Source organism: Zootoca vivipara, chromosome 6 (assembly GCF_965207765.1).
Source record: "Zootoca vivipara chromosome 6, rZooViv2.hap1.1, whole genome shotgun sequence".
Classification (NCBI taxonomy): domain Eukaryota; kingdom Metazoa; phylum Chordata; class Lepidosauria; order Squamata; family Lacertidae; genus Zootoca; species Zootoca vivipara.
In genome coordinates, this window is record NC_142589.1 from 55,526,975 (window position 1) to 55,599,063 (window position 72,089).

General features: G+C 45.7%; 1 long non-coding RNA gene across 1 annotated transcript; it reads left to right on the forward strand.

The window, feature by feature from the left end:
• Positions 1–17,180: 17,180 nt before the first annotated feature.
• On the forward strand, positions 17,181–55,381 carry LOC148685352 (uncharacterized). The gene is made up of 4 exons (XR_015950383.1): positions 17,181–17,317; positions 41,308–41,395; positions 42,907–42,970; positions 54,406–55,381. It is a non-coding gene; the product is annotated as an uncharacterized LOC148685352 (long non-coding RNA).
• Positions 55,382–72,089: the final 16,708 nt, after the last annotated feature.

A 72,089-nucleotide genomic window follows, 5' to 3' on the forward strand; every position in this document is an offset into this window, starting at 1 on the left:
CAGGGGGGAAAGGGTGTAGCTGGGGGAATCCTGAGGGCCAAATAGAGAGGAATGGAGGGCCGCATTTGATCCCCAGGCTTGAAGTCACCCACCCCAACCTAAGGAATGCAAACCATCCCCTGGTGGTGACCGAAGTGAGCCTTGCTGCTTGCCCCCACCTCTGCAAGATCTTCTCTTTGGGACCCTTCACCACCACACCACAGGAGAGAGATGCCAAGGGGGCATTGCTCCAAGATGTGTTTGTGAAGTTCCTGTTGCCTAGGAAACCGCTCGCTTCAATTCCTGGGTGCCCCCATATGGCCGGCTCCCACAGATGTGTTGGCTTTAAAAGAATCACAATTCATTTGTCACCCTGATTATGTTTACTATCGTTGCTTTTCACAGAGCCAGCTTGGCAGTCCTGAGGCAGGTTGCGGGGCTGCAGCTTGCCACTTCCCCCTCCTTCCTTTCTTTCTCAGAGACGGAGCCAGGTGGCTGCTGGCTAAAGCAAACCTGGAGTGAAGCAGAAGAGCAAAGGAGGGCCATCAAAGATGCCCATCAAAGCTTCAGTGCCCTGGCTGGCAAACCTTCCACTTTGGGTCAGATGCTGCTCAGCACTGCAGATCCTAGATGAAAAGCAAAGTGGCAAAGCCACTCGGGGGGCCTCTGTCAAATTGGCAGCAGTTTTCTTAGGATCAGAGAGATGCAGTTGTCCACCTCAAGTTTAAAAGCAAAGAATTTCACTGCTCCCCCTCAGTGCTTTAAATAAAAACAGAAGCTGCAGGGAGGGCCAGTGACATATGTTGGCCCCTGCAAGGGCTGAGAGGCTGGGGCAGAGGCAGAGGGCTCTTTAACTCCTCCTTCCCTGTGTGGATGGCAGAAGAGCCCCCCACCTTCTCTCAGTGTACGTGGTTTCCCCACAATGCACTTCATTCCAGTTTTTCTGCAAGAAGGGCTGTAGCTGTGTGTGCAGCTGCATTCTGTAGTATGCAGAAGGTTCCAGGGCTGGTCATGGAGATGATCGATCCAGACAAATAAGATCAGCAAGAAAGGGCAACAGCTGAGGTCCAGCAAAGCAGGAGAGGCTGGTGCATTTGAGACCCAGAGGAGCTGGATATGCCGATTACGAGCGATGTCTGCAGTCTATCCGGGATATAGCTCAGTGGCTTGCACACAGAAGATCCCAGGTTCAATCCCTAGCATCTCCTAGTAGGGCTGGGAGAGACTCCTGCCTGATACCCTGGAGAGACTCTGCCAGTCAGTGTAGGCAATACTGAGATGGTGGGACCAGTGGTCTGACTCAGTATAAGGCAGCTTCCTACCTAAACTACAGTTTAGGTAGTTCTGTCCCTATAATTCCCAAAAGAAAAGCTTCTGGTTTTTTTGGTTTTTTTTTACAAACATTCTTTTAAACACCCCTTTCAATTAATTATATATCATTTCCCAGTAACCTTTAACCTTACTGCAAGACCATCACATATGGAAAAAAGAACCTTATTTCTCTTTACATTTCCAACACTTCCTGCTAGTCTGGAATTGTTGTTGTTTCTTGTTGTTTAGTCGTTTAAGGAGGCAATGGTCACCTCCAGACTGTCATTAATTTCAGGAGGAAACAAGTGTATACCAGGAAGTTAAGTTTGTACAGTTAAAGTGGGTTAAAGTTCTCTGTTTACCTAGCACAACAAATCCATTTCTAAAGGACTTTTTGCATTTAGGAAAGTGATGGGGAAATACACTGGTATGTGTAATATGAATGAGTGATTAACAGGAAGACCATGAAACTATTTTACATAGTACTAGACGGTTGCTTGAAATACTGGCCTATTCTACATTCTTCCTTGTCCTAGCTTCAGGCACAGTATCTTATGCAATGATCTTGGCCATATTCACACCATACATTTAAAGCACTGTGCTACCATTTTAAACAGTCATAGCTTCCCCCAGAGAATTCTGGGAGCTGTAGGGGCCCTGGGAGATATTGTTGTTGTTGTTGTTGTTGTTTAGTAATTTAGTCGTGTCCGACTCTTCATGACCCCATGGACCAGAGCACGCCAAGCACTGTCAGGTTTAGTGCTTCTCCCACACAAGACACGGAACGTTGGCAGTTTAAGTAGCCAAGGTCTATTTCTCAATAACAAGCTTACAGCAGTCCAAGCTTCCACAACTCATCCTTCCCCATCAGAGTCAATTGACTCGGCTGGCTTCTGACCCCTCCCAAGGCCAGATATACGCCGTGTCCTCCCCCACCTCCTGCTGGCCTGCCACTGCTCTAATTGCTTGCTCCGCCTCCTACTTTGTGGTGACTCAGGTGCAGCCAATTCCTCCTCCTCTGGAGATTCCTCTCTGCTGGGTGTGTCACTGGCAGGCACTCCTGTCTTCCACTGCCTCCCGCAGTTTGTTCAGACTCATGTTGGTGGCTTCAAGAACACTGTGTCCAACCATCTTGAGCTCTGTCGTTCCCTTCTCTTTGTGCCCTCAATCTTTCCCAACACCAGGGTCTTTTCCAGGGAGTCTTCTCTTCTCATGAGGTAGCCAAAGTATTGGAGCCTCAGCTTCAGGATCTGTCCTTCCAGTGAGCACTCAGGGTTGATTTCCTTCAGAATGGATAGGTTTGATCTTCTTGCAGCATAGCTGCCAAGTTATCCCTTTTTTACAGGGATTTTCCCTTATGCTGAATAGGCTTCCTCGCGAGAAAAGGGAAAACTTGGCAGCTATGTCTTGCAGTCCAGGGGACTCTCAAGAGTCTCCTCCAGCACCACCCCACTGAATGCAGTAGGACTTCCTTCCTTGGGTAGCAGGATCCACAGGGGCAGTAGATCCAGACTCCAAAGAATGCATTGCCTGCTGCCGCTGCCGCTGCCACAACCACTGCCAGGGTGGTAGTGATGGCTGCAGCACTCCTTGGAGGCCGAATCTGCCACCACCTCAACAGACACCCCCCTAAGGCTGGCTTTACAGCAGTCTCTCAGTGAATAGGAGGCACTGATAGTCTCCTCCCTAACCTAGGGAGGAAATGATGGGGGCTGCCCTCTGGGGTCTTCTGGGCTCTGCACCTGCCTGGCCTGATTCATAGTAGGCCCATTTCCCCCTGCACAACAGCCTTTGATTCCCACGTCAACCATTGGGTAAGGCTGATTTGATTTCCCCTCTTGTTCCTCATGTAGATCTTCACTCAATCCTTCTTCTCTGGTGCGGGTGCCATTTTGTAGTTCACCTCAGGTACCAAAATGTATCGGGTCAGCCTCCCCCCCCCCATTGACAGCACAAGGAGATTTGGAGACATGGCCCAACTTTCCCAATTGCTAGGATAGTTGTGTGCCTAGCCTTCAAAATGGGAAGTTTGCTGTGCTCCAAATAGTCAAGGCATGTTTCTGCACCATCTAGAATGCTGACATGAACAGGCATGCCCAATGCATCCCGGTTGTCAGATGTTCAATCTTGAAAGCTGGATCCTGTTGCATTTCTCTCTTGCGATGTGGAAGATGATGCCTTTCTCAGTATGGCTAAGGTGCTTCCATCCACACTAGTTGAAAGCTGAAGTTTGCTGCTCAATCCAAAACACTTTAATTATTGGGAATATGCCAAATGGAGACATTTTTTTTTACATCAGATGGGCCAAAGTTCAGGTGTGAAGTTTATTTCCAGCAGTTAATGAGCTGAGCTATTAATAAGACGGACAGTTTTCTTGAGGGTGTAATATTGTCTCCCTTTCACTCTTGAATGCATACACACTATACCTTTAAAACAAATTTAAAGCATGTCTCCCCACCACAATAATCCTGGGAACTCTGGTTTGTTACAAGTGCTGGAATTCTAGCTCTATGAGGGCTAAATCTCAGGTCCCAGGATGCTTTAAATGTATGGTGTGGACTGAAGTGGGAAATATGATTTGGCCTTGAAAGAAATGAGGGGCTCATCAGCCTGTGAAAGTGGCCTTCTATCAGAAAGAAATTCTCATCCCAAACCTCAGCTGCCTTGTGGCTATACTCATTCATGAAAAAAGGCTTTGGGAGTAAACCCTGAGGGAAAATCTCTGCCTTGTGGCACATCTTTGGGAGGAGAAAAGCATAAGGAGTAAACCCCATAGAAATCCAGAGCAGAGTCCTTCCTTCTGGCAATTCCTGCACTCAGGCTGGTACCAATGTATTGCTCTGCTTTCCTTTGGGCCACATCAGTGAGGCTGAGAGGGGGGGGGGTGTCTTGTTTTGTCATCTGGGCAGCCCAGGACCTCCATACATACTGCTCAGGCTTGTGCCCTGGGGAAGTCACTTCAGTGCTGCTATCTATTGTCTTTCGAGACAGATGGATGTCAAAACACACACACACACACACACACACACACACACACACACACACACACACAATTATCCAAACCATTCAGATTTTGCCAAATTATTTTTAGAAACTGATATATGACTGTATGCATGTATGGAAGTCTTATCATGAGGAATCTCTTAATATCAGGGTGGTGGGTTCAAGCCCCACATTGGGCAAAATATTCTTGCGTCACAGGGGGTTGGACTAGATGACCATCGGGGGTTCCTTCCAACCCTACAATTCTATGATTCTAATCACTCAATCATACACAAAAATACCTACTGGTATGACATTGGCATATAAATTGATTTTAAATTCTTCTCTACCCACCTTAACACCTTTTAATATTTTATTAGCTCTAATTGCCTTTGCTGCTATGAGAACAGGATTCAGCAGGGTTCTTATAAGAAGAATTGCATTCTTAAAATTGTATTCATATTATTTTTGTATTGTAAGCTTTTGCCTTGGAAAGCATAGTGTAAGTAAAGTACTTTAAGAAATTTCTTTAAAAAAACAATTATGTTTGCAGAAGGCAACCTTTATTAGTGGTAAAATAGGTATTAATTCCACAGGTCTGTTCACTATTGCACATTATTTACTCATATGTATTGCTACTGCTAAGAAATTTATGATTACTATTAGTTGAGGCCTCCCAAATTCAAGTTTTGTGGGAAGCATTAAGAATGCGTAATAATCTCACAAGCCAGCAGCTGAACAGGGGTGGGTTCCTCTGGTGCTGCCTTCACCAACTTGGTGCCCTCAAGATGTTTTGGACTACAATTCCCATCAGCCCCAGCCAGCACAGCTGTAGCCCAAAGCATCTGGAGGGTACCAGGTTAGCAAAGGCTCCTGTAGTGCCTGACTCTGCCCAACTACCAACTGCATGAAACAAAAAGGAAAGTGAAACTCAAGCAAAGAAGCTGAAGGATAGTGTCAAAACGAATAACCTGTGCAGTGGGGAAACATCTCGAAATGTCAACAGGAAATATGTATCTCGCATCAATGTTTAGAGAAAAGGTGAGTAAGAGGAGACATGACAGAAGTTTATAAAATTATGCATGGCATGGAGAGAGTAGTTAGAGAAAAGTTTTCCTCCCTTTCTCATGACACTAGAACTGGTGGCCATTCAAGGAAGCTGAATGCTGGAAGATTCAAGACAGATAAAGGACTTATTCACCCAGTGCATAGTTAAACTGCGGAGTTCATTCTCACAGGACTCAGTGATGCCCCCCCCCCCCAGCTGAATGGCTTTAAAAGAGGATTAGACAAGTTCATGGAGGTGGGGGCTATTGATGGCTACTAGCACTTTGCTTCCACTGTTGGAGGTAGTCATTCTTCTGAATACCAGTTGCTGGAAACCACAAGAGGGGAAAGTTGTTTTTGTGCTCAAGTCCTGCTTGCAGGTTTCCCCTTTAGGGTTGGTCACTGTGAGTACAAGATGCTGGACTAGATGGGCCCAGCATTTGGAATTTGCCAGGTGCCAGGCACATTTTGCACCTGGCTGTCGGCCACTTGTGACCAAGTGAAGATGTCTCCAGTATCAGGAGGTGCATGCCTGGAGATGCTTGGATCTTGACTCTTTTGACTCACTAGCAACACTGACAAGCCACTGGAGGCAGAAATAACTATAAATTGCATCTTGTTTAGGCTAGAAGGCCTTTATCTAGGCGATAGGGGTCAACTTGGCATGTTCTACTTTGATTGCTGGCTTTGCCCCTGAGCTCGGCCTTTCAGAACTGACCTCTGGTGCATCCCCTGGTTATTAGCTCCTGGCTCCATCTTGACCTTTCCTAACAGCTCAGCCCTGATAAAGCATCAAGGAAAGAGTCGAGCATATAGCACACCTTTGACATCGCCAGCTAAGCTGCAAAAGTGTATGGGTGCCCCTTATTCATGGCTCACTTCAATCTCTGTTCCTCAGTACCTTATCTACTCCCTGTCTCAGTGTCTTCCCCTACCAGAGAAGTTCATATGGGAGACTGTGTTTCGTGAGATAACCTGTGGATTAAGACACCTGCTAAACAGATGAGCTCTGTCTTGACCCATTCTTCCTACTGATCAGATGTGGACAGATAGCGGCTGTAGATTAAAAGGAGGGGGGGGTGTTCTTTTGGGGCCGGTTCCTTGCACCGATAGCATTGTAGTAGATGGAAGCTGGCAAGAGCTGCCAATGTCAGAGGATGTGATGAAAATGAGAATATGGAAATGGAGTGTTAGCTCATTTCCCCTCTCCCTCTCGTCTACCCCAGCGCCTATGGAGATCGTAATAAAACAACAATCTATTTCCACTGACCCAGATCTGGCAAACTATAGAAATTCTTCTGAATCTGTGGAAAGAGCTTGAATGGCTTTCAAGGTTCATTAGGTTTCTGACAGCCCAGCCATGGGGCTGGTGGGCTCTCCCCCCCTCTTTCACTTGTTTATTCTGTTGTTTTTCCTCTCTGGCAGGGAAGCAGGTGGGTCTGTTTATCACTTTCCCGGTGGACCTTGCAAATTCTGTAGTAGGAGCACGGAGAAGGAGCTGTCAATGTCTGGACGGCACGAGGAATGGGTGGGGCGGAGTGCGGAGAACGTTATTCAACAGCAAGGTCTAAAAAACCCATTTTCGTGACGCTTTGCCATTTCCCTTCCTCCTACCTAGATTTTGCCAGGAGACTGTCAGGACCTGGCGGCATGTCACGAAACAGCCGCGCCTGAGCTGCACAGCCATTCGTCACGCCTGCAGAATAATTATTTTAATTAGAGAGAGGTAAAAAGTTCCTGTGATGTGTTCACTGGTTTATTAGTCTGAATGCCTTTTATCTAAATTGAAATTATTAATGGATCATCTGCAGGATAGGCATGGCCAAGATGGATGCTTCAAAGCCACCAGAATTTGTGAACATCTAGGAAGAGCGCGGAGAGGGAGTTGGGCAGGGGAGATTTGGCTCAGTTCACAATTCAGGGCAGACCTGCGTAATTTGCACTTTCTGAAACATGCAGACTGAAACGCAACCAGCCTTCAAAACTGGCATTCCTTGGAATTTGGTGTTCTACAAGAGTAACACTGAGACTTAGGAGGAAGAAGCTGACAGCCACCGCCTGACAGTAAGAAAGAAGGCAGGCAGGCAGGCAGGCAGGCAGGCAGGTGGGGCCTGGGTGAGGGCAGACTGAGGCTGCTGTGGCAGTGCCCCATTCACTATAATGGACAAGCCTCCCCTAAGTGTGACTGCCTACTTCCCTGCCACAGACTAAGTTATGCAAGCGAGACCACACTGAAGCCACAGAGAACAGGTGCATTTCAAACATGTTCAAACCAACAACACCTTTGACCAACCCAAGGGTGACCTTTCCAAGCCAAATATGGATAGATAAACTTGCCCACTGAGTCCTAACTGGCTGGGTTTTCCCAGTCACTCTGGGTGGCTTACGGTACATGTAAAAAACAGTTGCCACTGTTTCCCATTTCTGCTGCTTTGTTATGCTTCACCTGTCTGCTGCTTTATTCTCAAGACAGGCCTGTACAGGGAAGCTTTTTAATGTGTAATATTTTTTTACTCTGTTTTGATATAAGTTGGAAGCCGCCCAAAGTGGCTGGGGCATCCCAGTCAGATGGGCAGGGTACAAATAATAAAATTGTTGTTGTTGTTGTTGTTGTTGTTGTTGTTGTTGTTCCTGAATTAGTCATACAGGTCATTTAAGCCAATCAAGGATCACATAGCAGGCTGATGTCATGATGCTACACAGCCAATCAGATTTGGCCAGAGGGTGATCATGTCACTGACAGCAAGGAAAGGCAACTGGGAGTGAGAGCCAGAGGATGCTTGTCATGCTTTTTTTTATTATTATTATCAAGGAGAGAGGGATGACAAACCACCAAGAAAGGGAAGTGCTTTTGCACCCTTTCTGGCAATTTTAGCAAAAATACATGACTGGCCTTAGCTGAGCCCCATATCAAGAAATTCAGAAGAGCAGTTATAGAAGATCTCTCCCTCCTATCAACCCCAACCCCCTAGATCTTCCAGGTTGGCGAAGGCTGCCCTGGACTAAGCCCTCTACATACTGCCACAGCTTCTCCTGTCAAACCCTTTAAGCACCAGGTTACTTGATTTTATTCTATTCTTTCTATTCCTGGGGTTTCAGCATTAGCATCTCTCTATCTCTGGATTACAATTAGGCTTTTAAATGATGCGTCTGCAGTGGCTTGAAGCAGATTATAATGCAGACGATCAGGCAGAGTCTGTAAACCTCGGATTGTGCAGCAGGTTTCCTGAGATATGTGCTCTGTTTTCAAAATCAATAGCTTGCTTAAAGATGTCCTGAGGCTTTCATTTGGTGGGATAGGTTTCCCTATAGACGCACTTGCCTCCCTGTAGTTCATCTGTTCCGTGTGTCAAACATGGGCCTTTTCATTGCCACTGGCCCGGAGGGGATCTTTCCAAGATGGGGCTTGGAAAAACATCTTTCGATTCAGCAAAAGGGAGTTTTAAAATAGATGCAGCCCAGAACCTTTCTATTCGGGGTTTCTAACCCCTACACATTTCTCTCTCTCTCTCTCTCTCTCTCTCTCTCTCTCTCTCTCTCTCTCTCTCTCTCTCTCTCTCTCTCTCTCTCCTGCACACCCAACATTTTTCCTACACAAGGGTGGAAGGAATCTGGGAAGGGAAAAATGTTTTAAGAGAGTGGAGGTGGGAGGGGGGATTTTTTTCCTTTTCACGCAGAATCTAAGATAACACGATGAACCCGATCTAAACATTTTGTGGTGAGCTCAACCCGGAACAGACTCAAAGCTAATACAATTGAACCCGATTGTGCTACATTGCATAACACTCTGGGGCACGGCATTCTTTTTAAAATGTGTGTGGCTCAGTTGAAAACATTTGTATGCTGCACTAATTTCAGAGCAGTAAACAAGTATGAAAAGCCACAGCTCTGTGGCAGAATGTGTTGTATGCAGAAGGTCCCAGATTCAATTCGCAGCAGCAGCTCCAGGTAGATCTAGGAGAGACACCCTGCTTGAAATCCTTGAAAGCTGCTGCCAGTCAGAGTAGGCAGCACTGCGCTAGTTAGACCAATGGTCTGACTCGGTTTGAGGCAGCTCCCTGTGTTCCACACACACACGCACACGCACACACACACACACACACACACACACACACACACACTAAAAGCATCACATTAGTAACAGAATGAAACAGCAACTAAAGACATGCAGCAAACTAAAGTTTTCTTTCTTTTTTTTATATCGCTGACTACAATAAAGATCTTGAAACGGTTTACATAAAATCAATAAAAATACAAACAATAACATTTAATAAAATTTCCCCAAACCACCTAAGAACAGAGCAAAAGTATGTATCACAAATAAAACTGTGGAGTGTACAAAAGAGAGAGTTCATAATGAAGAGTTGGAGTCCAGGAAAGCTGTTTTTAATATTTTTTTAAAGCTCTTTACTGCCTCCACCTTATCCAAGGAAGGGCAAATTGAAATGCCTAGAAAAATGCTGCCATTTCCTGTGAGGGGGAAAATGTGGGGTATAACAACAACAACAACAACAACAACAACAACAACAACCACCTGGCACTAAAAACTTGCTCTCTAGGTGCCAGGCACACCTCTTTTAATGAGAGCATTTCATAAACAGGAGGCCATCAACCAAAAAAATCATCTACTTGTTGGTTTAATAGGGCACTTGTGATCATGGCAGGTTGATATGACAGGCTCCATCCTATCCAGGCCTGGCCTGGATCCCAATTTGGCCTTTGAGGCCATTTCCCTTAAATCCAGAGCTTGGAGAGTTCTTTTAAAAATGAACTGGTTCAAGTTTAAGTTAATCCCTTTACAAAATGAACTAGTCCAGTTCACAATTCAGTTCAGCTAAATGATCCTCATATTACACACACACACACACATACACACACACCATTTGTCATGTTACAAGCTTCTGTATTAAATTATAAACTGTACATAAGAAGACTAAGAAAGCATCAAAACACATGCAAAGTGGGATGCGAACAGTTTGATTTATTTCCCCCAACAATTATGTTCTTTCTGCTTAAGGGCCCAAAGAATCCAAAACATAAAAAATACATGTAAGAAAATGAAGAAAACCTCAACATATGCGGAGTAGAATAATGGCTGTCAACTCTTTTCCGCCCATATGAAGCACATTTGAATTTTTGAATTCACATGGAAAATTTCTGCCTAGGGTGCAAGTGGCCTAACAAAATGGGTGTCACAAGGTCAGATGAACTAGGAGATGAACTAGAAATTATTCAGAGTTCTACCCCTAAATGGCCTTAATTTATGTTCAATTCACCCAGAAATTATGGAAACCACTTATAGGTGTAGTCCAGAGATTTTTTTAAAACTAAGTCACTGAAGTTTTTCAACAAGGTAGGTCATTCCAAGCATTGCCCAAACCATGCCCACCTGTCCCATGATTTTCTGTCAATTGACTGGTGTTGAAGGATATTGACTGCACTAGAGATCTTCCTATTGGGAACTCCCTAGTGCAGCCAAGCATGGAATCACTGTCAGCGCCTTCAAATAGGCCCACTGAGCACCCTGTTTTGCCACTCTCTCCTGAGGCGGCCTCTGAAGCTTCCCGCCATCCGCACTGTCAGTCTCCTTCTCTGAGGGCTGGGTGTTTTCTTGAATCTTGTGCCATGACTGGCCACGAAGAGGGCCAAGACAGGAGCAAATAGGGCAGAACTGGTCAGGAGTAGCAGGGCGAGAGTGGAACATGTGATGAACATGTGGAACAGGAGCAGCAGGGCGAGAGTGGAACAGTGATGAAGGTGTCCTAAAATGTGCTTGACTTTCACAAAATTTCCTTATTACACCCCCTTCCCTCCATCTTCTCGCTTTGTTCCAGCTCTTCAGCTGGCAGCAGAGCAGGCTTGCCGGGGGGGGGGGGGGGGCTGTGATCACACCTTTCTTCCTTCCCCAAGTGCCTCTGCCAGCTCCTTCTGCTTTATTTCCCTGGCCCCGGCCTTCTGCAAGGTCACCATACAGCAGCCAAATGCCTGCCGGCCATATTGCTCCAGCTTCCGGCAGCCACTCTGTGCTCCAGCCCACAGTCTTCCGCTGGCCAGATGGGGGAAAGAATCCATGAGAACGCACTCCGTTCAGCCGAGCATATCGTGGCGGTGGCGGGGTGGCAGCGGCGAGGCATCTCCTCTGGGCCCACGCTCCGGTTTCTCACTGCCAGAGCCCTGCAGCCAAATGCAGCTGCTCAGAGCTGCCTGAGCAGGATTAATTTTGATTTCTCTGGGTTCTCTCCATGCCGCTTTCCATCTGCTATATTATTTCCACATTTAATTATTTACCACGGTCTGTGTGGGTGGCGGCAGAGAGGCAATTATTGCTCAATTGAGCTACTTGACTCCGGAACTGAAACAATTAGAAGGGGGAGGGCAGGAGGGAATCACCTCAGCCGACCTCCGCCTCGGGGTGGGGGGAACTTCGCTGGTTCAGAGGTGCTGTGGAAACATTGAGTTTGCATCTGCTCCTCGGCAGCTCAGCAGAGCACTCCAGGTCAGCTGAGGGCAGAAAGTAAAATGCCGGAAGGTCGAGTTTCACCAAAATTCCATTGGCGGAGTGTGAAGAGAAGCAGAGAAAACGTTGCTCTCACCAGCAAAGTTTTGCAGAAGAATGGAAACTTGGCAACCTGAAACTTGAAGAGAAACTGGATATGCTGATGCAAGAGGAGGCTGAAAGGTGTCTTCTGAAACATGCTTTATGTGTCACAGCAGGGGCGTAGCGTGAGTTGCCGGTGCCCGGGGCAGGGCAAGTGTTGCTCCCCCCTGGTGGTCAGTCCCTTCACTGGCCAGCATCTAATTAAGGGAAACTAGCCCCAACCTGGGAGCAGCGATAAGGCAGAGAAACATGACTTCCTGGAACACGGGAAATCAGCCAAAATGTTTAATTCAGACTGTTTAATTGGCTTGTAGTGAGATTTGGCACGATTCGGAAATGTATTAATGTGGTTTCCATTGGATTGCTATTAATGAAAAATTAATAAAAAGTATTTTATTTTATTTTTTAAAAAAGAGAAATGTGAAGGTAGGAGCTCTGTTGTGTTGACTTGCTCTCCTGTCCTTGCAGCGAGGCTCTCTGGGCAATGCCCATGGCTCCAGAAGTGTTTTCCTCCCCCCTCCCTCTTGGGTGGCCCAGGGGCAGGGTGCACACAGGTGTCCCTTCGCTGGCTATGAGGAGAAGAAGGCACTGCCCAGCCCTGAGGGCCTGGCCCAAGCGCGGCTTACCTCCCTGCACCTCTGGCCTTGATAAGGGAGCCTATTGCGGGGACACCTGGTTGCATGCCCTCAGAAATTTGTGGCCAGGGCCATGGCTCCCCTGCCCCCCCCCTCTGCGCCACTGTGTCACAGTGCAATGGCTGTATCCATGGGTTTTCTGCCCTGGCAAAGGGTAGGATGAGATGGCCTTTGAGGCACCTTACGAATGGATGGCTCTTCTGACAAAAATATGGCTAAAGCAACAAAAGAGTATTGTGGCACCTTAAAGTGGAACATATTTATTCTACTATAAGGTTTTTCTACTGTAAGATTATTCTACTGTAAGATACGTGTCCAGAGGAGGGCAACCGAAATGGTCAAAGGCCTGGAAACGATGCCTTATGAGAAACGGCTTAGGGAGGTGGGTATGTTTAGCCTGGAGAAGAGAAGGTTAAGGGGTGATATGATTCAACACTGTTCAAATATATTAAAGAATGCCATATAGAGGAGGGAGAAAGGTTGTTTTCTGCTGCTCCTGAGAAGCAGACACGGAGCAATGGATTCAAACTACAAGAAAGAAGATTCCACCTACTGTCAGAACTTCCTGACAGTAAGAGCTGTTCAACAGTGGAATTTGCTGCCAAGGAGTGTGGTGGAGTCTCCTTCTTTGGAGGTCTTTAAGCAGAGGCTTGACAGCCATCTGTCAGGAATGCTTTGATGGTGTTTCCTGCTTGGCAGGGGGTTGGACTGGATGGCCCTCGTGGTCTCTTCCAACTCTATGATTCTAAGATTTTTATCCCCCCTCCCCTACTTACTATGTTAAGGTGTGCTGTCCCATGAGGCACTGTATCCCCAAAAGCAAAGCAGGAGGCTCCACTGCTGAGCCCAAATAACTTGCACCAAGCATTTCTGTGCTACTGAGGGCTCACCCAGGCTTCATTTTGTGCTGTGTTTCTAGGCACAGGTCTGTGCTTTTAAAGTGCTGTGTCTGAGTACTTCCCCCACCCAGGACCGTTCCCTGCGAAAACCCACTCTTTACTGCTGGATGGGAGCAAACCCAAATTGCCATTTGTTCTGATTCTGCGTCACACAGCGGGTTTTCTTGGGGAAAGCAGCCGGGGGTGGGGTGGGAGTGCTCAGACATGGAGCAGAAGGTAAATGTGAAAGAGCCTTTAGTTAACTCAGATGCACTTTGACTTGCAGGTGGCTGGACCTGTCCATTTCCACTTCTCCCCATTTCTCCTGCTTCCAATCTTAAGTTCAGTTTGCCATATTTCCTTGTTAGTATGATTTTTTACGGGTGGTTTATTATTATTATTAAAAAACCCCTCACTAAACATCATCAGCGTTTTAGTGTGCATTTCTCATCATATACACATTTTTGCAAGCAATTTCCTGTAATTCCTTAGGGAGCTGGGTATGTTTAGCCTGGAGAAGAGAAGGTTAAGGGGTGATATGATAGCCATGTTCAAATATATGAAAGGATGTCATATGGAGGAGGGAGAAATATTGTTTTCTGCTGCTCCAGAGAAGCGGACACAGAGCAATGGATTCAAACTTCAAGAAAGAAGATTCCACCTAAACATTAGGAAGAACTTCCTGACAGTAAGAGCTGTTTGGCAGTGGAATTTGCTACCAAGGAGTGTGGTGGAGTCTCCTTCTTTGGAGGTCTTTAAGCAGAGGCTTGACAGCCATATGTCAAGAATGCTTTGATGGTGTTTCCTGCTTGGCAGGGGGTTGGACTGGATGGCCCTTGTGGTCTCTTCCAACTCTATGATTCTATGTATTGCACTTTGTATGCTCTTTTCATTAAGTATTTTTACGTACACTTTCCCCCCAAAATGCACATGTTTGGCTGGGGAATTATACTGCAAATTTAGGTGAAGAGCAAGTTTCAAAAGATAGCTGTGTTTTGGTCCATGTATTGTTATGGGAAGTACAAACGTTAAAATGTGGACCAAACAGACTGTCTCTCCCACCCCTGCTTTGAATGGAGTCATGGAAACTCTATGCATATGAAAGACAGATTTCTTGACGAGTTGTTAATAATGGCACAAAAGAGGTGTACCTGTCTGACTAAATTCACTGTGAGCCATGTGGAGTTCTTAGTGGGTGGAAATAAATGTTGAAAATCAAAACTATACAGTAAAGAGATGTTGGCACCTCCCCTCCCCACATTCCAAACACTTCAAGCCAGTTCAGAAGGTCTCAGACTAAGATTCAGATTCAGAGGTTTATGCGGGTGGATTTCTGTTGCTGGATTGGTCTACAAGAGCATTTAATTTCATTTTCTTTTTTACAGGCACGAGCAAGAATGAGCCTCTCCAGGGTGGCATTAGAGTTATCAGTGCTAAATCTGCCCTGTTCCTTTTACAGCAGACCAGCACACAGAAACTTAGCAGGCAGCACTGTTCATGGAGATAGTGATGAGCTGGAGGTAGTAGGTGGACCTCTTGTAGTGACTGGGAGGTCCTGGGAAAGGCAAGAATCAAAGAAGGAATTGAGGTCTTTCAGCATTCTTAATGATACACATCACGTCACAGAGCTGCCCTCCCAGTTGGCAGTGTGATCTATGCAACAGCATGGCAACAAAACCCTATTTTAAACGCACACACACACACTAGGAGGAGAAACTAAAAGTAACAGTAAAGGAGAATGAAAAAGTCTTGAGATAATTTTAAAACTGGAGGACAAGGAGAAGATAATAATTACTCCCATAAATTTGCATACATTGTTTCCCTAGTGATATTTTTATCCAGGGCCATCCTATTCAACTAGCAAAATCAAGGGGAGGTGTTGTTTTTCGTAAGGTTTTGGTAATGGAACTGGCCTCCTTCAGGATTACTTTTGCCGAGACTCAGGAGCAAAGGAAACGGGTGAACTGCAGTATGACGTGAATCTTGGGACTGAAAACTGGTTGTGACACTTCTAGGTCACCAGCTCAAGCGATTCTCTGCCAGGGATGAGCTGAAGCTTACCTGACAAATCAGTTTGAACATTATAGGACCTTTCTCTTAATCGGGCCTTTTTCCTCCTGAGAAAAGGGGCTGACCTACAACAGACCCCCTTGTCGCTTGTGGAAAAAAGAGGGACAGTGCAAAATTTCTCAAGCTATAATGAGCATTGAATTCCTTGCAATAATTTCACCACCATCTAGCTTGGGCCATGTACATGGAGAAACAGCTTCGGAGGACACATTCCCCCAGCTACATGAGGTTTTGCACAAGCAAAATGGGGCTGAGTGTGAGGTTCTTGAATGGACAAGCCCATCCAGCAGCTGGGATGTGTGCACTCCAAGGCAAGTAAAAGGTAAAAGATAAGGACCCCTGGACAGTTAAGTCCAGTCAAAGGCAACTATGGGGTGCAGTGCTCATCTCGCTTTTCAGGCCGAGATTGCCAGCATTTGTCCACAGCTTTTCAGGTCATGTGGCCAGCATGACTAAATGCTTCTGGTGCAATGGAACACCGTGACGGAAACCAGAGTGCATGGAAACACTGTTTACCTTCCCTCCGCAGCTGTACCTATTTATTTACTTGCACTGGCATGCTATCATATTGCTAGGTTGCTCTGTTCTAGCTCCTGCCAACCTAGCAGTTCAAAAGCATGCCAGTGCAAGTAGATAAATAAGTACCACTGCGGCGGGAAGGTAAATGGCGTTTCCGTGTGCTCTTGCACTCGTCACAGTGTCCTGTTGCATCAGAAACAGTTTAGTCATGCTAACCACATGACCCGGAAAGATGTCTGTGGACAAATGCCAGCTCCCTTGGCCTGAAAGTGAAACGAGCACCGCAACCCCATAGCCGCCTTTGACTGGACTTAGCCGTCCAGGAGTCCTTTACTTTGTTTTTACCTTTACCTTTATATGGTGTGGATGTGACCAGAGTGTGTCTGTGGGGTCTCCTGAAAGAGTGTCAGGACTGGAAAGACACCCAAACTGGCCCTGCAGGTGGAGAGGGGGAGAGAAGGTCAGACCTGTCTGTCCAGCCAAAACCATTTCTGTCTGTTATATCAGCTTCAGCAGAGCCCTGTCCCTCTTTCTGCAGTGAATAGAAGCTCACTTCCGAAAAAAGGGTGGGGAGGCATCCCTTGAAGCCCACAGGCTGCTCCTCCCTCCCATCTCCCTCACGTTCAGTTGTCATTTTTGGACGGCGGTGATTTATGGGACTATTAAAGCTGCCTGGACAGTGCGTGCCCTCAGGTAACGACTCGTGGTGGATAAAGGATGGCGGCCATAAATATACTCCACAACGCTCGGCTGTACTGGAAAGTGATGACACCGGGACCTTTATCTTTATTCCTCCCATCACTCAATTGACCCACGGAGGTTTCCTTGCCTTTGCATCTTCTGCCCTTGCTCCAAGATGGTACTTCACTCTGGAGGCCTCTTGTCTTGTTAAGATTTCTGGCTGAACTGGGCAGATCCAGCCCCTTCCCTGCAGTAGCAGAGACCACGTTCAGAAATGATAAGAGCACCTTCTTGCCTTTTGCCAGCCTGTGACCTGGAGAAAACGAAGGGGGAGAAAACGAAGTCTACAGCCTGGGGTATTGGAGGCGTTTTCAAACAGAGGGCTGCTTTCCTGTTTGGGCAAACTTCCAGGGACCACATGCCAGTGGTGGGTGGGGCCAGAGACAAAAGTGGGCAGGGAAATTAATATTGATTTTTACCTTTGTACAGCAGGCTGGTTTCTCCACAAACTCACATGCCCTTCTCTTATCCTCCTTCCAGACAAGCAAGAGGTACTCTCAGAGTTCAAGGACACATTTTGGTCAGGCAGAAACACTCCAGGATAAAAGCAAAATAAGGTTGGTGAGGGGCATGGTCTAGGGGGAGGATTTTGGATGGGGAGGTGGTGTGGTGCGGTGAGAGTCCCAAAGGTCAGACAGAGAGGTCTGGAGGGCCAGAGCAGCAGAGAATCTGGCCTGTTCTTCTGTCTCTCAATCACGGGGTTTATGTCTCTCATTATCAGCTTAGCAGAATGAAAGGACACCAAGGTATGATGGTGTGTGCATGTGTGTGTGCAGATGTGTTACTGTCTGTCCAAAACAGACACTAAGGCAACAAAGGAAGTGGCTGTGTGCCAGAGAACAAATGGCTGGGTCTCCCTCCTACAACTGGCTATTAGTTAGAAGGACAAAAGCCAGAGTTGTGTTGTGTGTGAGACCTAGAAGCTGGAAGCAGGAGGCAGGCAATGGCCTGATAAAGAGAGGCATGTTTGATTTCTGTTGGAATCCAAGGCTGGGGCTATGAGAGAAGCAAGGTCTTGGGGTGTTAATGCTGTGAGCCCCTCCATTGTAGACTCAGGTTGTATATGCATGCAAATAAACCATATATCATGAAAACACCACAGTAGCTGCTGTTCCTCATTCTGAGGAAGCCAAACCCTGGATAAGTGTCTGGAATCCCACACTGCTCAGAGATTGGGGTGTTGTGCAACAGTATTCACAGGATGTGACACAGAGATGTCTCTGCTGAGCATTGAAGTTCCAACACGAGCTCTACTCTGGACCACATTTGCTAATCTAAATTTTATAATGAAGGTATCTCAAATTTAATGCTAAAATGAAGCTAACAGCTGGTAATCAGAAAACCCACGCTCCTAGGACACCAAAATGCTAAGCACATTTCCATGTTCTCTTGTTCACATTTGCAAGGGTACAGTCTTCTGCAAGTGAATTCCCTGATGAAGTAGGCTTTCTTTCTTTTTTAAAAAAGTTTCTGCTATAGCAATACAGCCTTCATCAACCTAGTGTCGTCTAATTGTTTTAGACTGCCATTCCCATTTGTGTTGACTGGGGCTGATGGGAATCATAGTCCAAAACAGCTGGAGAGAACCAGATTGGGAAGGCCTGCAGGACTATGCCGATGCTACCTTAGCCTGCCCCTCCCACTGGCTTCTATTATGAATCAAAAGAAGCGTGTGTGCAAAGGTAAGGGTGTCCAATTACCCTCCAGCTTCAGAAATCCATTCCCTCACAAAGATTCTCTCTTTCCCTGCTCACTGAAACAGAAGAGCCCCTAACTCCGTTCTAATTGCACCATATGTTGCCAAGGTCCAAGGTGGGACGTGGAATCCTGTTTGGTTCCTTTCCACCAGAATTCCCACTGCCAGGTGCACTCGTGCATGGCAAGCAAAGCTTGCTAGCTTCATCTTCACTGGCCTGTAACATTTGTGAGAGCTCACCTAGTCGGGAGTAATTAACTTGAAGAACATCTGTGGTGTGCATCTCCTTGCCTGTGGATTTTCTAGCCCCTTAGAAGAAGTGCAAGACCAACTATTCTTCAGGTCAGTTTTCACCTCAGAAGTTGTGAGGAGGGGCACTCAACACTCCAAAGCCTTCCAGCCTACTTTTTGTGTTGTAAAGATAATTCTTATTGTTTACAGCCACATTCCCTTAGCTCTTTCCCATCTGAAGCTACTTCAGTACAGTTTATTTTCTCCATCTCTCTGTGATTGACCCCAGCCAAATAGGAACCACGCACTATCATAACACTATGCGGACAATCAAATTTCCAACAGTATTGTGTTGGAATTTGTAAGGTCAAAGGAAGCCTATTAGAGCAAGAAAAATGATTCCTACATGGGTCCCAAAGATTATCCTAGCCAATCAGGGATCACTCTAAGAAGCAAATCATTTCTTATTCCTCGCGCAATGAACTCTGAACAAAGCACTCAAAGATGGAGCTCCTTTCAGCTCTGACAAAGTCCTACATGAAACTGCTTAGGATCAGTAGTACTGTACAGTGGTACCTCGGGTTAAGAACTTAATTCGTTCTGGAGGTCCGTTCTTAACCTGAAACTGTTCTTAACCTGAGGTGCCACTTTAGCTAATGGGGCCTCCCATTGCCGCCGTGCTGTCATGCGATTTCTGTTCTCATACTGAAGCAAAGTTCTTAACCTGAGGCACTATTTCTGGGTTAGCGGAGTCTGTAACCTGAAGCGTCTGTAACCTGAAGCGTCTGCATAGCTGCCAAGTTATCCCTTTTTAAAAGGGATTTTCCCTTATGCTGAATAGGCTTCCTCGCGAGAAAAGGGAAAACTTGGCAGCTATGAGCGTCTGTAACCCGAGGTACCACTGTACTCTTTAAAGCACACCCAAAGCATAGTCTTTTCTGTCAAATAATTCTGGGCACTGTAGTTTGCTGGGAATTGTAACTCTATGTGTGTGAGAAACTATTGTGCCTAGAACTATTTGAAGGAAGGAATGTGCTTTTAAAATAGAGTGCATACACAGCTACAGAAGGCAGCAATGGATCATGAAACCTGCTCATTTTGTTACATGCATGGGGCAATTGTCCCAGGCACCTCTGTGTGGAGACAGCCAAAAGGCTGGTTGACTAGCGCCAATGACTTCTCTTTACCGTTGCCATGTTTAATTTAACTTGCTTAATTTCCAGCATTGGTCTCTTAGAGGACACGAACCCCTCGCTTTCTGCAGGCTGTGACAAATCTGCTCCACCTTGCACATTAAGTTTGCAAAGCCGTTGCTACATGGAGCTCCCCATGAATCTCTATGCTTAATAAAGCAGCCACAAGACTGGTTCAGTGGGGGGTCTGAAGACTCAGGGAGCGACTCAGTGTGTTCCCGTCCCACCACAATCACTGGAGCTCCATGCCAGGATACAGGTGCCTGTTAAGTTGTTCTTGCAGGCTGGGCTGCCGTTAAAAGCACAGGAGCAGAACCAGAACAAAAGTCGGCAACTGCCTATGGAGCAGCAAAAGAAAGTCAAGGGGTGCTAAGCCAGCTGGGAATGGGGGAGGAAGGTCCGGCAGCATGAAACATCAACCTTCATCAGCTCTGTCCCTACCCCCGTCCAGTCTTGATTTCCCCATTCTTGATTTCCCCAAAGATTGTTTTCTGCTGCTCCAGAGAAGCGGACAAGGAGCAATGGATTCAAACTTCAAGAAAGAAGATTCCACCTAAACATTAGGAAGAACTTCCTGACAGTAAGAGCTGTTCGGCAGTGGAATTTGCTACCAAGGAGTGTGGTGGAGTCTCCTTCTTTGGAGGTCTTTAAGCAGAGGCTTGACAGCCATATGTCAAGAATGCTTTGATGGTGTTTCCTGCTTGGCAGGGGGTTGGACTGGATGGCCCTTGTGGTCTCTTCCAACTCTATGATTCTATGATTCTGGGTATCCCTGTGAAATGCACCTGGAAATGGAGTTTGTCATTCAATTTGGCGCCTGCTGTCAGCACCAGACGTCTTGTACATGTTAGCAGAGCGGCTGGAGAAATAATATAATTTATTGATGCCTTTATTTCCCTGCTGGTGTGGCATAAAAATAAATCTACATGTGGTTCATTCCCTCTCTTCCAATCTCTTTTCGTTCACACTCACCCTCCAGCCTGCTCCCTCTCCCACCCCTCCACAATGCCATACGTACGAAACACCCCTATATAAATATGCTTTTTATATCCACCTGTCTTTCTGCTCAGAGGTAACTAGAGCAATTGGGGACTGAAGCCTCATCTTTATGGTGACATCCATGTCAAGGAAGAAAAATTATAATGTTCATTAGAAGTGTTAAACTGGCTGTGGCTGAAGCCTCAGCAAAAGATTTGGAGCAGGATGTCATTTACACGTGATCAGAGCCTTTTTATACCAGATTAATTTATCCGAAACAACTACCAGTCAGATATTGAGGAGAGCAGGCTCATAGCTGGAAGCCCCACCATAGATGTGTGGGGGATGGTGCAGGGGTAGTAAGGGAAATGGGCTCTGTACATGCTCAGAGGCACTCTCCTCTTTACAAGGGGGTTGCTCACTGGTGGCACTGGGGTTCTGGGCTGCACCTTCTGCTGAAATATGAGAGGCACCCTTCAGTAGTGGCATTCTGCCAGCTTTTAAGGATGTGCCTGTTTATGAAGGCAAACTGTCTTGTTTTAATGAGATTGTGGTTTTTGTTTATGGGTGTTTATATTTCAATGACTTTGTTTTAGTGTGTATTTTAATTCTGGATGCTTATATTTTAATGCTTGTGTAATAGGTTTTTATACTTGTAAACCACTTAGAAACCTATTTTGACATTAAGGGCACCTCCAAGGGGTCAAGTCGAACTGCTGCATTAGCAAGCCTGGGCAGTGTGTATGAAGGTCTTGGGCTAACCAGATGACAAGCCCCACCCCCACCTCACTGATGTAGTCCAAAGGAAAGCAAAGGAACAGGTACAAAATCGTAAACAGCAGCAGCAGCAGCAGCAGCAGCAACAACACCTTTGTATTTTCCAAGAGTGATGTTTAAATAAAGCCCTGCAACCACCTCTGTTAAAATGTAAGTTTGAATATACATTTCAAAGACAGAGAAGGGAAATATTGATCCTCCTGTTCTTCTGACAGGGAGATTAGTGCTGCCACAGGAAATGTACGTTGACAGCGTTAGAAGTAACTGAACAGCAGCAAAGTGCATCTAGGTGCACAGGGCTGCTATTTCTCTGACTGTCACCAGATGGCACCATTGCTGCAGTATGGCTGCGAAAAGAGGGAATGGGAACACCACCAGGGAAACCTGTAGTGGTAAAGGAAAGAGAGCCGTGGAACCAGGCGGGCTCAGTGGTGAATCAGAGCCCACCCCCCTCTGCCTGTCTTTGTCCTCATTTGAGAGTGGTACACGTTAACCGCTTGCTGATTCTGAGTCCATCTTCGCTTTGCCTTTGCCAAGGACATGGAGATCAAAGGGAGGCTCATCTCGTTCCCCATTCTGAGTGAGCATCTTGTGCATGCCGCTCTCTATCAAAGCCAAGGCAGATCTCCCTTGAGAAGGGGGCTGAGGGAAAGGAAGGGGCTTCCTCGTCCAAGCCTAATGCATATTTATAGCCAGAAAGCCAGCGTTAAAACAAAAGGCAAGCATTAACCCAGCCGAGAAGAGAGGACTCATGCTAATTTGCCCAGACATATCGCCTGGCCTTTCAGGCACGTGGGGGGGATTAACAAGGCACTCCAGCGGGATACCTTGGGCGGATGAAAGGCAAAATGTCCCCCAGCCTAACCCAGGAGTGCAGCCCTGCCCATGGACAAACAGAGCTGGCCTCAAAAACCTGGATGAAGAGCTGAGCTAACTCACGGGGGGCTCTGCGAGAACAAGGAGTGTGTGCGCGCACTCACGCTGCAGAATTTGGTTTCCGGAATTACACAATTAAACTTGTTTCAAACCGGTTTAACATTCACCGTTCTCCACAAAGGAACCCCAGGAGCTGTCGTTCCTCTCAGGGTCTCTTCCGGAGAATTCTCAGTACCTCTATGAAACTGCAAAAGTTGTTGCAGGGAAGCCACGGGGGTCAAATCACCAGCTTTGCCCTATAGATCAAAGTCCCATTTAGGGGTATGTTTAGATGGGCACGAGTTTTACCTCTGGTGCTACCTGCAAAAGGTCTCAACCACTTGAAAACGCACAGTGCATTGTGTATTCTTCCTGCTCATATCCCATCTGCACTAGCTCAACCTCTTCTGCACGCTCACAATTCATTGCGTGCCAGGATTGGAGGCCTTCCCTCCAGAGGAGAGGAGGGCAAAGGCTGCTGTGGCGGATGTAGGTGCCTCTTCCCTCATGACTGAGGGGCTGAAGAAGGATGGCATGCCTACGCCATTCTGCAGTCCTGTCCCCATTTTCTGTTATTTTAGATACGGCACCCATTTTGTGTTGCGCCACCACCACTCACAGCAATCATTTTGTGACTGGTACCCATGGCATTTCATCAAAATTCCAAATGTGCCATTTGCCCCCAAAAGTTGGTGGCTGATGGCTTAAAGACGTTTCTACATTTTCAGGTTTCTGTTATATATAGCAGACGTGGGGACTTCAGTTCCCAGTCTGTCTGAGGCTGATGGGAGTTGGCATCCAGTACCATGAGGAGGGCCCCCGGGCCCCCACCCCAGTGTTCATCATGGATGAAAGTGAGACCAGTATCTCCTTTGGGAGGGATGTACAGAAGCAGCAGAGAAAGGAGATTCAGCCAAACATAAGGAGGAACTTTCTGGGAGTAAGAGCTGGAACAGTTTCCCTTGGGAAGTTGTGGACTCTCTTTCCTTGGAGGGTTTTAAGCAGAGGTTGAATGGCCATCTGTTGTGGATGCTTTAGTTGGGATTCCTGCATTGCAGGGGGTTAGACTAGATAACCCTCGGGGTCCCTTCCAACTCTACTATGATTCTATGAAAAGGGAAGGATGAAAAGAAAATGAAAATGAAGAGGCAGTATTTTGTGGGGAAATGAACTGCTGGCTGGGGGAGGTTAGTTTTGTGAAGCTGTGAACCTGAATATTGTGAACCTATCAATATTTTGACATTTTATGGTGTTAAGTTTTATGCAACATACCAGGAAACCTTGGAAGCTTCCCTGAGTCTTTGAGACAAAAATCCACATACGTAGAGCACATAGCTGCCAAGTTATCCCTTTTTTTAAGGGATTTTCCCTTATGCTGAATAGACTTCCTCGTGAGAAAAGGGAAAACTTGGCAGCTATGGTAGAGCACTAAACAAGCAAGCAAGCAAGCAAGCAAGCAAGCAAACAAACGGCTTGTTCCATCGAGCAATTATTCTGGATTAATTAATCTAGACTTGAAGGATACGGTTTTGTGTTTGCAGCCACAGTCACATACAGTGCAGTTCCAAACATGTTTTTCCAAATTGCGTCCTCTTGCCCCCGTTCCATACAAATGAATGAGCACTTTTGGATCGCACACACCTGCTCTATTAAGGGTCCTGCAATTCAGAAAACTGAGGGCAGGGGGCACAATTGCTCCTACATCTCAGATTCTGCTGTCCCAAAGGTCTGAGATGTGGGGAGGGCTGTAGAAGAATTGTGGACCCCCCCTCCATATCCGTGTTAGCCTGAAGTCAAACACATCCAGCCATTTCCACCTGTACAGCTGCCCTCTCCAGAGCCCCGTAGAAGGATTATTTCCAAGATCATTTGCAATAAGGCAGGACTCTCCACCACACATCCCAAACTCCCTCTGGTCCTCCCTTAATCAGAGAGAATGTGATCCTTGGTGCTTCCAGCAGATCAGCAGCCCTGCATCTGTTTTCTTCTCGCTCTCCTTCTCCCCTGGTGTGTTCCTATAATTTTGCTTCCTGTCACGCAGAGAGGCGGGTTTGTTTAGCCACCCCACGCAGAAGGAGAATGCAATCAAAATGAACTCTTGGAGATCCTGGGCTGGGGGCCCTGTTTAATATCTAGTGGTTCAGGGCAGGCAATCTCCTTGTTTTATCTTGAGGGAAATAAAAGGGACTGCTGCGAGGTTCATAAGAGAGGATTGATGGTGTCTCGACTTATTGTCTGGGATAACGGGAAAGCCAAGGCGCGGCCCAGCAACAATTTATAGGCAGGCAGAAGCGGAGCCGATGAGCTTATCATACAGGAGAGAAGGGCTGTGCATGTGTGTGAGAGAGACAGACATGCTTAAGGGGTCTTGCTGGTTCCAGGTTAGAAGCCCATAAGGGGGAAAAGATCGGGGTGGAAGATGCAGACAGTGGAGAGATGCTCTTAACCCTGGAAGACAAGGAGACGTAACTAATCACTGGAGGCTGGTTCATTAGGGCAGATGGAGCACTGTGCCACCAAGCTCAGCCTGCCCTCAGCTTGCCCCCATCTACCAAGCTCTTTATGTACAACTAGCTGTCACTAGCTATCAGCTCCCTTTCTCCTCCTTAGCAAGGGCACCAACTATAGGGGCGGCAGAGGCTTCAGTATTGAGGGGGCCACTATCTCCTGCCGCCCCTGGGCGAGCGCTGGCCTGCTGGGTGGGGGAGAGAGGTGTGGAGGTGTGGAGGGTGGTTTTCACCCTCTGCACTTCCTGCCACGACGGGAGAGCACTGGCGCACTGGGCAGGGGTGGGGGTGTGGGGGTCATGTGACGCCGGGCTCCCTCAATGTGGGGGGCAAGTCGGCACCCTGCTCCTTAGTGATGCCCTTGTAGAACTCAGAAGAGCAAAGGATGGAGATAAAACCAGAATGAGTTGGCTCTGGGTTTGGCTCTGGCTACTGTTGGCCTCCCTGCCTTCTGCCCTACCAGTCCCAATGGGCACCAACCTTCATTGATCACGATCAGCCTCTGCATTTCCCAAACTTACGGTATGCGAGCACATTGGATTTATTTTTCTGGATTAAAACTGGAGACTCAATACATTCTCTTATCATTTCCCAAGAACAATTGTCAATGGAACTGTGGAATATCTTTCATTCAGGTACTGTATGTGACCCTCCTCTCTGCCTGGACAAGGTTGGAACTGTGCTTGCACAGTGGTGATGCTTCTGGGATGCCCTTCTAGATGGGAGTCATAGCTGTGCCAGAGAATCCTTGTGCATCCTCTCAAGATTGATGCCGCTGCCCATATATTGACAGAGAGAGTGGGGCACCCAGCTTCAGTGCCCCAACCAACATCTAACATGGCTTCAGGCCTTCTTGTGGCACACAGTTTGGGAGTTTTGGATTTAAAACTGCATCCTACACACATCTAAAGCACACGATCTTCCCCACAGAATCCTGGGAACTGAAGTTTCCCCTCAAAGACATACAATTCCACATGCCCTTAACAAACTACAAATTCTCCCATTTTTTTGGGGGGGGGGAGTCATATGCTTTAAATGTATGGTATGGATCTGCCCCCCATTTTTTTCTTACTAGAACCCAAATGTCCACCATCCACAGCCAAGAACAACATACTCACAAACTCAACCCCAGAAATTTGTTTCCAGAACCAGAACTGAGCTCACAGCCTCCTCAAGCCCAAATCTATATTCCTGGTTCTCCCCAAGCTAGTCTAACTTAGAAGGGGCCTTTTTACACTGCAATTCTGCACTTGCCTACTCAGAGTTAAGCCTCACAGTTTTCAATGAGACTGCCTCCCAGTTAAAGCAATGGATAGCTGTTGAGATGCCGGAAAGCGTTGCCGGAAAGCTGCGTTCGGTGTGCGAGGAGAAATAAATTAATTAGACTTATCAAATAAAAGTGGCACAACAACCCCCGCGGGATCTCAGCTAATGTATGCGCCAGTTGTGTTTAGGTATTAATACCCTGACAGGAGGGTTTTAATTATGAGCCTTTAATGCCAGCTCTCTTTCTCTCCTTGGCCTAAGAGGCGAGTGGTTGAGGCAAGCTCCTATGCTCCAGGGAAAGAGTTGTCAGTCTCTGTTCTGCTACACCTCTGTCATCTCCTTTCACCACCCCACCATTCTCCTCCCGCCACCTCCCCAACCACCCAGTGGGCCTGAGAGCCTCATTGTATCGGCTGGGCCTGTCAGGAGTGGGGATCAAACCCTATTAGCATGAAGCCTTTGCAAACGGTCTGAGCCCCTAAGGGCAAAGGCACACTGGTGCCTGTCTATTTCAATGGAACCACAACGAACCCGTCTGCATTGCCATCGAAGGCCCCAGGGTGACATCGTGGGAAGATCATGGGCCAGAGGTGGCAGAATAAATGGATGTGGAAGCCCATCATTGTACAGGTGGGGGTGGCAGGAACAGGAAATGAGAAGCTGTTGATAAGTTCAGAGCCTGCAAGGGGCACCGCACACTAGTCAATAATAATACCCAAACCTTCCTTGCGAATTTAACAAGCTGGAATTATTTCTACAAAGAGTCCAGGCAACTCCTGCCAAACTGGGGAAGCTAATGACTGCGGCACACTGCCAGCAGCTGGTGACAGCCAGGTTAATGCAAACATCAAGAGAGAGAGGGGAGGGAGTGCCACTCGGACACATCCTTCCCTTCCTCTTTGGCACACGGAAAGACAAGAGGAGGAGAAAGGCAGCCTCTGCCGCTCCTTAACCCTCCTTAACCTTTGCTCATTTGTGGTCCGCGTCTTAAACTTCAACAAGAGTGCTGCAAAGGAATGAAACTGACGCACGGCGAGGCACTGCAAAGGAGAAGGAAATAACTGCAAGGACATCTGTGTCAGTGGCAGCTAATGGGGTGCAATGTTATGGGATGTGGCCTAGTGCTGCTGGAGTTCAGTGCAGAATGATGCAAGAGCGTGCAGTGCAGTGAGATGCAGTGCAGCAGGATGTGGTGCAATGCAGAGCCCGACAGGTGCAGTGCAGTGTGAGATGCCAAATAATAGAAGTCAGAGCCATGTGGCATGCACTGTAGTGCAGTGCAGGCTGGTGCAATGCAGAATAAAAAGTATTCAGTGTGGCAGGAGGCTGTGCAGTGCTGTGGCATGTACAATGACGGTATGCAGCGTAGTCAGGGGTGGCGCAGAACAATGGAAATCAGCATGATGGAAGATGGAAGAATGTGTGGGGTAGGAGGAAAACAGAATGGCGAATCATGGAGGAAAGGGCAGTTCAAAGACAGGAAGCTGCCTTATACAGCCAGAGCACTGGTCCATATAGCTCAGTGCTGCCTACACCAACTGGCAGTGACTCTAATGTTTCAGAGTGGGGCATTCACAGCGCAATGTGGAGATGCTGAGAACTGAACTGAGCAGCTTCTGAATTCAAGGCATGTGCTCCACGGGCCTTCCCAGAAATATGATCTGCTTATATATATATTTATTTATTTATTAGATTTGTATCCCACCTTTCCATTGTCGACACCCTCAAGGTGGCTAAGAAAACTTTGCTGCAGGTTGTTGTGTGGAAGAATGGGATATGGTGTTGCAGAAAACCATTGTATGGTCTGGCTAATCCCTGGTTTCAGGGCCTGATCTGCCCCCTCCCCACCAAGCAATTTGGCAATGGTGGCAAAAAAAGTGGATGCAACACTGAGGTGGGCAGAATGCAGAACCCTCCCTGATAATCAAACCACTCCTTTGTGGAGTGGAGAGAGAGCGCTGACCACAGCTGATCTGCTGGGGAAAGGGGGCTGTGCATCTGCCTCTGTGCATCATCTGCAGTGTGCATGCACACACCCAAGGGGGGTGGGGGGCCACTTCCACCACTTGCATGTGGCCCCTGGAAACGTGAGCCAGTCCTGTTGAAATGGGCAGGAGAGAAATGCAGCATAGCCTATTAAAACTGGCTGCATTTGAACGCAGGGTATAGAACTGAGGACCACAAAATAGAGAGCAGCTGTTTAAACCAGGCTTCCTCAACCTCAGCCCTCCAGATGTTTTGAGACTACAATTCCCATCATCCCTGACTACTGGTCCTGCTAGCTAGGGATCATGGGAGTTGTAGGCCAAAAACATCTGGAGGGCCGAGGTTGAGGAAGCCTGTTTTAAATGCACCCTTGTATTAAAGCACCTGTTCCCTGATGTCCTATAGGCAGATTTTAATACATGCATACATGCATACATATCTAAAATTGTACAATTGGAGTCTGCTGACCATGTGCTTCATCTCATAGTTACCTTGGCTGGACCAATATTGTCAAAAGAGATTGTAACAATGAGGTGCTAATCTCAACTTTTTACATAGTTTATTTCTATGGATCATGGTATTTGAACAGCTGGCCTGACTTTAATATGAAATATACCCCTTATTAACTATCTGTGACCCTGGTACAAGCTCATGACCCTAACAGTTGTAGAAAAGATCAGAGCACTAATCCTTGTATTTTTCAAGGAGGGCTGTTGACTGTTTATCAACTTCCTGTAAGCAGGAATCGGACTCCAAACAGACCACAGATATCTCTTAAGGTAAAATTATGATTCAGGAATTACAGGGATAAAACATTCACAAAAACACAATAGTAAATGATATGGAACAAATAGTTCAAAGAACTTGATGTCAGGTTATTCACTCACTAAGCAAGCCCCCTCCCTTCTCCATAGAAATTAGAGTCAAAGAATACTTAAACTCCAGGTTTTCAATTATTAGTTCACAGCTCCAACAATAATTGTTCCTCAGTTATCTCAAGGATAAAACTTATACTTCACTGGACCACAGACCTAAAGAACAGGTGAGAAACAATGTTGTCTTTGAAGAGGAGAGCTTAACCCTTGCAGAAGGCACAAATCTCAAATCCCTGGGCTTGCACTCTGCTTGCCCCATGATCAGGTATACCCGTCCCCTCTTTTTATTTCCTTTAGCACGAGTAATGCTACATTGCTACATTCAATCTCTAGGCTTTTGGGTCATTAGGGACTTTTTTACAGTAGTGTTGTGCTGTGCGTATGGGATAAATTATTATTTGCTGCCTGGATATTTGTAGCCTTGCTGTCTAAAGCAGCACCCAGACACTATATATCTTCAATTTCCAGGCAAAAAACCAATTTTTTTTTCTATTTTCAGATGTGATAATTTTTAAAAAAATCATGCATAAGTGTTAAAGGTATGCATGCATTTTAAACAGACAGACATCCTGACTCCACACAAAAGTTCCACTGAGTAGCGTACATTGAGTCTTTACACATGGCAAACACATGTGTGGGTTCAGACATAACCTCGTAACAGGATAAGCCAGACTTTCCCCAACCTGGGGCCCTCAAATGTTTTGGACTACAAATCCCATAATCTTTGATACATGATGACTGGAGCTGCTCCAGCAGCATCTGGAGGGAACCAGCTGGGGGAAGGCTGGGATAAAAGTATTTGATATTTCGTGGGCCGATCACTCCCATCGTCTCTTTCCTTGAAATTCTTTCTGAAAATAAACGGAAACAATGCATGTATGCATGACTGCATGTGTTGGGGGCCCCCTGCATCTCATAATGGCATCAAGCACACCTCCTAGGTTGAAGCACCAACAACCCCACAGAATCCTGATCCCAAGACAAAAACTGACAACTCAGTGAACCTGAAACACTCCATATTTATGAAAAGGTGATTTAAATACAGGGCAACGTCTCCCAGCACAAGAGCAAAATATTTCATTCTGTAATGATGTCAACATGTTGTTCAGGAAGAATGACACATCTGAGGAGTCAGTGGATTTAAAAGGAGGATAATTGCTCGCTACATCTCTGTGCAAAAAGCATAAAACAGATGCCCAGAATTGCCTTGGGGTATGGGGAAGATGAGGGCTGGATATGCCTTAGTAAAATGTTGACCTTTTAAGCAGTGAAGCCAGTCTAATCCTGAACTTAAACAGCAGAATAAGGATCAAACTTCTTTGCTTTGTTCAAGTGGTAAGGTACATGGGAAGCTGCCTTATAACTGAGTCAGACCATAGGTCTATCTACCTCACTATTGTGTATACCAATGATTCCCAATTGGTTATCCGTGGAGCCCAGGGAGTCTGCATAACCCACCCATGGGTTCCATGGCACTGTTGGAGATTCATTCCCCATGTTTGCATTCATGGGATTGCTGTCTATAACATGGCTGTATATGTGTTTACTTTCCACAGGAATGGGAAGTGACGTAGACAGGATGCTTGTCTTACTGTGTTCCTGAAGTGGGACTACTGTCCTTTGTTCTTTCTGTTTGCTGTCTGATGCTAGAGAGAGAGGGAGCCATGTTGCAGTGCTCTGTGTGTGTTTATATGTAAATAATAGTAGATTAGCTAAAATGCTGAGTTCTGTTACGCAACTGCGCAAACTCTGCAGATCCGTAAGCATGCTGATGTTTCTTGGCATCAGTCGCTGTGATGTTCAGGCCGGAGAAAGCTTTTGAAGCTCCTGAACGATGGGCTGGAGGGAGAGAACATGCCAGTCGGGCATGTGTCTCAAAAAGGGTCCTACTCGTGTGTAAGAGATCCTAACAGGTGCATATCTATCCATTGTTGGAGACATCCTGTTTGGGGGGCTGTGCTCTCATGCAAGAGGCCCACACCTTAATGCTCTGTGTCTGGGTGGGTTTTATTTTTGAGTTTTTTTGCCCTGCGCTTTCCCTGCAAAAACTTGCTCTTTAAAGTTGAATCAGAGCAAACATCATTTGAGGTTTTTTCATGGATAGACGTTTGCTCGGATTGAGCTTTAAAGAGCAGGTTTTTGTGGGGAAATACCTGGAACAAAATAAGACATTGAACTTTAAATTGCACACCGTGCCTGGAAAGAGCAGAGGAAAGGCAAGTGTGGATAAGCACTTGGTCCAGCACTGTTTCCAATTGTGGTGCGCCAGAAGCTCAAGGGGCACAAAGAAAACAGCCTGCTAATTTTGTTTGTTCCCCAGTTTCTGATATCCAGAAGTATACTGAAACTGATCAGGGAGTTTCCTTTCAGCCATTATGCTGAATTTGTCTGATCCATTTTTAAAAGTTACCAGTACTGCTTCTATCTATCATGGCATCCATTAGTTATTTTATTTATTGCATTTATCACATTCATCTATCTATCTACCCTGTTTCTCATATTTTAAGACATACCCATAAAATAAGCCATAGCAGGATTTTTAAGCATTCAAGGAATATAAGCCATACCCCGAAAATAAGACATAGTGATAGGCGCAGCAGCAATGCCGACCGCGGCAGGAGGAGGAGGAAAAAAATAAGACATCCCTTGAAAATAAGCCATAGTGTGTTTTTTTGAGGAAAAAATAAATATAAGACGTGTCTTATAATAAGAAACACGGTATCTATCTATCTATCTATCTATCTATCTATCTATCTATCATCTATCTATCTATCTATCATCTATCTATAGTACTGCATTTATATCTTACCTTTCTCTCCAATGAGTGCCAGGTGGTGTACATGGTTCTCCCCCTCCCCATTTAATCCCAACAACAACCTTGCGAAGTAGATTAGAATGAGAGGCAGTGACTGGCCCAATGCTGGCCACTGAACTTCATGGCCAAGTGTGGCTTTGAACCCTGGTCTCCCAGGTTCTAGTCTGATACTCTAACCACTATACCGCATTGACTTTCTTAAGGTAATGAATTTCCCAAGTTAATGATGCATTGTACAAAGCCGTATTTGTGACCTCTCTCAGTTTGCTTTCCATACTGAAATCTTCCCCGCTCCCCACTTCCGATCACACCTCATTGTTTTCATCTGAGAAAACAAGCCCCTTTAATTACAGGGCCAAGGTATCCTGGTGACGGAAAGGAGGTGTTAATAGGCTTCCTGGCTCCATCTCTGCCAGAGGAGATGCTATGTGTTTGGGATGGGAACCGCGATCAAAGGACATGCACAATTGAACTGGTTATCACCAGCTTAATAACACAGTCATTAGGAGCTTAGAAATTAGAAGGGGAGGGGGGAGAGAATAAGCTAGCTTTGTTGTACTTAGTATGAGTAATGAGTAGGAAGGCAGAAAGAAAAAGGAGGCAGGAGAGAGGAATTTAAATCGTAGCTCTCTTTTGGGGCTTCAGCAAATTCTAGAGGGGTGTAAAAGGCTCTCCAGAGTAACCTCAGGATGAATGGTGTGATGTTGCATTTGCTTATTAGTGATGCCACCAAAACCTGGAAGCACCTTGTTTAGAAAAGAAGAAGAAGAAATTGGTGCACTCATAATGTGTCTCTGAATTCTGAACCTGGTAGCTCCCCCCCCTCCCCCCCGTCCACCTGCACATGCCTCCAACAGGGTTTCTTTGTTTCAAATGCAAAATGAGCTTGATAAATTCTCTTCACTCCCACCCTCTCACCTACCTATCCACCTAAACTAGCTCATTGCAAGGCAGGAAGATTTCTCGCTCTCTCGTTTCCCCTTCCTGATACCTGAAATGCTGCATCACTGAGAGCACAATGGGGACCGATTCCTCTACTGACCCCTTCTATGAGCCTCTATGCGCTCTTCCCTGGCTGATGCTTTCAAAGTGGTACCTTGAAAGTTGCAACGGCAGCATCTCAGGCACCAGTGACACTGGGAAATGTAACATTCCCAGAGCACTGTGTGTTCCCAGAGCACCCAGTGCCCATGTACGAAGGATGGCAGGCACCCTGAGACAATTGTTTTCTAGGGTGCCCGTGACACTGCCATAGCAGCATTCCAGATGCCAGGCTTCTGTTCCTCCCCACTGCAACAACTATAGCAGTCCCAGAAACAGACAGGTAAGGAGGACTGGGATCTCTTGGTGAGGGTCTCATCGCACTGCCCTGCCAGTGATATCAGAGTCCAAATTATGTTTGTAATTTGGATTAGAATAAACTGACATTCTTCATTTCTTTCTTTTAAAATGAGGCTTACTGAGCACAGTTCTGAAAAAGGCTGCTAGGGGAAGCCTCACAGAATTATAGTGGACTATAATCATCAGTATATATGGCCGTCAAGGGATGGTGATGAACTTGCATGTGTAAACCAGGCTCCAGAGGTGTAAGTCAGGACTAAAGAGGTAGAGAGTGTGTGTGAACCAGCCCCACAGTCAAATAGATCAAATGCTGTACATGCCCCCAGGCGCTGCTGACAAAATTGAGCTACTATCCTCAAAAGTCAATGAATTTTCTTCCTTGGGCGGCCCCTGCAGCTGGCCATGAAAATTCCCCATTAAGCTTCAAATGTTTCCTCCCAAGGCACCTCAAGCTGTCATGGAATGGGCTCTTGGAACACCACAGAGAAAGGCAGGCGGTTGTTGTTTTCGCCCTCTAGAGAGAGCTTCGTGATGGTTTCCATCCCAATTTCAACAGGGGAGTGAGTCAGATTGTGATGCTTTCAACTTTCATTTCCTTGAAGACAAGTTAAATGAATTAATCGAGTCGTACAAATGAAGGCAAATTACTCAACAGATAGCAAATTTCATAAACTCAAGCTGAGAACAGATGAATTGAATTAAGGAAAATTGGATTATGAATAAGAAGCTGGGATGTTATTTACTTATTTTCATTTTTTAAAATCCCAAGAATCTCACCCAAAAAAACCCCACAGCATAATACACCAACTCCATTTCAAGGGCTCCAGGTAGGTCACAATACTTTATTATAATTGCATAAGAAATGCATGGAATTCACTAGCAGAGATTGTAATGACAGCCAGTAAAATAGCTTAAAGGGGGTGGGGTGGGGTGGAAATGATGCATCTATGCAGGGTAAATTTGTCAATGGATAGATGAGAGCTAGATCAGGCCTTCAGAAGTATGGTAGCCTTTGGAGGTCAGATGACAAGTGCAGACACAACACTGTGGATGGCCATGACATACCTCCCTGCTTGCAGGACTCTCAGAGACCAGTGTGACTGTTCACTGTTGGGAGAATAATGTTGGCCTACATCAGACTTCCTCAGGCTCGCCCCTCCATATGTTTTGAGACTACAATTCCCATCATCCCTGACCACTGGTCCTGCTAGCTAGGGATCATGGGAGTTGTAGGCCAAAAACCTCTGGAGGGCTGAGTTTGAGGAAGCCTGGCCTACATGGACCAGTCTACCCCAAACCGGCATCCTCCAGATGTTCTGAACCATGGTTGTGCTGCCTGGGGCTGATGGGAGATGTAGTCTACAATATCTGGAGTGCACTAGGTTGGGGGTGGTTGCCATAGATCAGTGTTTCCCAACCAGTGTGCCTCCAGATGTTTTGGGACTACAACTCCCATCATCCCTAGCTAGCAAGACCAGTGGTCAGGAATGATGGGAGTTGTAGTCCCAAAACATCTGGAGGCACACTGGTTGGGAAACACTGCCATAGATCTTGGTTTGTTTCACCAAGACATTTCTTCTCAAGACCCACAAAAATATCAAGAAGATCAAATCCTACCTGTCCAACCCAATCCATAGCTATCTATTAAGTCAGAGCCCAATAAAATATCTAAGATAAAAAACACTGGATTGAAAGTTCCACCTGGGAACCAGTGGGGGTGGAAGACCCCAGTGCACCTAGTGGGTGCACACGATCCATTGGCTCTGGCATTGGGATTGAGAACATATTTGGGTCAGCACAGCACATGGCTGCCAATCTTGGCACCAAGCACCCTCTGGGACAGCAACTGATGAGTCAAAATCAACACCTAATTATTTTCCACTTCTGCAAATGAAATCCCAAACCAGATCTCAGGGAGGGGGTGGGTGGGTTGTAGAATTCACACCCATCCCTATGGGCACCCCTCAAAAACTTGTGAGGGTGACACAAACACACCTGCAGAGTGTCCTCTTCATTTCTCTGGCAAGTTTAGTGACTAAAGCAAGGTAGGAAAACTAAGAGGATACTTGGGTAGTGTGTTTCTGTCGTCCACCCAGAAAAGGGAAAGGCAGAGACACTACTTAGAGCAGCCTCCAACATCGGGGGCAGTAAATGCCTCCAGACACCAGTTGCTGGGAAGCACAAGTGGGGAGAATGTTACTGTTGCACTTGGGTCCTCCTTGCCAACTTCCCATTGGGGCATCTGGTTGGCCACTGTGAGAACAGGATGCTGGGCTAGATGCACCCAGGTTCTTGTGTGGTTAATCTGGTGCTCTCCAGACATTTTGAACTACAGCTCCCATCAGCTACAGAATCTCTGGCTGGGGCTGTTGGCTATAGTCAAAACTATCTGGCAAGGGCTAAAGTTTAGTCTCTGATTATTGCCTCTTCCTTTCTTTTCACACCTGCTGTTTGGAAATGTCACCCACTGATGTGATTTCAAGCTCCCCTTAAAAGAAAAAGAATATTGAACACTTGATATTCTATCAACTTGATCAACTTCTTCCTATTCTGGTTCCAGAGCAGGAACAAACCAAAACTCCTCCCTTAGCCTTCCCCCCCCCTGCCTTTTTCATTGGGGAAAGAAAATAACCATCTGAATACATGCAAATGGGGTGAGGTGCCAAGAGTGTGGAACAAATATTGCCCGTGAGGCCAATACACAGCTGCTGGTCTGATTAGGTTGCCCTCTAGGGAAGGGGAGGCCGTCCTCCAGCTTGGAATACCAGCTATGCATCCAGAATTGTCCTCATTTGCATGATTGGCAGAATCTTTGTTGCATAAGGCAGGGCATGAGAACCTGTCCATCTCCGGATGGAACAGCCTCCTGCGTGCCAAAGCAGCAGGCAGTTCAGCACCAAGGACAGTGGAGAGTGGGTGACCAATGCAGAAGATAAGGAACCTGTTCAGCACCAAGGACAGTGGGAGCAGGTGACCCCCCCCCCCTTGCTCAAACAAATGGAAGAAGAGAAGGAAGACAATTGATTTTTGCATGCTGAGATTCTGCCTGAAATATTTGGTCTGACAAATATTACAGCCACATATGGGTAGTAGCAAGACGGCGGCGGCAGTGGTGGTGGTGGGGGACGGGACCATTGAATGATTCATCATGGAGATGTCTTTTGTGGAAGTTTTGACTTTGAAGTGAGAGTAGCTTTGAAGATCAGGCCTTCAGCTGAGCCGGAGAGAATGAGTTGTTGCAAATTCATGAGTGTAATTTCTGGTTAATTGCCACATTCTAAGAAAAAGAATACCCCATTTCAGATCCTGCAACCCTTGCAGAGTTTCATTTCCTTTGTTTGTTTGTGGTCATACAGAACATTTATTTAACAAAACACATTCTCAAACTGTATGTCGTTGGATTCTATGCATCCTTTTTATATGGCTCGTTGTCCTTTGTAAGCTGTTAATGAGGTATTGATGACTAGCAGTTAAAAACCATGACTATATGGACTATTAAAAAAAATGCCAAACTTTTCTCAAGTTGAGACAAGTTGCCCATGGACAAGTGTACTCAAATCTAGGCCCAGAACAAGAAGAGGTTAGGAGAACTGAAAGATGGAGATGGAAGTGTGGCAGGCTGTTTGAAGCTTTTATACCAGTTCTGGCCAGCCCTGAACCTTTATATGTCTGCCTGCCAGCCACAGAGCCTATTGATACATATTGCTATTCTCTACGTGGCCTGACAGTGGTGTAGTTAAGTAATATCAGAGCACAGATGTGGAACTGCTGGCCTCCAGATGTTTTTGGACCCCAACTCCCACCAGTCCCAGCCAGTATGGTCAGCCATGAGGGATGATGGGAGTTATAATAGGGGAAAAACCTGGAAGGCCACATATTCCCTATGCTAGGCAGCCATCTGTATTATTTCAGTTGTGAAGCACACAATCTACATTTCCCTGCTCCCCTGACACAATCCCCCCAAAGTAGCTTTACAGCTACTTCTGCATTCTCACTATGTTAGAACCAGGAGGAAACCTACAGTCTGCCAAACTCATTGTCAAAAATAAAGTAAGAAAATGATCTGAGCATGGGCACTTTCACAGTTTAAACTTGCTTGAGTCATAGCACTGCCATAACTACCAAAACTGCAGCCATAAAACTAGAGGTTGTTCCTGAAGCTCTGGTGATCAAAACATTTTTTCTGGAATAAGCACCATTTCCTGTTAGAAAAGGATAATACTTATAGTTTTAAAAGTGAAATGATGAAATGAGCATCTGTAAACTGGCTGGCCAGCCCCCGAATATAAAAGTAAAGAAAATAAGAAGAAAGGATATTGCAATGACCAAAAGCCAGTCAGCTGAGATGCTGATACCGGGTCTGTTTGTCTGCTGCTCTTTGGGCGGACTTTGGTGGGGCATCCTGGGCCAAAGGACACTGGAATTCAGCCCAAAGGTCCAGCCGCAGTTGGTTCCTGAAGAGGCTCTGAGTCCACATGTGGTTTCAGGTAGATTCTTAAATTTATTGTGTATTTATTATGTGTGTTTTCATTTTGTCATTTTATGTTGCGAACCACCCTGAGCTCTACGGATGAAGGGCGGTATACAAATTTAAACAACTACTACTACAACAACACAATTATTACTTCTACATAAATATAACCAGCAAATATTCCAAACTTGTATGCACAACTAAAGTATGTGATTGGACAGGCTTGCTGAAATAAAATAAATTTTAGCAGGCATCTAAAACAGTATAGAGAGGGGCACTTGCAGGGAACTCCAAAGAGTAAGTGCTGCCACACTGGAAGACTGACAGAACGGACATTATATGACCCTTGCAGAAGTGCAGGTTTCACAGATTTAAGGTTTCACTTTCCATTTTCTCCACAGACTTTATTTACAATAAAGTTTGTGGAAGTGGGGACAAAGCTCTCCAGTGCTCTTTATCTGCCCTGACTGTGCAAAAGGCAAAAAGAACTTAGCAATTCAAGCAGAAGAATGCAAATCAATGCACAGCTGAGCTGCAAGCCCTGCCTTACAGCTGTTCAAAACGTCCAACTTCAAAATGCAGCGGCATCCTGGAAACGGCATGCTCCTGCTTTTGCGTACTTGCCAAAAAGTAAAGTCTCTCTCTCTTTCCTGAGTTGTTTCTTCCACAGCTTTGATCTTCTAGCAGAGGAAGGAGCCTGCAGTTTACACTTTGCACAACATTAAAGCCCCTTTTCTCTCTCAGCTGCTTCCTGCTGGATAGGTGGGGACGAACCCAGAGGTCTAAGTAAAATCAGGCTGTGGGTCCCATTTGACTGCTGTTGGATCAGACCAAAGGCCCATCAAAGTCCAGCAAAGCTGTTCTCAGAGTCCAGCAAAGCTGTTCTCAGAGTGCCCAGCCAGATGCCTATGGAAAGCCTGCAAGCAGAATCTGAGTGCAAGAGTACTCTCAATGTTTCACCCGCACATAGGGATGGGGAAGACATTTGTTCAGTTTGCATCTTAATGCAAATTCACATTTCCCAAATCAATATAGAAGCGGAAATGAAATCTGCACTTCACCAACCCAAAAATGTATGCAAAAGAGCATACACAGGGAAAGAGTGCATGTGCATATTAGGGGTGAAAAAAGAGAACAAAATACATTCTCAGAATTCATGCATCAGGAGAAATGTACACAAGAAATGCATACACATGTTCATAAGGAAAGGACTTTAAAATAAAAGTTTGCAAAGATGCAGAAATGGGGCTAGATTTAAAACCTGAGAGAAACAAAAACTGACAGATCTGTCAATCTCTATCTAAGAATACCTACAAACTAGGAACGTAGTCCTTAGGGGAAAATGGGATTCCATCCAGAAAAAGGCATTTCCCGAACTAGCTGTAACATCAAGCCCTCCCACTTAAGCAAAGTCTTTGGTGCTTTAGAATTCATCCGCATTTGAACAGAGCCAATTCACATTCACGTTGGATTTATGTTTTAATGTGTTCAGTATTTCAATATTATGGCATTTGCTACTCCCTTGTTCAAATGGTACTCTCACCCCCCTTTCCAAATGGAAGCATTTTCACACACACACAAAAATGACGATGTAAACAGCCTATTTTTCATATTACACACATTGCTCATGTTTTCCAGAATCCGTATCCAAATTACTTGCTTGCAATTATTGTTGAAGTGTCTTGTTTACCCAAACCATGGCTCCCCTCCCCTTTTGCAACTGACTGGAAATGCAGCTGAATATTTTGTATGCAAAGCTACCCTAGGGTCCCCTGTTAAATATAACCCAAAGAAGATGGAGTGTTTCTCAGGCAAGCTGGAAACGGCATACTATGAAATGCCATTTTTGATAAAAGATGTTTGTTTGTTGCACCTAAATTAAGTGCCAATTTGCCCATGTAATTGCCTTTTAATTGTAACGGGGCTGCATTTGGTTGTAATTCAATTAGCAGCACACCTTATCAGAATGAAGGTGGGATGCCCTGGGAGAGGCTTCAGCTGAGGCCAGGATGTGAATGAGCAGGGAGAAAATCCTTCTTATCAAATAACCCCACTGAGATCTTGATATTATGCAGTGTGCTGTAGAGGAGGAAGCAGATTCCGAAGCTGGCTGGAGTTTTGACTGGTTTTGAAGATAGCAGAGTGATTGGGATGGAAACAACATGGGGTCCAACACACAATCTCATTTGTGAGGAGCTAGGCTGGGATAGTGGGAAGCAACTTAGGGGAGTCCAGAACAGAGGCCGGCTTGACAACAGCCATGTTCACTGCCCACGGAGGTGCTAAAAACTATGGCAAGCTGTCTCCCTAGATGGTTTGGGGGCCACTGCTGGTTCTGGTGCAGTTCGAATAAATTCCTTGCTCTTTTAGATTCAGGTGAATGGCTAGGGCAGCTCGGAAGGGACCTCATGCAAATGTATGTGTGTGTGTGTGTGTGTGTGTGTGTGTGTGTGTGTGTGTGTGTGTGCAATGGTAGAGGCCTGGATGGAAAGCTTAAAGCCCGCCACTACTACAAAGGAGACGGATTGAGGAAAAGGAAATACAAATTGGTTTCGCCCCATAGTTTGACCAATTGTGGCTAGGAGCAGCTAGGAGTTAGGTGGAGTCATAGATCTAAAAAAAGTGTAGACTTGCACAAGCTGGCCAGTTTCCATTTTGACTTGAAATGTTCGTTTTGGGCTTCTTAGAAGTATGTAAAGGCAAGAAGCAGGTGGGGAGGGGCAGAGCTGGCCCGTAATGATGTCCACCTGAAAGGTGCCGGAACTGTGCTCTGGTATGCTTTGGCTGAAACAAGCAACACTCATGCCACTCACAGTTTGTTCTGCCACACTTGAGTCAGGCATTTTTAGCCGTGTGCAGGGCTCTGTCCTTTGTGCTGGGCTGGATCCTTGGCAGCTTGGTGCACCTGCCTTGCCTACAAAAGGCCCCAGAAGGTCCCAGATTCAATCCCTGACATTGCCAGTTAACAGGCTGTCCAGTGGTAGGCGATGGGGAAGAGTTGCATTCATTGCCTTGATCACCTTTTGCCTGCGGTCTCATGTTTGTGGCTTGTGGTCCTGAGAAGGTTGCCCAGAAGCGAATTCAGCTCTCAGGCTGAGAATGGTTCCCTCTGCCCGCCCCGTCCCACCCCCCCCCCCCCGTGCCAGCACTTAATGATGAGGCTGAAGCAAAATGTGGAAAACCCCACCCTGCAATGCTTAAAATAAAATTAACACAGAGACCCCATCATGTCATTGTTTCAAAATGTTGTGTGCCCATCCATGACTGTCCCCCTATTAATGGTGATTTCGTCCTTTTCAAGAGAGATGCCAAGAAGTCCTGTCCGGAAATTGCAGCTGGGTCATCAGCATGCAGGGCTGCAAGTGGGCGAGCTTGTCACAACAGCTTGATTTTCATCTTCAATAATTCTGACAAACCAAGCAGTGTCTGCCGTGTGTGTAAACAGCAATAGGAGGCTGGTAAACGTCCTTCCTTCTTTCCCATCACTTTATTGCAGTAGTAGATGAGGTGAGGCTGAAGTCATTTCCAGAAAACTGGAGGAATCCGAGGAAATGGTTTTGCAAGGATGATCAAGAGTGAAAGGGGTATGTGTCAACTTTCTCACCTATTTTGCAAGGTTAAATTAAAAGTATGTGCCTTTTTCTTTGCAACTGTGAGGTGGGGAGGAAAAAGAAGGAGAGGTTGGAAGAGGGATTATCCCTCAACTCACAAATATGTAATTGTGCACCAGGAAATCTTCACCCTATACAGAACAAGGAATCTTACCTGGAGTAAATCAGCTCCATTTAAAAAAGTGTAAAAACCTGTTTTCTTCACCCCATACATGGCGTCTCCCAAGGAATTCTGCAAGCTGTAGTTTGCTAAGGGTGCTAATAACTGTCAGGATACGACTATTTCCCTCTAATAGCTATAATTCTAGAGTGGTTTAACAATCAATCCTTATGCAAAGGGAACTCTGAGCATTGTAGCTCTGTGAGAAGAATAGTCGGTCTCTCAGCACCCGTAAGAAACTACAGCTCCCAGAATTCTTTTGGGGGTGCTGTGAATGTTTAAAGTGGAGTCATAGTGCTTAAATGTACATTGTGAAATCCCAGGAGTCTCGTCATAGTTTTTTTTTGCTTCCGATAGATGTCACATCAAATTCCATTTTAGGCTGAAATTTGGTGACAGCTTCAAAACAAGATGCTCATTCGGAAGAGTTGGGTGAGAATCAACAGCTTAATAATACCAGGTGGTACAATCCCCTTGGCTCTTTGAGTCACTGGATCCCTGCAGAGCTTTTAGTGGCAAATTCTACCCTCTGGCATACCACAGTGCAGCAAAGAGGAGATCAACAACTTCCTCCTCTGGCAATCTACCATAGTGACACAAAGAGAAAGGCATGTGTACTCCACAACTCCCCAGTGTGTGACTTCTGGTGCCCTTCCCAGCTTAGGCCAGCTCATGTTCCCACCCAGCAAGGAAAGCCTGTGCAAAGGGCAGAAAAGCAGATAGGTGGCCTCTCTGCACACAGGTGAGGAGGCAACTTCTGATGGACAACACCCAAAGAGGTTTTAATAAATAATAACAAAAATTTACAAATGGCATTGGATCCAGAGATGTTTCCTAGTAGGGTGGGAAAAGTCTGTTGCCTGGAATCCTGGTGAGCCACTGCCAGCCATCATAGAAAATACTGAGCTAGCTGGGTCAATGGTCTGTCTTGGTGCAAGTCATCTTCATACAACCCAGCCCTCTTTTTCTGGAAGGGAAATATTTTGTCAAATTGGTCCTGCGCATGTAGTGCTTCACCACATAGCCCTGTCACTACGCATGGACCCAGAGGATGAATCCCATGCATTGCCTCTATTTTACCAGTCTTGCAGTGCTCAAAATCAGCAACATCCAATGAGGACCATTTAAAAACTCAGCTAAGTTGGCCTACAAAAAGGCTTCAGTTGCCTTCTGGGGCAAGACACCTCGAACTAGTAGGACCTAATAGGAGCTATCCAGGGTCCTGATTCCTCTCTGCCCTCTGCATAAGAAAACTTTTGAATGAGCTTTCTCTATATTGACCAGACCTTGTCTGTTCTGACTTGCCTTTGCTTTCCTTGGCTAGACTTGACCTGCTTGGTCTGACTTCACCTGATACAACCTGCTCTTTCTGTGAGTCTCAAAAGCAAGTGAGTTTGTGCATCAATCCTGACGTATCTATGAAATTGGTCCCCTCTGGGTTCAAATGGTTATTTTTAATGTCCCTTGAAAGGCTTGCCAACCTCTTGATTGAGCAGGTTGCTTCACATTTCATCCACTCTGAATTTCACTTTAGGCAGCTTTCATTGGCAACTTGACTCAGCAGCACAGAGCCCTAGATAACAACAAAACTAAGTTGCATTTTCTCTCAGCCAGTCTGAAAGCACAGGGGAGCGATTAAGCCACCAATAAATTACAGTGGCCTGACCCAGTAAACACCGAATCAAGCAGCAAATTTTGGATGATGCCGTGACAGACCTCCCTTCCATATTTAGGGCCCATTTCCCTGCCCTGTTTTATTCTCATATTAATCCAATATCTCTCTCCAGCCGATGTGGCCATAAAAATAAAAAATGGGGTATTTGCTGTAAAAGTTTATTGATGGGGATGCAGGAGGGGGGTGAGGATGGATGCTACCTTCACACATGACCATGTTTCTGGGTAGATTTTCTGCTTTGATAGGAAGAGAACCAATCCATTCCTAGAGACTATGTGTTCATTTATAAATGTTCCCCTTGACATTTCCAATCATGCAAACATGGTAGCAATCTCTGAAGATGGCCAAGGGTTTTGAATATTACAAGATTTGAGAGGAAAAGTGCTATTCATAATGGGAGGGAAGAATACAAATGGTGTTTCCACTCCAGCTGCAGGTAGCAGAGACTCCTTTGTTCCCTAGAGACAGTGGGAATGCTGCAATCTAACTCTACATCAGGTTGTAAGAGTATGCCTGATTTATGACTGGTTGCAGTCATAGGAATATTGAGATCACCTTCCAAAATAGCCTCAGATCAGAGATTCATAATAAAGGTTCACCCAAAAAGAAATAAAAAATACACACAGGTGATAAAAAGTGGAGAAGCTGTCTTTGCTCTTTTTGTTTGCTTACTTGTTTGTTTTAAAATGCCATCTTCATGACTGATCAGAGCCCAGTAATTCAAAACAAGATGGTGTGTGAAGACTGAGTTCAAACTATTCAGTGACAGATTTAACTCTGCATTCCCTGAACTCTGCTCCTTTTGTTGAAATTGGACCAAAATCAAATCCCTGTGCACACTCTGATCTTTACTGAAAGGGATGCTGAGGAACTCAGGGCAGCAAGGAGGGGAGCTATTTAAAGCGGTCTGAAGTGGGTTTGAGCAATGAATAGATAACCATGGCACATGCTTCCTTGGGGCATCTTGTAGGAGCAAATTCCATGGTTTGAATCATGTGAAGAAGTCCTTCCTTTTAACTATCCCAAATCTCCCAATATTCAGTGTCATTAGATGACTGCATTGAGCTTTAATATTTCTCCACACAATGCATAATTTGATACCGCTCTCGCATGTCTTTCTCCCTCCTACCCCCCAATTTCAGATCCCTGCTTCTACATTTTGCAACTGATTGGTTGGGTTGTGTGATGTGAAGCCCGCCTTTCACTGAAAGTTGTTGCAGGAAAAGGCAAGTTTGCCAGATATCATTTGGCATCACAGTAGCAGGTGCAATCAATTGTCTGCTGTTCTACTCAGCACTTGTGGAACGAAACACTGTGTCTAGACTGGGTCATCACAGTGAGTAAATACGCTAGCTTGCTACAAAATGGCTGTGGAACTACATGGCATGGTAAGCTGTGGTCAGGGCTGGGCAATAACTAGCAGTGGAGCCATTGGTGGGTGGTGCCCATTGGGGCTGGTAGGGCAGGAAAACCAACAGTAGGTGGAATCAGAGCCAATGACAGGCAAAGTCAACTAACCCTAGCTTTACCCCAATCGCCCTCCCTATAAGACAACACTGAGACTAAGGAGGAGGAGGCAGGAAGCCCTCTTAGAGCGTCATTGCATTGCTTGTTGGCACATGGTGTGTGTGTGTGTGTGTGTGTGTGTGTGTGTGTGTGTGTGTGTGTGTTTAACAGAAGCCACTGTGCCAGCCAGCCCTTGCCACCAGTGCTTGTCCAGACAGGGAGGAGCCCAGCCGGCTGACATGGCCCTTGGTGGGTGAATCCCCTTAATGCTGGCCAGGCGACCATTCAGTCAGGAGGCTGGGGACACGGTGTTAAGGCCAGATGCTTGGCGGCAGGCAGGCAGGGATGGGGATACCTCCATGGGGGCACCTGGTTCACACTATCAAAATTGTGCACCTGGGGCTATGCCCCTGCCCTCTTATACTCCTTCCTGGCCAGAAAGAGTCAATGGCCAACCTGGTGGGTAGAGTCAGTCAAGGTCTAGAACAGGCATCCCCAAACTTCAGCCCTCCAGATGTTTTGGACTACAATTCCCATCATCCCTGACCACTGGTCCTCTTAGCTAGGGATCATGGGAATTGTAGGCCAAAACATCTGGAGGGCTGCAGTTTGGGGATGCCTGGTCTAGAAGGTTTTTCACTGAGCTGCACCTGTTTTGGGGTGGTCATCAGCAGTTCCTCACAGTTGTTTTGTATTATCATACAAGAGGTGAGGGGTTTCAACACTCTTAAGTACCATTTCTCTGGGCTGATTGTCATCCTTTAATCAAGGTACTCATATTTCCATCTGCTTTGAAAATGAAAGGATTAATTTGTGGCCCTTGGCCCCCCTGGCAAAGCGTGGCCCCCATGCTCTGTCCTCAGAACTGGGGTTTCCCTAGATTTCAGACTGGGGACAAATGTCTGACCATCCATGAACTGGTCAGGTTGTTCTAGCTCCCCGATTAGTATCTGGAGAACTGAGTGATCTCTAAAAATGCAAAAATTGTCCATTGCTAGCCTATGTTATCAAACATGCCTTGACTGAGAAGGCACTGGGAATTCAATATAACCATGATGCACAATAAGGCATTAAAATTATGACTCTCAAATTCCAGTATTTGCTTCAAAAGTAGAGCAGCTGAACAAATAGACCCAAAAATGTATTTTATCCTATTGGCTGTGATGATTCTTGAGGGTGCTTTTTCCCCAGCTGCGCTAATTTGGAAGCATCAGGATATCCTTGAGAAAATCAAGTGGGTTCTCTCAGCCAACAGGACAAAAAGCAAAATGTGGGAAATGAAGCCAGGAATAGGGACACAGCTGTGTTCACAACAAATACCGGAAGATGCTAAAAATTGGAAGGATATTTTCACACTCATGAAAACAAATGTGCTACATGCTTTGGTTCAAATGAAAGTTCTTGGTCCTGTTGGGAGGAAATGTCTTGCTGCATAGTCTAACTTTTTCACTCTGTTGCTCCTTAAACTTCTGCCTTTTGAATTGGAAGGGGGAGGGAATGATGGGTGAGATTTACCTCTTAATTTTTAAAGTGACATCCAAGAGGAACCCAGGAGAACTGCAAATGCAGCCTTCGCAGTTCCTGAGTAATTTTAAGACCTCCACGAACAGAAGGCCAGTGCTACATCTGAAATTCAAATCTTAAAAGAGAATTAAGGAGGCAAGCAGTCCCAGGCTGCCAGCCGTTGCTGATTTAGCTGCCTTAATTGTGCCAAGCATCAGAGAGAGAAGAAAGGACAGAGAAGAGAACAAAAGAACAGCGAACAACAAAAGGAGATACATAAAGAAATAATGAAGCCAATAACGAGGCAGAGGATACAGGCAAGCAGATCATAAACATGAATGTCTGCCCTTTCAGACACAGAAGGAGAAATTTGCCCCATTGGTGAAGGAGTGCCACTGGAGTTCACAGTGGCCTGGAAAGCTCATGTAGGCACAAAAGCTACTCAAAGATGAAATCAGCATCAAGTCCTGCAAATGCAGCAGCTGCTGGAAGCGATGGAGTGGGGTCACCTGGCGATTCTGCCATAAAAACATCATGCACAAACTGCTCTGGAAAAGCAATAAAATGTGTCTTGAAACATTGAGGAAGAAGGTGCCTGCCATCTAGTTCCCAGCTCCCACAGCTGTTTCACAGATTTTTGGCCCTTAATGTATACTGAAAGTTTTTTCTGTGCCCCTGTTCAGTGTTCCAGCCAGCCGGCCCACTGTCCCCACCTCCACGATATTCCAGTCTGTTCCCTTTCCTCTGCTTTTCTCTTCCAACTGACGCTCAACATTCTATGGCTACTGAGCAGGTTTAGCCATCATTTGGTTACGTGTGTGTGCTAGTTCTCCACTCCCCATATATATGGTATATATGTATATGCAAATCAAGTTTCTTCATGCACAGATACCACCATTTAGTTTATCAATGGCCCCATTTTGGTTCTGTTGCTGTTGGCACTCAGCACCTGTGGTTGCTATTATAAGAGTGTGATGACCAAATAGTTATCCTGCCCCCAAACCCCCACCAAAAGTTTTTGATTCTGCTCAGTTTTCAATATCTTAGCTTAGTTAGCAATATTCTTCCTTAGCTTCTATAGCCCCTCCTTTCCCCCAACTGGAGTTAATGGAAGTCTTGCTGATATTGACTCCAAGGGATATAGTAATGTAAGTACAACAGACTCGCTTTCTTTCTCCCGCCTGATTCTATCTCAGCCCCTTTTTGTCTCTGAAACGGTGACAGGTAACAGTGCTCAGAAATCTGATTTTAAAAGGCAGCTCATGGCAGCTCCTCCATCTGGTTCTTCTACTGCCTCCTGGGCTGTAACTAGCTTAACTTCACTGGGGAAAGAAAGAAATTAGAATCGCCAAATGATGTTGCTGAAGTGGTACAACCATCATTGGCTGGGTGAGTTGGAGTGTATCATCAGAGGTGATGCCAGCTGAGATCCTGTTTATGGTGGATTAATGCAAAAGGCAGGTCTGTGAGCAATGGCTGATGGCCGACTGTGCTCTAATCTAAGAGTGCCCCCCCCCTCTGTGTGTGTGTGTGTGTGTGCGTGCATGTGTGCACACTCAACGTCTCCTGATTCAGAGATGAGTTTTGCAGGAACCAGGGAGGGTTGTGTATACTGGATTGAATATTGAACTTGGTGCAATGGAATGTAGGTTCAAATCTGCACATGGTCGAAAAGATTCCTGGGGAACCTTGAGCCAGTTGTTGTCATTCAGCAAGATAGCTGACCCCTCAAAATTCCCCACCCTATTCTAGGGCAGAGAAATTGCAGGGGCATTTCACTGTGTTTCTCTAGGGGTAGACAAAAGCCTCAGAAAGCTCCATTAGCAGTGGCAGCAGCAGAACTGCTTCTATTTTTATCCCAAGGCTGTTATTCCCTATTGTTGAAGGTGGTAGTAGAAGCAACTGTGTTGTTGTTAATACCATTTATATCCCACTTTTTCTGCAAGGAGATCAAAGTGGAGTACATGCTTCACCCCCCCCTCCATGTTATCCTCACAACTACCCTGCGAGCAGTGCTTTCCCCCTTCTTCTAGAAAAAGAGGTGCCAGTTACTCACCATGAAGTTGTTACAGTAAGTGTCATACTTTTTAACCTAAAAAAGAGAGAGGTGCCAGTACTGTGTACCCTTGAGTACCCCCTGAAAAAGTACTGCCTGTGAGGTAAGTTAGGCTGAGAAACAGTGACTGGCCCTAGTCACTTACTGGACTTCATGTGACAAAGTGGGGATTAAAACTCTGCTGGCAGCCTTGCTACCATTCTTCATTCTACCCAATGCCTACCGGTAGAACTTGGAGGAAAGTGGGGAAAGGGGTAGGATGGGGGCATAGCCACACAAAAAATGGTGGAGAATATTCAGAGGCATGGGGCAGGCACAGCGGGAACATTTTCAACTTGAGGGTCACCTTCCCTTACAGGGACCACATGCCAGCAGTGTAGATGGCCAGAAGAATAAGTGGGTGGAGCCATGAATGTAAACATTACCTTAGTATAGTAGTCTGGCTTCTACACACACACACACACACACACACACACACACACACACACACACAGGTCCTGGATCCTGGTAAGCAAGAAACACCATCAGAATTCAAGGACACCTTCCAGCCAGGCAAAAACCCTTGGGCAGGGTGCAAAGCAATGCCAGCAAGGGGCATAGCTTGTGGAGAGGGTGTGTGACTGAGGAGAGGGTGTAGCCTCCCGGGGAGAGTCATGGGGGCCATGCAAAGAGGCATGGAGGGCCACACCCAACCCCTGAGCCTGAGTTTCCCACCCCTCTTCTAAGAACACACACACACAACAACAACAACTCAGATTTTTGAAGAAAATGTGTCTTCTGAGAACTGTCAGTTTGGCTCCAATTTAAAATATTTATATGTTCATTATACATTATTCAAATTCTTGGGTGGTTCACAATGGCATGAAAACATAGCAAAGCAATACAATAGAAGCATTTAGGGAAAGCAGCAGATAAAAGAATGAGAGCAAAACTAGAGCAGATCATTAACAGGTTTTTAAAGCACCTGTGTGATGCAGAAGCCTTTTCTCCAGCGACTTAAGAGATAAACTTGTTGGTACCATGTAGGCCTCCTTGGCGGAGGTGGAACACAGCTAAGGGGCCCATTTCTCTGGATGACAACCTCTAAGCATGGGGAGATGGAAGTGGGAGCAGCTGGTGCTCCTTCAGGCCCCTGGCCTAATCTAGCATTCCGTCAGGATATAATACAGCATATGGGTGGGGTGGGTGGCCAAAGAATTGGATGGGTCAACACTTTCTAAAACAGTCTAAGAATCGAAATTCACACTTCACCACCCTTCTAGGTACAGCATTGTGTCCCAGCCGGAGTTTTCAGAACAGGTCCAAGGGGAGCCCCATGTAGTGCTTTGCAGTAATCAAGTATTGAGATTAGCAGTGCATGAATCACTGCAGCCAGGTTATCCCTGTCCAGCTGTAGTTGGAAAGGGCTCTCTTAGCCACTGAGGCTACCTGAGCCTCAAGTGGCAGAGATGGATCCAGGACCCCACAAAATATGTTAGGCCTACCCTCCAAGAATTTGTACAATACTTTTTTTTAAAAGCAATCTAAACCTGTCATCATTGCTGTGTCTTCTGGCAGTGAATACCATGAATTAATTATATGTCCAGAGTGAAGAAGGATTTTCCTTTTGAATCTCTTGCCAATCAATTTGATGGGGTGTCCCCAAGTCCTAATGTTTTGAGAAAGGAAGACAAATGGTTCCCTGCCCACTTTCTCTCTGTGCCATTAATGATTCCCCACCCCACCCTGTTATCTCTTCATCACTTGCTGCTCAAGTAGGCTCAAGGCAGACCACCGTGGCACCGTGTTCAGGCTGATGGGCTGGGAGTTGCATGCTTAATTCCACTTCTTGTTAACAAGATTCACTGGGAATTGTGTGAAGTGACCCCTCGGTGCTCTGGAAAGTGCTTTTCCAGGATGTAATTTGGTTGGAGGGAAAGGCTTCTCTATGCTAAGCCTTCTGGTGGCTATCAGCCACTTGTTGCCATAGAGATGGAGGCCTCCCTTGGTCAGCTGGGTTATCACCCTTGCTCTCTCTCCCCTTCTTTTCTAAAGAGCTACTGTTCTGCTGAGAGTAAGTAAGCTGGTGGCATCAGGACAGGGATGGGAGACCTGTGCCTGCCACACAGATGTTACTGAAATCTGACTCCTGCTGGCCCCAGTTATCATGGCCAACAGTCAGGGAATTTAAGAGTTGTAGTCCAACAGCATCTGTTGGGTGCCAGGCTAGAGAAGGCTATAATAATAATAATAATAATAATAATAATAATAATAATAATAATAATAATTTATTATTTATACCCCGCCCATCTGGCCAGGTTCCCCCAGCCACTCTGGGTGGCTTCCAAAAAAACAGAAATTCTAAAATACAGAAATCCATCAAACATTAAAAGCTTCCCTAAACAGGGCTGCCTTGAGATGCCTTCTAAAGGTCTGGTAATTGTTCTCTTTGGCCTCTAGTGGGAGGGCATTCCACAGGCTAGTTGAACTCCTAAAGCAGACTTGGTTGTTTACGCCAGTACTTCTCTAAGAATAAAGTTTATTGAACTCAATGGGACTAACTTATCAATTGGCATGCATAGAATTGCATTGCAAATCCCTTACTTGTTTGATTTGGATTATGAAATATTAATATAATTCTTTGATCTCTGACATGCTTCTGGCTAGAAACAGTAATTGCTATGAATTGGTGCAGCGTAGAACAAGTGAGTGGATTACCAAATTCCAGAAAAGTAGTTGTGTTAGTGTGCTGCAGGAAAAACAACCTGGAGTCTTGTAGCACATTATATACAAGCCTTTGCCAACCTGGTACCCTGCAGGTGTTTGGAACTGCAGCTCCCTTCAGCCCCATGGGATGATGAGGTCAGTTTTTGAGTAAGAAAATTATTGTGGCACGAGCTTTTGTGAGCCAGAGTCCAACTCATCAGATGCATAGAATATGTTCTGGAGCTGGCAGTTATGCACACACATAACCAGAGGTTTCTATTACCCTGGGTGCTGGCTTGGTATTAGAGAAAGATAGATAGATGGTTGTTGGGTTGACCAGGTTTGGCCAAGCGCTGACACAATGGACCAGTCACAGGTAGGCAATGTTTTGCCCTCCAGGAGTTGTTGGACTCTATCTCCCATCAGCCTCAGCCAGTGTGGACAGTACATAGGGATGATGGGAGCTGTAGTTCAACATCAGCTACAGGGCACTAGGCTCCCCACCTACCTTAGGACCTTGAACATGTTACCATGCTGCCTGAACCTTTTGCTGCCCAGAGCATAGCCTTCTCTGCTACAACACACACTTTGGAAAGCCTTGTAGGACCATTAAGACTCCAATGCCTGCCTTCATCTGTCCCCCTACTCATGGTTCTTCTTGGAAGTGGCTGGTTCATCCTGCTTCATGGTAAGGGATAGTCATGGACAACTGGCCTATGTAGGCTCTATTTGTGCATCAAGTTCAGTATAGCTGACTCTGATGAGTTGTGGTGCTCCAGGTCTCAGGCAGCAGGAGGTCTTTCTATCACTTTAGTGGAAGATGCCAGGGACTGAACTTGGGGTTGTCTCCAAGCAAGGTCCAGACCATTTGAAAGATATAGCTGGTTGATTCTAGAACTGGCACATTATCACTTTGCTGCTGCTCACAGATCCCCTGGGGTGTGGTCAACTAAGTTCCACTCAGATAGTTCCACTGAAATACATGGACCTGTCCTAACTTAGTCATGTTCCTCAGTTTTAGAGGGTCTGCTCCAAGTAGGAGTAGCAGTGGATACAACCCTCAGAATCCTCCCCTGTCCCTGTGTTACAGAGGGGAACATGTGCATTGATGAAAAACAGCCAAGAGAAAACAAATTCTGGCATGCTTGTTTGTACACAGAAGGAACAAGACGCTTTAGGTGTTGTGTGTGGATTCCTGGCCCATTGCTAAAGCACCACACAGATACAATCTGGTCACCTATGTGCACATTCAATCACATCAAGGTAGTGGGTTCCCCCCCCCCCTTGCAGAGTTTTATCAGTGTGTACTTCAAAATCTCAACATTTGCTGTTTGGAGCCAACCTTTCCTCTTGGAGGAAATCATTTTGTGGAACTGTAGAACTGAAGCTAAAATAAAAGTCTGTCACAATGACAAATATATTTGCTACACGAAGGAAGGAGCAGCTGGCTGAGTTTTCCCCAGAAGCTAGCCATCGCATCCGGTGCCCATCTGCCCCATTAGCTGGACTGGGATCCCTACTTCTTTTTAGATACATATATAATCTCCAAGTATCTAGCCCCTGCAGAACAAGAGGGAGAAGTCAAAGGGTTGTATCCAACTAAGTTCTACTCAGAGTTGACCTTTTGAAATTAACAAAGCCAAGTTAGTCATGCTCAGTAACTTCAATAGCTCTACCCTGAGTAGGACTAGTATTGGATGGAATCCTATTTGTGCAGGCACTTTTTTCACTGCAGACATGTCTAGCCACAATGACCAATGCCTTACTTGGAGGAAGGACTTTGAGTGAGGGATAGGTGGGCACTCTGGAAAGCGCTGCAGTGACCAGAAGTCTTTCCAGGTGGGAGGCCTGCAAGGGCAGAAGTGGTTTGATGAAGAGGTGAGTGAGTAGGACCACAGCTAATTCCTTGTGCCCCAGGCTCCCAAGACAATAGCTTCACTTCATCTCATAAAAGGAATGACTGTGACTCATGAGGAATAGTGTTGGAGGTGCCCCCCCCCACCTGAGATGGCTGCCTTATTCTCCCTAATGGAAGAGGGGATGACCATAGCTCAGCTGTAGAGCATGTGATTTGCACACGGAAGGTACCGCCTTCAATCTCCAGCATCTCCAAGTAGGGCTGGGAATGTCTCTTGTCTGGAAACCTGGAGAGTTGCTGCTAGCCAGCCTAGACAATGCTGAACTGGATGGACCAACAATCCGATCTGCTGTAAAGCAGCTTCCCATCTTCTTTTCCTTTGGAGAAGAGCTGTAGCTCAGTGGTAGAGCAGCTGCCTTGCATCCAGAAGGTCCCTGTCAGTATTACATTATCTCATCGCTGGATCATGGGATCCCCTGTTTACATTCCTTACTGTTGTGTTTTGTGGGATGCAGGTTCAATTCACTTCATGTCCAGGTAGGGCTGGGAAGGACCACTTTCTGGAACCTGGAGAACCACTGCCAGTCAGTGCAGGCAATACTGAGCTAGATGGACCATTGATCTGAGTATAAGGCAGCTTTCTGTCTTTCTTAACAGAAGGTGATCCCCACTTCCCTTCACCCCAGCTGGGCACCCAAGACCCAGGTACTACCCTTCCAAACTGTTGCAACCATTCCCCCAACACTCTGACCCTTGGTGTGAGTGAGAGCCACTTTAAGTGATATTGGCAAAAAATGTGCAGCTTCTTGTATTTGCCAAGCCATACTTCCCCCCCAAAATCACTTTGGGGTCCATGTGGAAAGTTGACTTTGAGCTACTTGCTCACTTGGCCAGTGATGTATCAGGAAGCAGGAGCCTGCTGTAGAGAAGTTTTAAAAAAGGGAGATGATATATAATGAATTGGAAAAAAATGTTCAAAATGACATTTGTAAAAAACAAACAAACCAGAAGCATTTTTGTTAGGGATTTTAGGACAAGACCTGCCAAAGAAAACAAAGAATTTATTCATGTATGCTACAACAGCAGCAAAAGTTTTGTTAGCACAAGGATGGAAGAATGAGGAAATCCCAAGGAAAGAACAATGACAAGAATGACGGATGAATTATGCGGAATTGGCAAAGTTAACATATAAAGTATGTGAGAAGGACAACTGTGACTTTAAGGAAGAATGTGAACTTTTTACAAACTATTTACAAAGCAACTTGGACTCATTGGCAGGTTTTGAATAAACATCCACAAATTTATTAGTAGGACATTATGACAGATAATGCAATGATATGTACAATTTTATAACATGCAGAGAATAATATGTATAAACAAACCAGAGAGGGGAGCTGAGGGAAGTATTTGGAGGGTGGGAGAGGGAGGGAGGGAAGGGAATAAAAGGGGGGATGTAATTGGTTACATGTATTGGCAATTTGCTTTGTTTAAAAAAGGAATTTTCTTTAATGAAATATTATTTATTTATTTTTTTAAAAAGGAAGCAGGAGCCTGCTGTGCAGCCATGAGTATACCACAGTGTTCATTAAACGTCTGGAAAAATCAATAGCAAAGTTCCGTCAAAGGAGAGAAGACAATTTATCAGGGCAGCCAAAAAGTGGTGTTTGTGTGCGTGTTTTTCTCTCATGGCTGGTTTACTCAGTCTCAGAAGGAGAGTACCGCATGACGGAACTTCACACACATTTAATCAAAGCTTTGGTAGAAGTGTGTTAAGGAAACTCTGCATTAGTGACCCTCCTTGGCTGACATTCCAAGATGGATAATTCCCCAACTCTTTCCAGTTCTCAGTAACTCACAGGATCAAAAGGCTTTGCAGGTAACGCCTCTTAAAGAGACAAGAGAGTTATGGGATTACTGTAGTTTGTAAGTAGAAGCTGGAATGCCAGTTGCGGCAAAGAGAACTGGTAATGATATTTGGGCATACAGGGGGGAAAAAATCACCATTCTTATTAGGAGGTCAGTGGGAGGTCTGCTCCCTCTGCAGAGATTTCTCTACCCTTTGTTACATTTTTACAGTGAATCAAGTCTGTTTTTTTTCCTTGAGGCACAAGGAAAATTATGCAGGCTGTTCCTACCCAATTACTCAGTGTAAGAAGTCTTCCTGTTTACACTTTCCTGGCCAATGAATATCTGGCTCCACAGAGCCAAATTTGATTTAATGTGGGAGAGCCATCACTAGAGGCATGTTCACACACTACATTCAATAAGTGTACAGTCTGCAAAGGTAGTTGTGCAAGACATAGAATGGATGATGGAATACTCTGTAGACAATGCCAAGCATACCTTGAGAAACAGAAGCCTGCTTCTCTCAAAATAGAACCTGAAATCCACATAATTCTGTATCCAATAATATGTAGGATTTTGTAAACATGGGCTAAAAGGCAAGTTACTTGATTGTCTCATTTATTTCAAATAAATTATTTGTTATAAACATAACAAATAAATAAACCCCCTGGCTGAACTGAACTGCTAATTCCTGGTTAATTTCTTGGAAACTGAAAGGATGACAAAGACTGTGACTGTTCTAGGCCTTGCACTGAGAGACAAAGGCTGAAAACTGGATGGTATTGATTGAATGGTTAATTTCTAGAGCTGCAGGGTTTAATTAGTTTAATTAGTAGATTAATATACTCAAGCATGAGTTGATTAATTGGAGAAGGCAAATTTTAATCAGTGGGCTTATGAGTCAAAGTCTCACTTGTTCATTCTCTTAGACTATTTTGCTTCTGGTCCATTGGTGTATAAAGAATGAAAAGAAAATCTTAAACATGACCTTTCGTTCTTTCCAAGAGTGGTAGTTTTTGCTGATCCTACACTTCCTATCATCTCAAAAATGCATCTGTCCTGATGCTTTTGCAGCATGCAGATTTATCCAAATTGATTAAAAACAGATTATTATCAGTGCAATCCTATACACATTTACTCAGAAGCATGTTCAGCTATGATCAATGGGACTGACATCCAGGTGAGCGAACAGAGGACCGACTGCAACCTTAACCAACTAAAAATCTCACAATCCACTTGACAGCCCTATGAAAATAATAATAATAATAGCAATTTATATAACTCCCCCCCACTTTCCAAATGTTTCATCTTGCTATCAGTTATAATCCTGAACAGCTACATTTTAAATAGCAATATAATAGTAATTTGAGTGTCCAAAGCATTCCATGTATATTGCCTTCTTATAAATTGTAATGCTTAACAGTGACAACCTTATGAGGTAGGCTGGCATTTTCAGCCCCACAAGTGAGGCCTGCAACAAAAAAAGTTGCAGTCTAAAGCACTACAGTTCAGAATTCTAGCCAGCCATGCCCTTTTCCAGTATACTACATTCCATCCCCCCTCCCCCAGTGTGGGGAACTGAACCTGGGACTTTCTGCAAATGTAGAAATCACCACTATTATTTAAATAGAAATGCAAGCCATCTCACTATCATGGGGAAGGGTGTGTGCCCCCCCCCCCGTGACCTGGCTGCTTACTTCAGGAGCTGGCTGCTTGCCCCAGTTAACCTGGGAACTAGAAGTGGATGCAGAACCTCAAGACCCCTCCTACTTCCCTTTCTTACACTCTGGACCAGGGGTAGGCAACCTAAGGCCCATGGGCCACAAGCCCCTGAGCCACCCCCGAACCGAGCTGCTTGCTCGGTGACCCCCCGCGCACTAAACCGGCGCAGCGTGGTGCGGGGATTCACTTCTGCGGTGCTGGAAATCACGTCTGTGCAAACGCAGACGCTGGAAATTGCACCTGCGCAGATGCAGATGTCGGAAAACACACAATCCGGCCCACAGAGGAATTTCTGCTGGAGTGAACCGGCCCAGGCGAGGCAAACCTTGCTGACTTCTGCTCTGGACAGTTCTTGAAACAGAGGCTTGTCCTCTGTAAAGTAGGACAATTGGTTCATCTAGGCGTAGGGCCAGTTGTTAACCTTGGGGTGGGCCTGGAAGCTCAAAGGTAGACAAAGAGTTGACAGCGACAAAGATGGGCCCTCAAACATTCTCCTGCTCCTGCTGAAATCTGCAGCAAAGTTGTCACAAAAGCCAGGCTCCACATGTAAGGGAGAAGTCACTTTGAGTCTCTCACCTTGCAAGAGAACATGACTTTGGCCATTTATACCTTATTTCTGCAAGACAGGGAATTGATGTTTCCTTGTGTTTTGTCAGGGAAAAAGACAAGATTTGGCAGACAAAAAGATCCACAAGTGCAAACGAGTGAGCATACTTGTTTTCCTGCCAGAGTTACCAGCAAGCCTAATTTGAAACCTGTTGCATGTGACAAAAGGCACATCCAAGCAGAAATACCCACTTGCACCAGGGAATAGAGCTGGATGGAGAATGTGTGGCTTTCTAGATGTTGCTAAAGTCCAACTCTCATCAGTCCCAGCAAGTATGGCCGATGGCCAGGGATGATGGGAGTTGTAGTACAGCAATATTTGGGAAAGCACAAGTTCCCCCACCCCTAGAATACAGCTAACTTTGTGCAATAGAACATCCTGGTCCTATTGTTTTGCTGGCATCTGTCTGTCTCAGGAGAGTGTGCCTTTGGGGGTGAAGCCAAATTGTTAGAATTATGACACCTGCTTTGGTTGTAGAGACCAAAATGGGAGAGACATGTTTTGTTGCAGCTGGGGCAGATGAAGATGTCAGGTTGTGCTGCTGCAGATGCACCAAGGTCATTCCTCCTCTGGTCATTGCTGTGGGTGTACGACATGACTGATGGGGCTCTAGGCACTGGAAGAGATTCCCACATGGCAGGGTTGATGTTTCATTTCAGCCTACATGCTTCATTTGCAGACATCTTTGTAATGCAGAGCTGGGCTGCCAATGACCGTTGCCTGAAGCCAGCTCCCTGGAGAGCTGGCACAGGCAAACTCAGCCCTCCAGACGTTTTGGGACTACAACTCCCATCATCCCTGACCACTGGTTCTGTTAGCTAGGGATGATGAGAGTTGTAGCCCCAAAACATCTGGAGGGCCAAGTTTGCCTTTGCCTGCCATAGAGCATGGGCCTGGGGAAGCTGCCATCTTCCATTATGTGGGCATGACCAAGCCAGTGTACAGTGGTACCTCGGTTTACAAACACAATTGGTTCCAGAAGTCTGTACTTAACCTGAAGCATACTTAACCTGAAGCAAACTTTCCCATTGAAAGTAATGGAAAGTGGATTAATTTGTTCCAGACGGGTCCGCGGAGTACTCAACCTGAAGCGTACTTAACCCGAAGTATGAGTGTAATTGGTTCCAGAAATCCGTACTTAACCTGAAGCATACTTAACCTGAAGCGAACTTTCCCATTGAAAATAATGGAAAGTGGATTAATCCATTCCAGACAGGTCCGCGGAGTACTTAAACTGAAAATACTCAAACCGAGGCGTACTTATTAAACCGAGGTATGACTGTATACCACGAGACAGGAGTGTGAACATGCTGGGCATGTGAGCTTGGGAGACCACATCTTTGTTTGAGACGCTGTTCTGTCATGTGATGTCCAACATCTTCCTGGTGCAGCACATGTGGAAGCTGTTGAGATGTTGCTTCTGGGAGTTGTATATTGTCCACAACTCACTTCCATAAAGCCGCGTGCTCAACATGCAAAGCTGGTAGACCTTCATCTTGGTATTGTACGATAACATCACATCCTCCCATTCCCCTTTGGAGAGGTGAGCCATTGCTGTAATGATACAAGTAGTTTGATAGAGGCAACTCTTTTCTACCGCTGTCTCCTGAAAAACTGAATTCCCTTTAAAATGCACACACAAGTAGACACAACAAAGTACAATGTTCTCAAGTTGCGCATGAGAATCAAAGATGACACACGAATGGCAGATAAAAGCATGACTTAGTAAAAAATGTAGTATCTCCACTTCACCGACTGTGCACTTTAGGGAGAGAGAGAAGCATCCAAGGAGTTGGAACAGCTACCAAACAATTTCAACAGGCTAGGAAGGAAAAGTTGACGGAAGAGAGAATTTCAAGTAGGGAGAGGGCAAGTGAAATTGAGCAAGGAGTTAGAAGAAAACTCCCATCATCCCTGAACATTAACCATGTTGGATGTGGCTGATGGAAGTCAGAGTCCAACATAAAAGGGAGAACTGGAGGTCAGGAGCCAGGAAGGGGGCCTTCTCCTTTTGGGGGGGGGGGCTGTCACTAAGTGACTGAAGGCACAAGCTTTGAATGCAGAAGGTCCAGGTTTGTTCCTTGCCAGTGCCAGGTGAAGCTGGCAAGAACTCCTGCCTGAAACCTTAGGGAGCCACTGCCCATCAACATTGTGTATACCTCTATCATGTCCTCCCTCCCCTTATTTGCTTTGTGTTCAGTCTGAAGACACAGGAGTTCTGCCAAGATTTGGCTTTCCAGACTGGGCAAGTGTCTGTTTGATCACGGAGGAAAGGAGAAAAGGGACTTCACATTTCTCATCACAAGGTGCTTGCGGGCTGGCTTACAGGGTATACCGGTCCAAACTAGGGTTGCCAGACTCAATAGAGGACAGCACTTCTGTGCCTTTAATTGCCCTGCTCTCTTTTGAGTCTGGAAACCTTAAAGAGAAAGCAGCAGACCCTTTGTTTAATTTCCAAGCAAAGGATCTGCTGGTTTCTCTTTAAGGTTTCCAGACTCAAAAGAGAGCAGGGCAATTAAAGGCACAGAAGTCCTGTCCTCTATTGAGTCTGGCAACCCTAGGACTCCAAACCCAACTACTTTACTTTCAGTGCCGAGTGCAAAAGCACTGGGTGCAAATACAGTTCCATGTACCAAGTGAGATTGGTGGATCCTAACTAAGAAATGCAAATGATTATTGACAGTTTCCAGTCGAAGCAGCAACTGTTAGTAAGGCATTTTGGTTCTCACCAGGCCTCATCAGTGGCCAAATAGAGATGCTGTGTTGGTTGTGTGTAAAAATTAACCAGGTGCAGAGTAAGGCATTTGCATCCATGCAGAGTTCTTGCTTCCCATGGAAACGAGAGCATGTTTAACTCCACTTAGGGAAGGGGGGGGGTAGTGTACACCATGATGTGCTTCCTTTCCAATGCTTACAAAAGCCCCCAGCTTTATACAGTCAGTTATTAGGTGAAGCTGCAGGAGTCATCATAGAGTCAGGAGGTATATTCAGGATGGCAGCAGGGCTAAGCATCTCAGTAACTTGGCCTTGTGTGTTTATCTGCTTAGCATAGTACAGTAGTACCTTCTGCCTGCTGTCATGCTCCCTGATAATAATGGAATCCTTGAATGTGTGGGAGAACATTAGGATCAATGGAATTGTTTCAAAATACTGGACAGGCTTTCAGGTTTTAACTGTGGGCTTTTGGCTTCCTTTGCTTTTTACGATGCCCGTTAGTGAACTGTACATCATCAGCCAAGGTAGCTTGAAAGGCTGATAGGAGATATTCTGCTGGGATCTGTTGAGATTTACTTTCTCAGCCCGCGATGACAGAAAAGTCATCACTTAATTTGCCAATTGCATGCTAGAACTAAGAACTGCCTGTCTTGAAATAAACAATACTCAAATGCTGAAATATGAATCAAAGGGAATGTGCAATGTATTGTAATAAAGACCACAGCAGACAATGCAAAAGATCATCGTATATACAGGAAAACCAATCCTCGATTTGTATGGAGGTATTGCAGAAGCAATTATTTGTGCAATAGCAGTTTCAACGCATATGCAATCAGTCCATACTGGATGGAAGGTCCATGTGTGGAATCAATGACAAATATAATAATGCAATTATAGTATCAGTTCCGCACTGTTAAAAATCCAGCAGTTCTCTGGGTTCCAGCAGTTCTTGAGATCAAATATTGCACCAATTGGAAATGAATGCCAAAGAGTCTCACATTAGCTCACAAATTTGCCCAGCATTAAATGGGAAGGGAAGATTGCCCCTCCACTGGCATTTGGAAGGTTCAACCAATGAGAAAAGAAGGAAGTGGCTCAGTTTTGCCTCTTCCTCCTCATCCTCTTCACAGTCTTGCCATCTCCTTGGTGGAGGCTCTGGGAACATCTTTGAACATCTCCAGTAGCACTTTGTAGGACATTCTGATCAGCGTAAAAAAGCCCTTTCACATGCTCCAGGAATTCCTGTCTTATAGGTGTGTACTTATTGTTTATTATCACTTAATGAGCACATGTGGTGTTAAATAAATTGGCTCTTGTTTGAATGAAACTTGGTAAGATCAGGGGCTTCAAACAAAATGAACCCAAATCACATCAGCACTGATTATCTCCACTTTAGTTTCTTTTCACTTAGTACCAACAAAGGGATGGTAACAAGAGAAGATGCACAGCAAGGATTTTGAAATAAAATTCTACATATGCATATGCTACATATGAGCGTTCAGGGATCCATTCCCTCCTCCAGGATACTCCATTCCACCCCTGCCCCCAATCTAGCTGTCAAAGCTGATCATCCTCCATGAATATGCCCAGTCCAATCTACCTCTACTGTCTGAGACAGTAAACCTCTGAGTACCAGGTGGAATCACAAGTGGGGAGTATACCACCGTTGCTCTCAGGTCCTGCTTGTGGCTCCTCATAGGGGCATCTGGTTGACAATCGTAAGAACAGGATTCTGGGCAGGATGGGTCTTTGGCTTCATCCAAGCTCGTCTAACATTCACACATTCTCCTATTCTGAAATCCATGTAGGAAACTGACCATATCTTGTGGCAGTGAATTCCACATGTCCAAGAGGTTCTTCAGGAAATATGTGAAGGGCATAAGGAATACATATGCTTCTAAATCATATCTTTGACTGGCTGAGAAGTTTCTCATGAGTACTTTGGATCTCTCCAGTGCAAGTATCTTCTATTCTAGTTGAGATTCCTGCATTGCAGGGGGTTGGACTAGATGACCCTCGGGGTCCCTTCCAACTCTACATTTCTATTATCCTACGACTCCTCCTGTTCATTGTAATTGCTCCTTTTTCTACGACAGGCTTCTGACAGGCTCAGAGGGTTAAAGAGATTCATAATTCACACATTAATATTCCTGATATTTTCTCCTCTCTCCTGCTCTTCCCCTCCCAACAGAGAAACTGTTGAAAAACGTATTAATGATACTTTTCAAGACAGAAATAACACCATTTACCCATTTACATTTAAATGTGCTTCATCTTTGCAAAATTCACTCCTCTTGTTATTTTCTTCCTGGAAATGCAGAAAATACAAAGAATTGGTGATGCAATTCTGAGCAATCTCCAGTAAGAGTGTGTGTGTGTGTGTGCGCGCGCGCACGCGAGCACACACGCACACACACACACACACACACACACACATTTGACATCCCAGGAAAATTTGGAGGCCAGCCAAGTGTTCAAAGAAATGAACAGAGAGTCTCTTTGCTAAATTACATAAAGGGCAGATGAGGCTTGAACCTTTGACATCACAGATTAGAAAGATATCCTGCGACTATGCTGAGGCCGGTGATAGAATGGCAGAGCTGAATTCCAGCCAAGGCTCACTAGAGTACACTCAGTGCTTCTGCAGCATATAAAGTCATGGAATGCCTCTGAACATACATAGAGTGCCTTTCCTTCAGTGCTGCATAACCTCAAGTAGCCACCATGTGCCTCGGATTAGCACTTCCAAAGCATAGGATGCAATTTGCTGGAAGCATCAATCCATCGTGGGTCTCCTAAGAAATTAAGCTTAGGTTGGTCGGTACTGGCAGTGGCCTTGCCATGCTGGTTGCTCCTAGAATCATAGAATCATAGAGTTGGAAGAGACCACAAGTGCCATCCAGTCCAACCCCCTGCCAAGCAGGAAACACCATAAAGCATTCCTGACAGATGGCTGTCAAGCCTCTGCTTAAAGACCTCCAAAGAAGGAGACTCCACCACACTCCTTGGCAGCAAATTCCACTGCCGAATAGCTCTTACTGTCAGGAAGTTCTTCCTAATGTTTAGGTGGAATCTTCTTTCTTGTAGTTTGAATCCATTGTTCCGTGTCCGCTTCTCTGGAGCAGCAGAAAACAACCTTTCTCCCTCCTCTATATGGCATCCTTTAATATATTTGAACATGGCTATCATATCACCCCTTAACCTTCTCTTCTCCAGGCTAAACATGCCCAGCTCCCTAAGCCGTTCCTCATAAGGTATTGTTTCCAGGCCTTTGACCATTTTGGTTGCCCTCCTCTGGACATGGTCCAGCTTGTCAGTATCCTTCTTGAACTGTGGTGCTCAGAACTGGACATAGTACTCCAGGTGAGGTCTGACCAGAGCAGAATACAGTGGTACTATTACTTCCCTTGATCTAGATGCTATACTCCTATTGGTGCATCCCAGAATTGTAATGGCTTTTTTAGCTGCTGCATCACACTGTTGACTCATGTCAAGTTTGTGGTCTACCAAGACTCCTAGATCCTTTTCGCATGTACTGCTCTCAAGCCAGGTGTCACCCATCCTGTATTTGTGCCTTTCATTTTTTTTGCCCAAGTGTAGTACTTTACAGTTCTTCCTGTTAAAATTCATCTTGTTTGCTTTGGCCCAGTTATCTAATCTGTTAAGGTCATTTTGAAGTGTGATCCTGTCCTCTGGGGTATTAGCCACCCCTCCCAGTTTGGTGTCATCTGCAAACTTGATCAGGATGCCCTCAAGCCCATCATCCAAGTCGTTTATAAAGATGTTGAATAAGATCGGGCCCAAGACAGAACCCTGTGGCACCCCACTAGTCACTTCTCTCCAGGATGAAGAGGAGCTATTGATGAGCACCCTTTGGGTTCAGTCAGCCAGCCAGTTACAAATCCATTGAATGGTAGCATTGTCTAGCCCACATTGTCCTATGGTTGCCACCACCCTGAATGTAGCCAGGCAAACAGTTGCCTTCAAGATAGGGGTGCTGGGGCATCAGACACAAGCCTTCTGCCACCATAGGCCTGGCTGCACATGATCAGTACAGCTGCCGAGTTATTCTAAGTTACGTTGAAGGTGGGATGCTGTTCTGCTGTCCAACTGCCTCACTTTCGACAAGCCTTATGCAGAATGAAGCAAATTCATGCAAGCCTGCCCCATTTATTCCAATCAAGAAATCTTGCATTTTCTTACCAGTGGATATTTTTTGACCTTGTAACTGCTTTTCACGGTTGACTTCAAGCCATTTTGTGAAGTTCTTTCTCTGCATTGTCAGTAGAAAGAGGCTTTTATTTCAGAAGAATTTTCTCATAAGGAGCAATTTGGGGGAAGCCACTTGAGTGAGTGGCCATTATAGCTCTCTGATTAATAACGACCCCAAACTTCAGCGAGGGGGTGTTTGCAAAGCAGTCCAGATTTGTGCTAAGACAGGTCAGGAGGGCTCTAACTGGTTCTAATTAGGGCTCTAAAGACTCCACAGTCTCTGCTTTGCAGCCAAATCCAGTGCCCGGAGATACGTTTCCTCCCCCCTCCCTTTGAAGACATCAAAGGAGTCGCTAGAGGCTTGCTCTGGGGCCAGAGAGCTTTACAGCATAAAACAGGGCGACAAATCCTGGGATGGTTGAACTGTCAGAGGTATATGATTGGCAAAGGTGGACAGCTGCCATTCAAACAGAATCCAATGGCCGTTTCAGCAAATTGTTCACCACATTTATGCACTGCCTTTCTGCCCAAGGGCTCAAAGGCATTTACATTTTGTAATTATGGCTGACCATCAAAGAGGTACGATACAAAAGGAGAAAGGAACCAGTAGGGAAGAAGAAAACCAGGCTGTTCGGTGGAACAGCTGCTGCAGAAGGCTGTTCTGGGAGGGGAAGAGCCCAATAACAGTTTGGTCTACCAACTGAGCCAGTGGAAAGGGCCTTGCTGCTTCACCTCATCTTCCCCCTCATCTTTGTGTCATGATGAGCCCAAGATTTGGAAGGCCACAAATCCACCAAATTTAGCCCACTTCATAATGGGCTGGGCTTGTGGTCATACCTCTGCACCAGGGGTACCAACCTGAATAAAATATGGTGGAGACCCAGGTAAGCCCCCAGGAGTTGGCTCCTATGCTCCACACCAGTTCCTTATACTTCTTGAATGATTGCACCCTTCCAAAAGGCTGGAACCAGGGCAGGAAGGCAAGCAGGTGTCAGCCAGCCACACATTTAATCCCTGCTCAGGAGTGTTCATTGCTGCTGGGAACTGCAGTTTCCATTATCTCTTGGCTTGCTAAATTGGGCTGGGGGAAAGCATGGGAGCGAAATTCGATTCAGATCACATTTAAAAATGAACTTACGCAATTTGCACTTTCTGAAACAATATGCAAACTGAAACACAAACCCTTGAAATTTGCACTTCCCCGAATTTTGCAGTGCAGCTCTCCAGCCAAGTAATGCATGTACAAGGACCCATAAAACACAAAGTGTCCATACAGATGGATATATTGGTGAAGACAGCATGCAAACATGCATTATTTTAGGGGACACTGCTTTGCAAAATGTGTATATCAGGCAATATTGCATATGAACATGTGCAGATTAGGAGAAATGGGCACGGTAATGCTGATTAATTTGATGAGGACTTATTTTTTTAAAAAATCACAAAGTGATGTGGAAATGTTGAAAACTGAATTTAGGATTGGAAAATTGAGAAACTAATAGAAACCAAATTTGAGGGATTCGCCTCTCCCTACCTGGAAGGAACTGTAGACTGAAATTCCACTCTGCTGCTGAAGGGTATCCAGTCTTAACAATGACCCTTAAAAAGGCCATACTGTTGCCAGAGTCAGACAATGCTTCCCATTTCCACTCTCTCCCCCTTTTAAATGATGGACTAGCAGGGAGGGTTAATAGGACGCTCCCCGTCCAACGTGCCAATATTTCAGAGCTTTTACAGAATAACTCTTTGTAAACAAGCAAACACTTCTCAGGAAGCCCTGGGGAAACTAAGGTAAGGATGAGGTGAGCTGGGAAAAGTTGCCCCTTACTACTAGGGGTTCAAGATGGATGAGAGGCAAGCAGATATTGAAATCTCCCTTATAAATTAATAAACGTGGGATTTTGATCCAAGACTTGAAGCCACTTTGGATCTGAGCCCTGCCCATAGGTCCAGACTTAATGAAGACCCCTTTTCCATTGAGTTGTGTCCATCAGTGCCTTATTCCCTCTCTCACACGCACTGAGTCAGTAGCTGTAAAATGTCTCATGATAATCCCTCCTGGCAGCACTGAACAGGCTACACCTCTAATCACAGCAAGCAAGCTTGTGTTAACTTGCCCATGTCAGATTTCTTCCAAGTGGCTGGGCTTACAGTGGTAAGAGTGGAAGGCTTTATGCACCTTGTAAATTTTTATTCTCGCCAGTGTTAACAGTAGACAGTTCTCTCATTTGTCGTGTTGATGTCTAATCCTTTTATTTCTGGGTGCCATGCTAAATGGTGGTGATATTTTGGGGTGGGGGTGGGGGGTGGGGTGGAGAGCTGCACAGGATTTCCACACTTTGTCTGTAACTGGGGTCTTGGTAGGGTGAAGGTGAGCGGTTAGTTTATTCGTTCATTTCTAAGATTTTCTATCCTGCTGATTAACTCCAGGGGTTCTTGCAGGACAAAAACTCATCAAGAACAATATAAAAATGGAGTCACATCATTAACCAATTAAGAGATAGCATGTAATACACTGCTCACCATCCTAGTGCCCCCCCCAAGATGTTAAAGATTACAACTCCCATCAGCCCCAGCAATCATGGTTAATGGTCAGGGCTGATGAGAGTTTTCTTCCAAAAATATGGAGGGCACAAAGTTGGGGGTGGCCCATACAGACAATATTGAGCTAGATCAGGCATCCCCAAACTGTGGCCCTCCAGATGTTTTGGCCTACAACTCCCATGATCCCTAGCTAACAGGACCAGTGGTCGGGGAAGATGGGAATTGTAGTCCAAAACATCTGGAGGGCCGAAGTTTGGGGATGCCTGAGCTAGATGGATCAGTGGTCTGAGCCAGTATATGACAATCTCCTCTGTACATGGTAATAGTTCTTTATTTATTATCTGCTGAGGTTTTTTTTTTTAAGAAAGGTTTAATTGCTTGTATTTCTATTGACAGTGTACAATTTGAGGAGATATAAACAGAGAGGTTATGTATTTCTTATTTCAGGCCTTGTACGTCACAGGAAAACATTCACCCAAACACACAGAGAAACAACTCCAAAAGTATGCAGCCAAGCAGAGCATGTGCCACTCAGCCTTGTTGCTAAGCAATACCCCCTTCCCACTTGGTTATCTGACTTACTGACAACAGAATTAACTCTAAAGTCACACACTGAATGATCTCCACTTTTGCACTTCCAACCAAAGCTCTTTTCAGAACCTAAATGGAGCTGAAATGGTCCCTCTAATTTCGCTCCTTTATTTGCAGGTGAAAAGAAGAGAGGCCATATCAATGGTTTTGGTGTTACATGGACCAACATGCTATTGAGCCAGGTTGAAGGTTCTTTTACTGATTCACAAGGCGCTAAACAACTTTGTGGCAGATTTTCTCAGGCAACTGCTTCTCCCATCTCATCCTGTCCCAGTTCCCGAGGCCAGTGGGTGAGGCTCTCCTGGCTGTGCCATTGCCTGGAGGGGTCCATCTTGCAGTAACAGAGCCTAGAGGGCCTTCTCTGTCTTGCTGGGTGCTCTGGGAAACCAGCTCCCCTCTGAGCTGTGACATGCCCCGATATTAATAGCATTTTGGTGCTTGCTGAAAATCCATTTATCTTCCCAAGCCTTTGCGTGCAGATCAGGTCAGATGTATTTATATGGTCATGGAGCCATTGTAAAATACAGCTGGCAGTTAATACCAGCTTCCTCTTTATTTGTTGTGTTGATTTGCTGCTTTTATGAGGATTATTGTATGCGAGCTGCTTTTATTGTAATTTTGTTTTATGCCACACACTACTGATGTTAATGAATATAGTGGTATAAAAACAGGGTGCTTCCTGGTTGGCATTGGCCCATGACGGGGTCTTCTCAGCAGCAGTTTCCCCACTTATGGAATGAATCTGTCTCCCTCAATATTAATATCTAGGAGGAACTATTAAATATTCATGTTGAGCCAAGGATTCAATGGTTGAATGATGCTGTTCCTGGCAACCTTGTTATGAGCTGTGAGGACATATGATTGTATTCAACTATTTCTAAATGTTTTTAAAGTTTTCTAATGTTCTTTTAAAAAATGGCAGTAGTGGAAGAGGTAAGACAGCAAAGCCCTCTCTATCAGCTCAGCTGGAGAGGACCAACTCTATCCACTTTCACCATGCTATGCATAATTTTATAAATTTCTACCATGTCCCTTCTTACTTGCCTTTTTCACATGCTACAAACAGTGTTTTTTTTCCTAGAAAAAAAGGTACCGGTACTCACTGGTGGCTGTCAGGGACCGTGGGGAGGGCTGCAATGAGGAGGAATGGTGGGAGCCACCCCCCCCCACTCCTGAATCTTTCCAGGAGCAGGAGGACAGTATAGATTTGGAACAGTGGTTTGCAGAGGGGCAAAGTTCAGAAGGCAGAAGCTGGGAAATACTCAAGACGAAACACTAGAAGAGAGAGGGTTAATAGATTCACAGTCTCTGGATAGCATTCCTCCGCTCAGCCCAAGGTCGAGAAGAGCTCAGAAACAGTGGCGGAGGAAGGGGGTGTGGTGGGGGCAGCCTGCCCCAGGTGTCATCCATGAGGGCGGGTGACATTGCTGCCCCGCCCCCCTGGGATGCTCGCCACTCATCGCCACTCATTTCAAATCAGAACCAGTGAAGGCAGTGAAGGTCCTGTGTGAGTGCCTGGAGGCGGTTGGAGGGTGGATGGTGGCTAACAGATTGAGGTTGAATCCTGACAAGACAGAAGTACTGTTCGTGGGGGACAGGAGGCAGGCAGGTGTGGAGGATTCCCTGGTTCTGAATGGGGTAACTGTGCCCCTGAAGGACCAGGTGCGCAGCCTGGGAGTCATTTTGGACTCACAGCTGTCCATGGAGGCGCAGGTCAATTCTGTGTCCAGGGCAGCTGTCTATCAGCTCCATCTGGTACGCAGGCTGAGACCCTACCTGCCTGCAGACTGTCTAGCCAGAGTGGTGCATGCTCTAGTTATCTCCCGCTTGGACTACTGCAATGCACTCTATGTGCGGCTACCTTTGAAGGTGACTCGGAAACTACAACTAATCCAGAATGCGGCAGCTAGACTGGTGACTGGGAGCGGCCACCGAGACCACATAACACCGGTCTTGAAAGATCTACATTGGCTCCCAGTACGTTTCCGAGCACAATTCAAAGTGTTCGTGCTGACCTTTAAAGCCCTAAATGGCCTCGGTCCAGTATACCTGAAGGAGCGTCTCCACCTCCATCAGACACTGAGGTCCAGCACCGAGGGCCCAGACACTGAGGTCCAGCACCAAGGGCCTTCTGGCGGTTCCCTTGTTGCGAGAAGCCAAGTTGCAGGGAACTAGGCAGAGGGCCTTCTCGGTGGTGGTGCCTGCCCTGTGGAACGCCCTCCCAACAGATGTCAAAGAGGAAAACAACTACCAGACTTTTAGAAGACATCTGAAGGCAACCCTGTTCAGAGAGGCTTTTAATGTTTAATAGATTACTGTGTTTTAATTTACTGTTGGAAGCCGCCCAGAGTGGCTGGGGAAACCCAGCCAGATGGGCGGGGTATAAATAATAAATTATTTATTATTATTATTATTATTATTATTATTATTATTATTATTATTATTATTATCGCGGGCAGCTAGCCCCACTCCCGGGTGCACAACATGTGTGCCGCTCCGGGTGCCAGAGCAGCTAGCTCTGCCTCTGCTCAGAAAGTCTCAGAACAGAAAGCACAAACTCAGATTACAAGATGTAGGAGTGACATAAATTAATAGGGATGGGGGGTGATCCTTAGCTGGGAGCACCGCCATTTCTAGGTGTGTTCTTTGTTCTCTCACTGTGATTAATAAAGTTTCTAACTGGTAAGACGTTCCTTTCTTTGATCTTCTTATCTACTGCCATGGGGGGGGGAGGAAGTTGATTCCCCGAAGCCTGACAGCAGCTCCTGCACCTGCCCCACATTGCAAGTGCCACCAGTGAGGCAACTAGGGTGCCCACAGCCAGCAGCAGAGTGCAGGGCATGGAAGTGGAAGCACATCATTTGTTGTGCTGCCCACTCTCCCACTATGCGGGGAGCGGGACTCATGTGCTATGGCCAGCCCTGGGGGCTTCAGAAGACAGTCCCTGCTCAGGATTTCCCCTCATCCTGTGAGTAGACCCACCACCCTGATCTGTGCCGCATGCAGCGGGCAGGCTCCTCTGGATGTGGGCAATTCTTACTCTTTCACATTCTAAAAGCAAAATTTTGGGGTTGTACCAGTAACCCCCGACTTTAATTCAGACAATACATTTCCATAGAGTGCCAGAACTTTGAAAAAACGCACACAGAGAGAACGAGCATCTCATTGTTTGGATTTTCAGCTCTCTGGAACTCCTAATGCCACTTCATTTCAATCGCGCCTTATGTAAATACCACTTCTAAAGTCTATTTCCAAGGCCATTCGAGAAAATGAGGCTGCGCTATCGAATATTGTCTTCTGTCCACGATGGTATAAAGCTTGGAGCTTCTGACATCGCACCCACGGCTTGGATCCTGTTGGATTTTGAAAAGGAACAATCTGCATTTGAGGGAATCATGTTCCAGGGCATGAGGGATGGAGAGCCCAGTGGATGCAGCACTTGCAAGGGTTATCAGTGGCTATGAGCCATCGTGTCTATGTTGCAAATCCACTGTCAGAGGCAATGTACCTTTGTGTACACCTATGTACACAAAAGAGTAGGGAAATTGGTGTTGCACCCAGGTCCTGCTTGCTGGCTTTCAATGGGCATCTGGTTGGCCGCTGTGAGATTAACCTGCAAGACTAGATGAGATTTTGGCCTGATCCACCAGGGCTCTTCTGATCTTCAGGTAATGTCTCCTGCACTATTTGCCGCATAACCTTTGCCAAGCTGGTGCCCTCTGGATGTTTCAGAATTCACCTCCTAGCACAGCCATACGGACTGATAGAAGCGGTAGTCTGAAATATCTGCCGAGCACCAAGTAGGACAAGGCATGGCCTCTCCAACAACTCGTTGCCAACCCCAGTGGTGGTCCCTTTCTTCTCCCCACCCCCATCTTATTCAGGGCCAGGAGATGCTTCCAGAAGCAGGACCCTTGTTCAGCTTGGTCTGCAATATTCGCCCCTGCAATATCTCGTGGATTTTGAATGCAGATTCTGTTCCAGTGATAATAGGAGAGAGCAAGTGAGCCAGGGAACCTGATTAAAGGACAAATAGACAGAGCCCTTTGCTGTATTTGTTCTGCACTCATTTAGCTGTAATTCAGCGACTTCAGTTCAAGTGTTAACTCGCCTGCTCTGTCATTCATGCAGCTGCTCCGCTGTTGTTAGGAATCCATTTTGTTATTGGCTGGAGGTCTCTTGCCAAGAAGCCCTTAGAGCCAATAAAATGTTGGGTTTCCCCCCCTTCCTTCTCCCCCCTTCCTTCACAGCCCCAATTGAATGCCCCCCTCCCAGTCCTTCTCCTCATGTCAGGAGAATTCGGCAAAATTTATATGAAGAGGGGGGACGGGGAGATGTATTTCAATGGTAGAAAAATAACACTATTTATTTCAGCAAGCATGTGATGGTATAAATATTTATAGGTTGCATTATAGTAGAGCCATTCAGGTGCAATTGGCGAGATGGCATATGTATCACAGCACTTCCAGGGGGCTTATTTTGTGCTATTTTATAGCTTATGTTGGCTTCTCATTTTTGTTTTTGTTTTTAAAGACATAGCAAAAGTACCACTTAAGAGGCTTTTGTTTGATTTTGTATTCTCTAAAGACTGCTACTGATCCTGACTGGAAATGTGGTTATGAGGGGAAACAATCTGTTCCAGCCCACTTGAATGTTTATTCTTTTTTATTTTGAAATTACGACCGCCATGATATATCTCTGCCCCTCAGGCTACTCTGTGGCAGCCATTTTAAACGGTCTCTACCCCACTCCAACTGAGAGGACGTAGGAAATGCAATGGGAATTATCCAGCTAAAGTTCAGTGCTTGGCCCTGTGCTTAATTTCAATGGGAGAGATGTGCCGTGCAATCCTGACCGTGTTTATTAAAAAGTGAACCCCTCAGTGGGGCTGCTCTATGAGAAAGGGGCTTAGACATGTGGTCTCAGACATGTGGTTTCTCAGAAGCATGGATTCCCCCCCCCCTTTTAAGGCTGCCTCTGTGGTTTCT